Source organism: Oncorhynchus tshawytscha, linkage group LG25 (genome assembly GCF_018296145.1).
Source record: "Oncorhynchus tshawytscha isolate Ot180627B linkage group LG25, Otsh_v2.0, whole genome shotgun sequence".
Classification (NCBI taxonomy): Eukaryota; Metazoa; Chordata; class Actinopteri; order Salmoniformes; family Salmonidae; genus Oncorhynchus; species Oncorhynchus tshawytscha.
Window position 1 is genome coordinate 27,071,462 of NC_056453.1, and position 72,089 is coordinate 27,143,550.

Sequence of the window (72,089 nt, forward strand, 5' to 3'; positions counted from 1 at the left end):
GGTAACACTGCAGAGAACAGTGTACAATGGGCATGAAATATTTGATTTCAAAGTATTACAGAATCAAATTATAGCCCCTCTACAGCCGGTGGTCCCATGTCGGTTAATAAACAGCCTGGCAATAACTGAAAACAGCTGCTGCTTTCAGGGGGTCCATTTTGTTCCCAGGCTAGCTAGCTCTCCTATAATGGAAGAGAAGAGGAGAGACTGACATCACACACAATGCTATACTCTGAATCAATAATTCTTACCTTATAAAACACTGTCTCAAATTGTGGCCTTTACGCATAAAACATGCATGACACATTGGCCTGTTGATACCGAATGTGATGCCAAGTCACAATGTCAAATGGTTTTACAACTTTGACATGACAAGTGGATCAGATGGGGGAAACTGATTTGTCAGTCATATGAAATCTAAAGTGCTTGATGCAGTGCATCTCAACCAAAACCTTTTTTGCTCCATTACAGAGAGAGAAGGTGTGGAGGTCTATTGAACATTTGTTGGATAAAATGGTAGCAACAAATAAGATACACATAGATTCAATATTGTGGTAAAGGTAATATTCATTACAGTGTTTGATAGATAATGGTTTATTTGACTACTTACAAAAACATTCAAAATTCAGAATTTAAGTATATTTAGAAAAACAACATTTGCTGATTAACAACTTTATGTAAAATGTAGTATCATGCATATTTATCATTTTAGATATTTGAGTGAAAATCACATAAACAGTTTCAAATTTACAACAATAATTTAGAAAGTACAATGTTCACCATGGTAACATTAAAAGCATCCACCATTTTAAGACACATCAGGGATTTTGTAAAATACAAAGTCACATGTACATGTTGGTCTATGATACAGTATATTGTCTTATCCCTGAAAAGATACACAGGCATAATGATACCATCATATACAACTTGAAAATAATATCATAATACACAGCTGACAAAGCCTGACGGCATCCCTATCTACACATACTTTCTAAAATACTTGAACGGACTGACATACAATGTATATCTTTTTTAAAAATAATATATAAATATATCAAGCAAGTACAAGCAAGTTCCAACCTGGGTCCAAATGCTATTTAAGGGATTTCAATTACTTTCACATACATTTCAAAGTAAACATTTATTGTTTTTTCAAATAGAAGTAGTTGTTTCAGTCCCATTATTTAAAAATACTGAAATACACCGAAAATATGTGCAAAAATATAAACGCAACATGCAACAATTTTAAAGATTTGACTGAGTTACAGTTCATATCATGAAATCAGGAAATTGAAATAAATAAATTAGGCCATAATCTACGGATTTCACATGACTGGGAATACAAATATGCATCTGTTGGTCACAGTTACCTTAAAAAAAAGGTAGGGGCATGGATCAGATAACCACGATTTGCCTCATGCAGTGTGACACATCTCCTTCGCATAGACTTGATCAGGCTGTTGATTGTGGCCTGTGGATTGTTGTCCCACTCCTCTTCAAATCAAATCAGTCACATACACGTGTTAAGCAGATGCCATTGCGGGTGTAGCGAAATGCTTGTGTTTCAATGGCTGTGCGAAGTTTCTTGATATTGGAGTGAACTGGAACACGCTGTCGTACAAGTTGATCCAGAACATCCCAAACATGCTCAATGGGTGACATGACTGGTGAGTATGCATGCCATGGAAGAACTGGGACACGATATGGGGCTGTGCATTATCATGCTGAAACATGAGTTGATGGCGGCGGATGAATGGCATGACAATGGGCCTCATGATCTCGTCACGGTATCTCTTTGCATTCAAATTTCCATCAATAAAATGTAGTTGTGTTAGTTGTCTGTAGCTTATGCCTGCCCATACCATAACCTCACCGCCACCATGGGGCACTTTTTTCGTCAGCAAACTGCTCGCCCACACAACACCATACATGTGGTCTGCGGTTCTCAGGCCGGTTGGACCTACTGCCAAATTCTCTAAAACGACGTTGGAGGCGGCTTATGGTAGAGAAATTAATATTAAATGATCTGGCAACAGCTTTGGTGGACATTCCTGCAGGCAGCATGCCAATTGCACACTCCCTCAAAACCTGAGACATCTGTGGCATTGTGGTGTTTGACAAAATTGCAAATGTTAGCGTGGCCTTTTATTTTCCCCAGCACAAGGTGCACCTTTGTACTGATCATGCTGTTTAGCTTCTTGATATGCCACACCTGTCAGGTGGATGGATCATCTTGGCAAAGGGGAAATGCTCACTAACAGGGATGTAAACACATTTTTGCACAACATTTTTGAGAAATAAGTTTTTTGTGCACATGGAACATTTCTGGGATCACCACTTTACGTGTTGCGTTTATATTTTTGTTCAGTGTACTGTAAGTATTTAAAATACAAATACTTAAAAGAGATTCTCCAGTACTTTTCAATACTTTTTAGCCAGTACTTCTGAAAGTAGCGCTCACGAGCCAAAACTGTTTTTCCCGAAAATTGCGTACTGTCACATATGTGCAAATATGTGCACCACATCATTGCTGTTTCCCTCTGCTCTGCTGTGGGTGAATCACGTGCATCTTGATAGCTGTCACTCGTATGGTGAGGGGTTGAAGCTCATTGGCTGAAACTTGAAATGCTAGGGGGCTGGCCCACACGGGGGAAAATGTAGGGAACAAGGCGCAGCACAGCTTCCAGAAAATAGCCCCTTTCCAACTAAGGATTTTGTGGCTAATTGACGTAAAACAGTACTTCTGCTCATAGATTACGGATGATGGATTTATGAACTACACATTTGCAAATCCAGCCCAAAGTGAGAGGTTTAAAAAAGACTTAGTAGTCAAAGTCACCATGTCTTTTTTCACCAAAGTCACCATGTCTTTAATTAAGCATGTATTTGAACCCAGGTCTGCCACAACCCAATGGTTAGGACTTTATCTCCGTAAACTTGCAAGCACTGTAATATATCCGTTTTAAATATCAATAAATATTTCAGTTACTTGACGTTGATAAAGCAGCATTATCATGTTGATGGAACCTTTTGCAGGTGTGCAAGTTCTGCCAAGCACTGTTAAAAATGACTAACAGTATTCAATACAATATCTGATAATAACTAAATGTAATCATATATACAGTATATATATTTTTTATATATTTTTTAAATCACTTTCAGTTTGGATATTTTGCAGGGCTACATTAAAGGCAATTCACATACACATACAATACATAACAATTTAGCACAGATCATATAACATATAAAAGCAGCTATACACAGCTTTAAAGCTGCAGTCTGTGATTGGTAGGCTACATCCATTTTCTGACTTTTAAATTTGTGATATATAGCCATTGACTCTTGAAGCAAACAATAATGTAATTGTAAACAAACAATGTACAACTTCAAAACATGGCCAATTTATAATTTTCAGTATGTTCAGTATACCAGTCTAAAAGGATAGCCTACTGTGTACATAACAGCTGATGTTGGTTCATTTCAGTGTTCAGACCAAAGTTCAACATTTTAATAATGCAACCTGACAGAAAGCCTTACGCTGAGCGCTATTCTACATTCAGATATTTGTCAGCCTTGCCAGAAAGAGGCGACAGCAACATAGATGCTCATGCCACGTTGCATTTCAGCATCTTGGCGCATTACGTGTCAGAGCTTTGTGTCAGAGCACCGTGGTTACCTGGGTGACTTCCGAGATCATGTCGTCGTTGGGCTGGCAGCATGAGTCTAACGACAACATCTCCATACCTAGTCATACCTCTTGATTGGACCTCTCCACCGTGTTGGCGCTGGAGTGGTGCTCGTGTTGGTGGTGGTGGCGGGTACGAGAAGAATTCTGCAGCTCCAGCATCGAAGGACTCAAGGGGATGCAGAACTCGCGGAAGCAGCGTTTGAAGTTCTCGTCCAGGAAGGCGTAGAGGACAGGATTCAGGCAGCTGTTGGTGTAGCCCAGAGCGATGCAGAAGTGCCAGGTGACGGACTGCAGCAGGGAGTTGGGGATATTGATAAGGGCTTTGATGATGACGTAGATGTGGATGGGCGTCCAGCAGATGATGAAGACGGCCACCACCACCAGGACCATACGGGTGATGCGGCGCAGGTTGCGGTCCTTCTCCTTGGAGCCGGACAACATGCGCACACTCTTCAGGCGCAAGATCATTAGCCCGTAGCACACGGTGATGATGAGGACGGGGATGATGAAGGCAAAGATGAAGACGCAGATCTTCAGAAGATTCTCCCAGTACCAGGATGGGTGGGGGAAGATCAAAGTGCAGTCGATGATTCCTGAAAATGTGAAGACACAGTTGAACGAATGTAGCATATGAGGAAATCAACGCCTCACAGCAGTATTTTTCACAGGTAGATAAAACTACAGTATATAGGCCACAAAGCATTGCTCGAAATTATAAACATAAAAGTCAGTTATGTTTTCGTTTGTTAAACAAGCTTGTGCTGACAGCTTGTATTCCTCAGGCTGACATCAGATACATCATGAGACTGCAAATAACACGATCTATTCTCATCTAACCAATAACAAGAGCTAAGAAGATTTTGACAGGCACTTTGAAAACCTAATTCAGGAATCAAGCATCACCAATGTTGGTGACAAGTTTCTATTCCACTACTACTACTACAATTATGCACAAACTTTCTGAAGATTATGCCTGGTGGTAGCTGCTAGTCTATGGCCATATATACCATCTTTAAAGCATAATATTGATGACTAAATTTGGAGGCCTACATTAAGGCCAATTAGGGATGAACGCTTGCAAAACAATTTAATGAGTTTGTGTCACATGTAAACCTAAATAAAGGATCTGAAAGTGTTCTTATTGATAATAAAAACATGTTTCATAGCTAACGTGGCACTCGATTTCTCTCTATGACAGACCCAGACCATGTGTAGAACAGCAAAGTGCTTAAATTCCGTTGGCTTTCCGTTCACTTCACAGAAATAACTATCAAACATAATTGTTACTCTCGCTGCTGTGGTATGCTCACGAACATTACGGATAGGATATCTATAACTGAGGATAAAAGAAAAACAGCAGGGGGAAACGTACTGTCGTACTTGCCGTTATCGGTTACAGTAGTTAAGGCGGTGAACATGACAGGCAGACCGATGGCAGAGGACAGGATCCAGTTGCACACGTTGACAATCTTCGCGTTACGGGGCGTGCGGAAGTCTAAGGCCTTGACGGGGTGGCACACTGCAATGTAACGGTCAATACTCATGGTGGTCAAGGTGAAGATACTGGTGAACATGTTGTAGTAGTCGATGGATATCACTATCTTGCACAGCACGTCTCCAAACGGCCAGGTCCCCATCAGGAAGTTGACACTTTGGAAGGGCAGCGTACTGGTGGCTAGTGCATCAGCCAAGGCCAGGTTGAAGATATAGATATTTGTGGCGGTCTTCATTTTAGTGTATCTGGAAAGACAACATACAAAAATAAAAATTAAGAGACCAAATTAGGGTGTGCTTATCAGAAAAAAATAATCTGGACAGCAACTCGTCTATCGGAAAACTCAGACTCAGAAATATCTTTGGTTCACTCTGCCGTTCATGGCAACCGCTGTGCCTCAGTTACTCAGTCAAGTCATGCCTACCAGAACAGGATTACAAAATATTGCAATAGATTCATAAGGAATTGATATTACAAACATACAGATGAATGGTGTATTGACACACAAACAACTGTCAATTAACTATAATCCAATTTCTCTTTACGGAGAGTTACTTACTAGGATGATACTATTGCATTGCATGTCATGGGAGATTCTAAAAATGTACACAAGTAGCTAGACAGATTCTGAGACTCTATATGTGCAACACCAGGGTTGTGGGTTCGATTCCCACGGGGTACCAGTGCGAAAAACAGTATGAAAATGTATGCACTCAATACTGTTAAATTGCTCTGGATTAGAGCATCTGCTAAATGACTCAAATCTAATACAACAGTTGCACATGTCTGTTAAAGTACTCTAATAAATGTTAAATAAACAGATTATCATGGAAACGTCATTTAGCGCTCTGTTGAAACATTCTTTCCCTGAGAGAAAAGCCACATGATAGTTCCACATGTGAAATCAGTTGTGATCTGACAAATTCACATGTTGCCATTAAGTTACTGGCAAATACACAATAACCTCTTCACAGCGCACCTCATTACTGACACATTATCTTACAAAGTTTGCAGAACAGTCAACGTTAAAGGAGACGCTCTACTTTTATCGGCATAACCGTCAAACACTTCCACAAATACACACATATTTGACCAAGTCCCCATCTATGTTAATGAGCCCCACCAGTACATTGCCCCCACCTATATTTCAAACCGGAGTGATGATCGTGCCTTATATTCAAAATATTGGGTAGAAAAATTTCCCATTATACCTACAAGGTACCAATCTGTATCATGGAGTTCATATGTGTACCTGTGAAGTGTAACTTTGACGTTTTTGTACCCCAGGTAACAACACTGTAGTGGACCCTAACCAAACCCATATTTTTTTCAGTGTGTTAATATACAGTATGTTCCAAGCAATTAGTATGAGCCTAGTGCCACTGAAGAAACATTGATGCACTCTCAACCAAGAAATGGCAAGTTCAAATTCTATACTTTACGTCAGAACTCTTCAACCCTGTTCCTGGAGAGCTACCCTCCTGTAGGTTTTCACTCCGTTGGAGCGTGTATCGATGCTGATAGGAAAGGGAGTTCTGCTCTCGGATCAGATTTCTCCATTCAAATCTTACCTTAACATTATAATTATTTCACAACACTGACGACGGATCAACTCCTATAGAGATGTTACCACCTACTGCTGAAAATATCAATTCATCTTATTTTACTGCTTACCTGAAAAAAATGCACTAAATCGCCGATTTGGCACACCATTGCGCACAATGCAATTTAAATAAGAATAAATCATGAAATATATTGACACAAATTACAGTAGCCTACAAGTAGCAAAATAGAACTCAATTTAACATTAAATGCCTATAGCCTACTGTATTTATATTTGCAGTCATCTCGTTTTTTTTATACGATGATTGTTTGTATCAATTGTGCAAAGACATTACACCTTTGTATGTGTAGTCAACTTTATTCAGAAGTTTTCGGCAGTCACAGAGAGACAGATAAACCATATTTAGTGGAGATCTTCTGAGCGTTTTCAAGTGCAACGTTAGCAAAGATGGTTTTGGGAAACAGCTCCGAGATTTAATGATACTCCTACGCAGGTTCTAACGATGAACTTAGCCTTAAGATGCTTTTGGGAAACCGGGCCAAGATTCCGTTTATCAACCTTCCAGAGTAAAATATTCTAAATGACATTTGATAATTAGGCTTTCCAAATTTCACCAAACAGTCAAACAGATCAAGAGATATAAACATGTGCCTGCTATAGGCCACCGTGTGATCGATATTAGTTTTCTTGCATATGATGAATCTTGACAGTGTTTATAACATGTGTTACAATACCGTTATCCTTGACTGATTTATATCCATTTATATACCAGACCATGCCCACGGATTGTTTATTGATCCATAGCGGCCATGTTGTTTAAGATACTAGTCTGGGAAAAAATTGTGTTGAGACCTTTGTCCATAGATGCCACATATCATGTTTTGTGCAAATTGGTAATTCGGTGCCAGAAGAGTAGCACTTTAAGTGTTTAAAAAAAAAAGCATCATGGCCAGCCTATGGGTCCCTGAGGCAAATGTGTTCCTTATGAGGAGAAGGACCTATGTACCAGATTTCATGACTTTAAGTCAAATGGGATAAGGAGCATGACCTTTCAAAGTAAGCATTTTCAATCTCTTGTTATAGCGCCACCATTTGGCCAATCAGTGTAATTTGATAAATGCCAGATCTCTAATGCAAGACGCATCATTTACCCACATTTAGTCAAAATCGATCCAGTTCTGTTTGAAATATCGCATTTGACAAACGCACGAATGCACTAACGTACTAGAGGCTTTCATGGGTCCAAAAAGTTGGATCCGTTCCCGAAATGGACATGGGGCTTTACCATCCGGACCAGATATGCATCAATATTTTTTTTAAATATAGAGACCCGTCCCAAATGGACCCGAGGTCAACTAGACCAGTTCCGTCTAGATCTGGCCGGATCCAGACATGAGCCGAGTGAGGGAAGCAGCAAAAACGTCATTTTGTAAGCTACTTTATTACCCAGAGCTGATACAGCGTGAGGGAGAGGAGAGTGAGGTGATGCTCTAGTAGGGGACGTGCTGTGTGACTAGGCTACTGTGAGTGTGAGCGAGTGACACAGGAACAGGGAGGAGGAGGGAGGGAGAGATGAGAGACGGCAACCAAGGAAGCTGACTTCCACTATAGTAGACTAATAGCTGCCATACTGTAGCTAGGTTACTTATCAATCAATATGATTACTTAGTACCTGTCTTGACTGCATCAACCTGGGCAAAGGTAAGATAGCTAAGATAGCTAAGATAGCTAGCTAAGGGCCTCCCGAGTGGCGCAGTGGTCTATGGCTGTGCCACTAGAGATCCTGGTTTGAGTCCAAGCTCTGTCGCAGTCGGGCCGCGACTGGGAGACCCATGGAGCGGCGCACAATTGACCCAGCATTGTCCGGGTTAGGGAAGGGTTTGGCTGGCAGGGATGTTCTTGTCCCATTGCGCACTAGCAACTCCTGTGGCAGGCCGGACGCAATGCACGCTGAAACGGTCGCCAGGTTACGGTGTTTCCTCTAACACATTGGTGTGGCTGGCTTCCGGGTTAAGCGGCATTGTGGCAAGAAGCAGTGTGGCTTTGCTGGTTTGTGTTTAGGAGGACGCATGGCTCTCGACCTTCGCCTCTCCCGAGTCCGTACGGAAGTTACAGCGATGGGACAAGACTGTAACTACCAATTCGACACTATGAAATTAGGGAGAAAAAAAGTTAAAAAAAAAAAAAGATAGCTAGCTAGCTAACTAGGCTAATTGAGGCTGTAACACTAATTCGCCCTACACAGTTACAAACTACAACTAAATTCAGAATATAAAGTAGCAGCCTACCTATTGGCTCTTGGTCATTGTAGATTATTCTCCTTTAACTTTTAATTACATCATTTTCATTTCATCTGAGTAGATATCTCCTAACTTTGCCCCAAACGGAGGCTCTATGACTGTAGCCTATTGCTGTTTTGAGGACTTATGATTGACCAACCACAAAAATAAGCTACACGCACCACTCTCGTGAAAAGCAAAGAACGGCAGCATAAATTATACCATTTCTCTCCCTCTTGCTCTCTCTCTCTCTACTGCAGAAGTCGCGTTTGGATCTGCATTGGTCTTTCCGGACAAGTCAGTTAAAATTACACTTAAAAGGTCATTTACACTTGAGCTGACATCAGCAGGGTTTACAGTGAATGCAATCTCCGAGAACGTCAGGGAAATTGCCTTGTCGATCCTGCATTGCACGTGGATTGAATCCTGGCTGAAGATTGAGATAGCTGGGGCATGTATGCCAAAATAAATCAAACTATTTTACTTTAAAAGATAACTCCTTTTTTGTCAGCTATGTTTGCAGTTTGAGCATGGAGTCATGCATTGTACATAAGCCATGGATGTAAACACGGAACTGGATGCCTTGACCTTTAAGCATAACATTGTCTGCTAATGCACAGTCCGTGTCTGATGGATGTTTTGTATTGCACATTCTGGAACATAAAATTGCTGTCTATAACAAGACCATAAAACACAGCTGGGGTTAATTGTTGATCATGTCTGTCTTCTGTGTGAAGCTTGAGTCTCCCAGACAAAAAAATGATGATTACCTAACAGTTCCAGTGAGATAAACTGAAAAGATGGCTCCCAATATAAGGGGAAATAATATAGGGCAGCAGCTAGTATTCCTGGGGTATAAACATATTGAGGCACTTACATCACACAAAAAAACAAACAGTACACCATATAACTTTATTACGCCACTACATATCTACAATATAAAATATATAATACCACCATACAACAATATTACAATGTGAAAGGGAAAGGAGGATACCTAGTCAGTTGCACTCAAACAAAATGTGTCTCCTGCATTTAACCCAAACCCTCTGAATCAGAGTTGCAGGGGGCTGCCTTAAATCGACGTCCACGTTATCAGCGCCCGCGGAGCAGTTGTTATTGGGGCAAGAACGGCAGATTTTTCCACCTTGTGTAGAGTCCATGTGCTAGCGTGTGTGTGTGTGTGTGTGTGTGTGTCTGTGTGTGTCTTGTCACAGTCATCTTTGTTCCATAAGGTGTAGTTTTATCTGTTTTTAAATCAGATTTTACTGCATGCATGAGTTACTTGATGTGGAATAGAGTTCCATGTAATCATGGCTCTGTGTAGTGCTGTTTGTTTATCAGAGTCTGTTCTGGAATTGGGGACTGTGAAGAGACCCCTTGTGGCATGTCTTGTGGGGTATGCATGGGTGTCTGAGCTGTGTTCTAGTCATTTGAATAGACAGCCCAGTGCTTTCAACACTACAAAGACAAGTAGTGATTCAGCCAATCTATCCTCTACATTGAGCCAGAAGAGAGTACATGCATGCTATTGATGTTAGCTCTCCATATATATTTAAGGGCCAGTTGTGCTGCTCTGTTCTGGGACAACTGTAATTAGCCTATATCCCTCTTTGTGGCACTTGACCATATGCCTGGGCAGTCGTCCAGGTGTGACAAAACTCGGGCCCGTAGGAGTTTTTTTGGTGATATCAATGTCAAGAAAGAATAGTAGAGCTTTATTATCCAATCTCAGCTACTGTTGTATCAATATGTTTTGACCATAACATCCAGAGTTACTCCAAGCAGTTTAGTCTCTTCAACTTGCTCAATTTCCACATTATTCATTACAAGATTTAGTTGAGGATTTAGGGTTTAAAATTGAATCAAATTTTATTGGTCGCATACACATGCTCAGCAGGTTTCCTCCAAATACAATGCTTTTAGTTTTTTAAATATACTGAGCAAAAATATAAAACGCACACATGACTGGGAATACAGATATGCATTTGTTGTTCACAGATACCTTTAAAAAATGGGCCTCTGGATCTCGTCACAGTATTTCTATGCATTAAAATTGCCATTGATAAAATGCAATTGTGTTTGTTGTCCGTAGCTTATGCCTGCCTATATCATAACACCACCGACACCATGGGGCACTCTGTTCACAGCGAAGACATCAGCAAACTGCTCCCCCACTTGACACCATACACGTGGTCTGCAGTTGTAAGGTCGGTTGGACGTACTGCCAAATTCTCCAAAACGATGTTGGAGAAGGCTTATGGAAGAGAAATTAATATTAAATTCTCTGGCCACAGCTCTGGTGGACATTCCTGCAGTGGGCATGCCAATTGCACGCTCCTTGAGACATCTGTGGTATTGTGTTGTGTGACAAAAACGCACATTTTAGAGTAGCCTTTTATTATCCCCAGCACAACATGCAAGCTGTTTAATCAGCTTCTCAGATGGATGGATCATCTTGGCAAAGGATAAATGCTCACTAACAGGGATGTAATCAAATGTGTGCTAAACATTTTAGAGAAATAAGCTTTTTGTGAGTATGGAACATTTCTGGGATCTTTTATTTCAGCTCATGAAACATAACATGTTGCATTTATATTTTTGTTCAGTGTATTTAGTATCTTATTACTTGCCACCAATTCTAAAGCTGTCTGCAGCTCTTTGATAAGTGTTGCAGTGATTTCACTTGCTGTGGTAGTTCATGTGTATAATGTTGAGTCATCAGTGTCCATAGACACACAGGCTTTACTCAGTGCCAGTGGCAGGTCATTAGTGATTGAAAAAAGTAAGGGGCCTAGATAACTACACTGGGGAATACCCGTCTCTACCTGGATTATGTTGGAGATGCTTCCATTAAAGAACACCCTCTGTGTTCTGTTAGACAGGTAACTCAATCCATGATATAGCAGGGGATGTAAAGCCAAAACACATACATTTTTCCAGCAGCAGATTATGATTGATAATGTCAAAAGCTGCACTGAACTCTAACAGCTCCAACAAGCATCTTATTATCAATGTAGTACAGCCAATAAAATAAAATCTAATTGTATTTGTCATATGCACTGAATACAACAGGTATTACCGTGAAGTGCTTACTTACAAGCCCTTAACAAACAATACAGTTCAAGAAATTGTCACGTTCTGACCTTAGTTCTTTTGTTATGTCTTTGTTTTAGGTTGGTCAGGGCGTGAGTTGGGGTGGGTTGTCTATGTTCGTTTTTCTATGTTGTGTTTTGCGTTTGGCCTGGTATGGATCTCAATCAGAGACAGGTGTCGTTAGTTGTCTCTGATTGAGAATCATACTTAGGTAGCCTTTTCCCACCTGTGTTTGGTGGGTGATTGTTTTCTGTCTTTGTGTATGTCACCAGACAGGACTGTTTCGTTTCGTGTCATTCTCTTTGTTATTTTTGTTTTAGTGTTCTGTGTTTAATAAATTCATCATGAATACATACCACGCTGCACATTGGTCCTCCGATCCTTCATACTCCTCAGACGAGGACGACGAACGTTACAGAAATAGAGTTAAGAAAATATTTACCAGATCATTTTTTTTGGGGGGGGGTCAATGTAAATAGTACGGGTGGCCACTTGATTAATTAATTGTTAGCTTGGGGGTAGAAGCTGTTAAGGAGCCTTTTGGTCCGAGACTTGACGCTCCGGTACCGCTTGCCGTGCGGTAGCAGAGAGAACAGTCTATGACTTGGGTGACTGGAGTCTTTGACATTTTTTTGGGCCTTCCTCTGACACCGCCTAGTAGATAGGTCCTGGATGTCAGGGAGCTTTGCCACAGTGATGTACTGGGCCATACGCACTACCCTCAGTAGCGCCTTACGGTCAGATGCCGAGCAGTTGCCATACCAGGCGGTGATGCAACCGGTAAGGATGATCTCGATGGTGCAGCTTTAGATGTTTTTGAGGATCTGGGGACCCATGTAAAATATTTTCAGTCTCCTGAGGGGGGAAAGGCATTGTCGTGGCCTCTTAATGTCTTGATGTGTTTGGACCATAATAGTTCATTGGTGATATGGACACCAAGGAACTTGAATCTCTCAACCCCCTCCATTTCAGCCCTGTCAAAGTTAATGGGGGCCTGTCCAGCCCTCCTTTTCCTATAGTCCACAATCAGCTCCTTTGTCTTGCTCACATTGAGGGAGAGGTTGATGTCCTGGCACCACACTGCCAGGTCTCTGACCTCCTCCCTATAGGCTGTCTCATCGTTGTCGATGATCAGGCCTACCACTGTCGTCAGCAAACTTAATGATGTTGTTGGAGTCGTGCTTGGCCATGCTGTCGTGGGTGAACAGGGATTACAGGGGCCCCATGGTAAATGGTAATGATTACAGGGGCCTTACCACCTGGGGGTGGCCCGTCAGGAAATCCAGGATCCAATTTGCAGAGGGAGGTGTTTATTATAGTCAGATTTGCCAAATGAAGGGCAAGGGAGAACTTTGTATGCATCTTTGTGTGTGGAGTAAAGGTGGTCTAGAGTTATTTTACCTCTGGTTGCACATGTGACATGCTGGTAGAAATGAGGTCAAACGGTTTTAAGTTTACCTGCATTAAAGTCCCCGGCTACTAGGTGCAGCGCATCTGAATGAGCATTTTCTTGTTTGCTTATGGCCTTATACAGCTGGTTGAGTGCGGTCTTAGTGCCAGCATCAGTTTGTGGTGGTAAATAGACGGCAACAAATAATATAGATGAGAACTTTCTTGGTAGATAGTGTGGTCTACAACTTATGAGGTATTCTGCCTTAGGCGAGCTATATCTCGGGACTTCTTTACCAGACGTGCTACCTGTTCCAGACCTGCTGTTTTCAACTCTCTACAGACAGCAGGAGTGGTAGAGATACTCTCAATGATCGGCAAAGAAAAGCTAACTGACATTTACTCCTACGGTGCTGACCTTTACGCTCAAATCCTCTGGTGCAGCACAGAGAGATAGGATGGAAGTGGCAAGCCATCTAAAATGGATTCTTTTCCCCTCTGGAAAACATTTCTTGTGCTGTGATTTGGGTTTAGTGATTACGGGTGAGTCAGGTCCTTAGAACTGAATAGCCATCACACATTGACTGTATGTATCATTTTGTTTGTGTTTTTAAAATTTTTTATTTACCCTTTTTTCTCAAGCACCAGCCAATCTAGGGACGTTTGCCCGAAGCAGTCAACACGGACAGCGTTTATGCCCTACAAGCAAACATCGAAAAGACAAAGACATCACAAATGGACATGCTACCAATTAGCACAGTCGAAAAGGAAGGTTTCAAGAGGCGTATCAATTTAATTGACCACAGGTCCCTGGCCGCAAACATGGAACAATTTTCCTTCAAGTATAATTTTATGTGTAGCTCACATAATTAAAGAAAATGTCAACTTTATTTAACTAGGCAAGTCAGTTAAGAACAACTTCTTATTTACAAATTGGGAAACAGTGGGTTAACTGCATTGTTCAGGGGTAGATTTTTACCTTGTTAGCTCGGGGATTCGATCTAGCAACCTTTCAGTTACTGGCCCAACGCTCTAACCACGGTTTGTTCAGGCATTCTTGAGTTGGAAGCAGATATGCACCCTTTAAACATTATTATTATTTACATTTTATTTTAAATTTTACCCCTTTTTCTGCCCAATTTCGTGGTATCCAATTGTTTTAGTAGCTACTATCTTGTCTCATCGCTACAACTCCCGTACGGGAGATGAAGGTTGAAAGTCATGCGTCCTCCGATACACAACCCAACCAAGCCGCACTGCTTCTTAACACAGCGCGCATTCAACCTGGAAGCCAGCCGCACCAATGTGTCGTAGGAAACCTCGTGCACCTGGCAACCTTGGTTAGCGCGCACTGCGCCCGGTACGCCACAGGAGTCACTGGTGCGTGATGAGACAAGGACATCCCTACCGGCCAAGCCCTCCCTAACCCGGACGACGCTAGGCCAATTGTGCGTCGCCCCACGGACCTCCCAGTCGCGGCCGGTTACGACAGAGCCTGGGCGCGAGCCCAGAGTCTCTGATGACACAGCTGGCGCTGCAGTACAGCGCCCTTAACCACTGCACCACCCGGAAGACCCGTATGCATCATTTTTTAGAGGAAAAATCCATTTGACGCCACCACAACAACCTTTTCCCATTAAATTTGACCATAGTGAGTCTTGCACGTCACTTGGGCCTTATAATTTGGATAGGACAAGAAGTCTTCCACCATTTGTGACTGACAGGCTCGATTCGATCTTATGCAGCAAAATTTTAAATTGTGTTTTTTACATTGAGTTTATCCAGAGGTAGAAAATTATCTATGATTCACTACAGTTGAGGAATAATAGGAAAGTAATTCTGCTTTGAAAGTTGATAAACTTGTGTTAAGGGAATTTTTATCAATGATGACTAATTATGTATACATTTCAATCAGGACTGACTAATCAGAATACTATTATGTTACTGTATATGTACTAATCAGAATGCTATTATGTTACTGTATATGTATGAATTTTATTTTTAATCCTAGTACTGAATATAATGTGTGTAAATATAATCAAGAATTAGAACAATGACTGAATGTACCATGGTAGAAATGAATTAACTTATAGCCAGACTGGCTAGAAGGCTTATCTACACCAGCTGTCCTAAGCTCAGTCATATATCATCTTAATAGGGAGAGACGATGTGAGAACCATACAGCCTTTGTACTAGAGCGGAGATGACACGGGCTGGTACTGAAACTAATGACGTCATTTTAAGTTTATAACCTGTGGTAAAATGTGTAAGGAGCAGTACTCTCGTGAATAAAAGCTGCTGGGTGACTTTAAGACTGGGCTCTGTCCATTTTATACAAATAAGGGTCATACAAATCCTTATGAATTGACAGGAGTGTTTGATTTTAATTGGGTATTAAAACAGAGGAATTTAATTCCTGCAACAACTTGAAACCTCACTTTTGAGAAAATGGGCCATGAATGTTCTGGTACCTTTTGGAGAGCTCTCATTCTCTACACCCATTCAGCATCGTTCACACCCTTCTAAGCTTTAACCCCACCCATCTCTTTAAGGATTCGCAAGTGAGGCTATGTACTAAACAACCAAAGATTTCAAGATTAAAGGCTGGTTTATACAACGGGTGTGTTTGTAAATTTATTCTGGAGTGCCAGAGTGTGCTCTGGGCGTTCATAGACTCAAGCATTGTCAGATTAGCCGTTCCTAAATTCAGAGAGTTTCGCTCTCAGAGCGCAAACTGGGAAAGGGAAAGGGGGATACCTAGTTAGTCCAACTGAGTGTATTCAACTGAAATGTGTCTTCCGCATTGGACACTCTGGCTCCGTCTACATATTTGCAATCAAATGCCAGAATATTCTCCATCTCCTTAGCTATCATACTCTAATTCATTCAACTGATTTCAAAACTCGGTCCTCCAGAAAGTGGAGAGCAACACTTATGCAGATCTACTACGTGATATATTTCATAAAACCTGCGTTAGAAAGGATTACCAACACAAACTGACCACCTCATATTATTGACAGAAGCACGCTACATGGTGGACCAATCCAAACTCATCTCATCTCTCGGCATGCCCAGCCCACTCATTATCTCAGCCATTATCTCAGCTAGCGGGAAGATTGCCTAACTTTTCTCCATGGCTAAACCAACTAGGCTTGTAATTTAACAATTGTATTCGTATTTACAGATGGCATACAAGTTTGTTATTAAGGCCCATGAAAGTTCACATGTTCCAGAAGGAATTTCTGCCCCCAAAAAAGTTCTGATTTAAAAAAAGTTTACGCTCAAATAGCGCTACTGTGAAGTAGTGACGTGTGACATACGGCTATTTTCCTGAAACTAGTCACATTTACATTTCAGTCAACACACTTATCCAATCGCAACTTATAGTGGAGTGTATTCATGGATGCCCAAATAATTTAGCAAGAAAAGACCATATGAAATTATTTATCTTTAGTCTCTCTGCGTTTCATAGTTTTCCTTCAATTCGCAAGAGGCTGAATGTGGCAAGAGGCTGAATGTATCTCACTGGAGAAGGCATCCGAGTGAGCGAAACAGTGATCCTCTGTCTAAGGAACGTGAAGGCCAAAAAGAGTATGACATTGTTACCGCCCATAGCAAGGTAAGAAAGCCAGTGAGCATTTGGCTTTCCTTGATAAAAAAATTATAAAATAATATCAAATCAGCTTTGAGCTAAATTGAGTGAGCTCAACTGTGAATCCTGGCGCATCCAAAAAACAAAAAAAAACAAAAAAAGTGTCAAGGGAGGATAGTTTGGATTTTGCTTCTCTCCAATCACATCACATCGAGAGCTATACGTCATCGACAGAAACAACTTGAATTGTTGCATCTCGTTGTGTTGTCCACTGGTTAGCTAGCTAGCTAAAATTGGCCCTTTCCTAAATTAGCCATGGATGGATATATGGATTTGGACTGGTTTTACTTAATTCTACTGGCCAAAAATTATAACAGCGATTCTGATCCAACCATAAATTAATACATTGTGCCCACGGCCTGAAAGGATGGAAGTTCATTATGTATCTAGATGTAGAAGGCTAATGTTAACTAGTTAATGTTGCCCATAAAAAGGAAGTTAGGCTAGCGAGCACCTTAGCCAGGTAGCCTAAGACAATAAAAAATACAAGTGTGTACTGTATGACAAAGTCATAGACCGTTTCATCGACGGGAAAGAGAGGAGGATGGCATTGGCGTTTCTCTACAAGTAGGGTAAGTCAACATGTTTTTTCTACTTGCGCACACACACACACACACACACACACACACACACACACACACACACACACACACACACACAGAGAGAGAGAGAAATCAAAACCATAGACAGCCACATCATATTTAGCTTACGTTGATTGGACTACATTGTTTTTGGTATCTTTTAGTTGTCACTGTAAAATACTAAGTATAGGTGATTTGATGATGTTGAAATGTTGAAGTTGAAATGGTGCTGCAATAGTGGAGGCAGCTCCTGTTTTCTTTGTGACTTTCAGTAACTCTTCGTGGTTCTAAATCAATAGTTGTTTAGTCGCCCCAAAATGTCCGAAACATTAACCTGCTTGACCATGCGGTAGGTCATGTAAGTGTTTGTAACATGCAATAAACTTTGTGGACTCTACCAGACAGACGTTGCTCTCAGGTTTGTGATGAAACAAAGGTGTGGTTGAATGTATTCTGCCACTGTGTCTTCTTATTGTCTCTGCCTTAGGCCAAGCTATCATGGTCGCAAATGAACTGACAGGTTATTATCACAACACATAGGTTGTAATATGGCTTTTTTTTCAGCTTTTCTTCCCCAGTGATTTTACCCACGCACCACTACTGGCAACTTACAGGACCAATTCGGGTTAAGTGCCTTGGACAAAAGCACAACAATAGTTTAACCTAGTTGGCTCAGGGATTCAAACCAGCGACCTTTCAGTTACTGGCCCAACATTCTTAACCGCTAGGCTACCTGCCGTCCAGCAAGGGAGTGTGTAGGAGGGAGTAAAGGGAAGGAGGCCTCCTCCATCAGCGCTGTCTATAGTTAGCGGAGACTAGTTCACTATGAAAGAGGGAGCACAGTCATCAAAGCATCTGATAAAAACAGACAGCAGCTTAACACTAAAACACTTCAGCTGCCTCATGGTAGCTGCCTCTGGAATTACTGAGTGTGATGGTCCGCTTGGCTGGCAGACATGATCACACCGGTGGCAGTTACCTCCAATCAAATAGAGCAGATATCCCTGCGCAGCCAGCTGTCTTTTCTGATTCCTCAGTGCCAACAGATGATGTCTAGTGGAACAAATTCGCAAATACTTTGGGATGTTCACCGCTGACACGTGGCTTTTGTGCATGGCGTGTTGTAAGGCCTAATGCACATGCATAGTGACAGCTGACATAGAGTAGGCGTAAACATGCCTTTTCACGGACAGCTCCATCCTCATTAGTGCCATTACAATTTATGTCGTCACTGTGAAAACATCTAGTATGTGTTTATAGGCAATAAATATACACAGCAACTCACTATGGCATCGTATGCCTATATACAAAACATTTTAGGATTTTAGGAAATGAATGACATGAATGGTAACCCGAGTATAACCGCAGAAACAGAGCAGCAGAGTAGCCTATAGCAATGAAGGCTTGTTGCTAAGGAACAACCGGAACATGTCCTCTGACTCTGTGATTATCTTCTCCTGATACAGCATTCCATTACATTCAGGCCAAGACAGTGTTTATCCAAGATTGTTTTTCAACATGGGCCTCTTTAATCATTTCAATTGAAATCAATTGTAGGGGAAACACTTGAGTTGAGTTCCTTTGGTACAAACAAGTTAAACTTCTAATGAATATTAAAATGTAAAGTGGGCAATGTATATTCTGACGTCTTTCCTTTATTTTTAATTTATTGTTTTATTTCACCTTTATTTAACCAGGTAGGCTAGTTTGCAACTGTGACCTGGCCAAGATAAAGCAAAGCAGTGTGACACAGACAACACAGAGTTACACATGGAGTAAACAATAAACAAGCCAATAACACAATAAACAAGTCAATGACACAGTAGACGAAAAAAGTCTATATACAGTGTGTGCAAAAGGCATGAGGTAGGCAATAAATAGGCCATAGGAGCGAATAATTACAATTTAGCAGATTAACACTGGAGTGATAAATGAGCAGATGATCATGTGCAAGTAGAGATACTGGTGTGCAAAAGAGCAGAAAAGTAAATAAAATAAAAACAGTATGGGGATGAGGTAGGTAGATTGGGTGGGCTATTTACAGATGGACTATGTACAGCTGCAGCAATCGGTTAGCTGCTTAGATAGTTGATGTTTAAAGTTGGTGAGGGAAATAAAAGTCTCCAACTTCAGCGATTTTTGCAATTTGTTCCAGTTCACTGGCAGCAGAGAACTGGAAGGAAAGGTGGCCAAATGAAGTGTTGACTTTGGGGATGATCAGTGAGATATACCTGCTGGAACGTGTGCTACGGGTGGGTGTTGTCGCAGTGGTGGGTGGTGTAAGGTGATTTGGTAACAAAACGGATGGCACTGTGACAGACTGCATCCAGTTTGCTGAGTAGAGTATTGGAAGCTATTTTGTAGATGACATCGCCGAAGTCGAGGATCGTCAGTTTTACTAGGGTAAGTTTGGTGGCGTGAGTGAAGGAGGCTTTGTTGCGAAATAGAAAGCCGATTCTAGATTAGATTTTGGATTGGAGAAGTTTAATATGAGTCTGGAAGGAGAGTTTACAGTCTAGCCAGATACCTAGGTATTTATAGTTGTCCACATATTCTAGGTCGGAACCGTCCAGGGTGGTGATGCTAGTCAGGCTGGCGGGTGCGGGCAGTGAACGGTTGAAATGCATGCATTTGGTTTTACTAGCGTTTAAGAGCAGTTGGAGGCCACGGAAGGAGTGTTGTATGGCATTGAAGCTCGTTTGGAGGTTAGTTAGCACAGTGTCCAAGGAAGGGCCAGAAGTATACAGAATGTGTCGTCTGCGTAGAGGTGGATCAGGGAATCGCCCACAGCAAGAGCGACATCATTGATATATACAGAGAAAACAGTCGGCCCGAGAATTGAACCCTGTGGTATCCAGCATTTTAAAACAGAAAATCTTTGTCAAAAGGACAATACGTTATTCAGTTGGAAATGTCAAACAGTCAAAAACATGTTCTGTCAAAAAACATCACAAAAGCCACTGTTAATATAGGAGCCAAAGAAAGCAGTAATGAGTCTGATTATAAACTCTTTTTTTTCTGTAGTGTGACATGTTTTGCTCCATCTCCTACACTGAATTATAATCATTTGAGTGGCAGATAAAACAAAGACAAGAGTATATAATGAGTGGAGGCCCAAAAAATATCTACATGAGTAATGCATTCATTGACAAAGCTACTATCAATCATACTGTGAATAAATGTTTACTGTTCAGGAACAGGCCTATTCTTGTCCTTATCTTACCTTGAAGAAAGACATTCCTATGGGAGGGAGGAAATGGTGGACCTATAATTGTTCACCACTGATGACCTTTCAAGACCAGTGCTTGACTTGGGCAGGAGCTCACCGGAGCTGAGTACTGACACCTCAAATTGTCTAATGCTTGAGCTCCTGTTCCGCTTCTAGAATATTATCTCAAAAGGATTATGAGACAAAAGGATTATGCACCTAAATACAAGTGGTACCGGCACCCAAAATGAGTCCTGGAACCTATTTCAGATCAAGTGAAGCACTGTTCAAGACCAATATTATTAATCTCCCTTAATAAAGATGGAAAGTCATTGCGTATGAGAATAAGGGCAGTGCTCCGGAAACCAAATGTGTAAGGAATCACACAGCATGCTACATCTTGTAAATAGATCTCAGGAGTTAATCATAAGGAGAGGCAACATATTGAGCGTAACACAGTGTGACATAAACTGCTTTTTGGGGATCCATAGGAGGCTGAGTTACAATGGACATCAATTCTGTGCATGTTATTTCCTGGAGTTTGAGAGGATGGAACAACTAAACTCTTAGAAAAAAAGCATTCCAAAAGGGTTCTTTGGCTGTCCCCATTGGAGAACAGTTTTGGTTCCATGTAGAACCCTCTGTGGAAAAGGTTCTCCCTGGAACTCAAAAGGGTTCTACCTGGAACCAAACGGCTTCTCCCTGGAACCAAACAGGGTTCTTTAATGGGTTCTCCTATAGGGACAGCCAAAGAACCCTTGTTGGTTCTAGATAGCACCTTTTTTCTAGGAGTGTAGTATTAACCTGTATTTTCTGCCCATTGAAATGATTCTGTTTGGCTTAGAGTACTGTGTTGAACCTATTCAAACACATTTCTAAAACCGTAGTTATCCCCACAGGACCAGCAGCACATGGCGAGTAATCTTTGAAGTGACTTATGAAACCTACTAACATCATGAAACAAGGAGAGATTTTATTACTAAAGTGTTGTTGAATGATGTTGAGTAATCGATCAGGGAACACGTACAGAATAAATAAAAACATTAGGTTTCTTTTTCTCTATCCCTTAGCTCAGAACCCTCCTTTATATAATACATGAATTGGACCTGCTGTATTAGGCAGCTTGTGATAAGAGGACAAATGAAATGATAAATCTTTATTAATCAATATCATTTTGTTTGTGCATAGAGGGAAATTGTACCCCGAATCAATTTCCCTATCTCGCCGAGCTTTGCACATTGTACAAAATTATGATAAAAAACAAGCACTAGCCTGACAATAGGCCACCTTTTTGTTAATCAATGAACAAACATATGGCCATGAAGGGTACAGGTCCATCTTGAATGCATTGTTTGTGACCCAAAAACGTAAGTGTTAACAGCAATTACGGGAATGGATCAGACGTGATGATTTATTGTACTGTAAGATAGGAAACACGCTCTGCTCTTGCAGGTAGGCTGACTCGGGGAAGGGATGGTCGGAGAGAGCGCATCGGTGTCTCCATGACAACAAACAGCACTCTACTATTTTCCCTGCGGTTTCCTGCAGTTCTAGAATTGATTTATCACATGAGTGTGCAGATATCATTCTGTGGGTGACACAACTTGTCATTTGTTTGTGCTTGTGAGAGTTCCTGGATGTAAGCACTGATCTGGTGGAACTTGTGGGTGGGTCAGGTGTCGTTGCTAATGGCATGAACGTTATCCACCATGTAGGTGCTGACACTCAGCAAAGACTCAAGGAAGGTTAAAAAGGTATATTCATTTAAGATAGTTTGGGTTGATCTGCACTTAGGAAGGATTCAGTTTTGAGATGGGAATGATTAGCCTGATTTTGCCTAAATCATGCATTGATGTCAATGCAAGATTTGCACGAGTTATGAGCAAAGCTACTTGTCTTTAAAAATGGTTTTAATCATAATGAATATCAGTTCAACACCTGCTCATTGGAGCAGTGGCTTAGTGCAATTTCGCAAGTCTCCCCACAATGTCAGAGCAAGGTATCTGCTATCACACCATGTAAAGTAAAAACTTTAAAAATATATAAATTGCAACTAAGTGGATTTATGTCAACTCCGTCAGACACATTAAACGGCATTTCATTTGTTAAATTATTGTCCAACAAATGTTTAAAGGGATTGATTGTTTTATTCTAACATTAGATATTTAATACAAATACAAATGTGCAAACTTATTTTTGTTTTGTTTTGTTTTATAGCACTATTAAATCCTCCAGGGCTAATTTCATTAGCATTTGTGCCATCATTTTCTACATTTAGAACATAAAGCATTTATACAGCAAACATTATCCCTTAGGTTTAGCACAGGAAATACTACCATTGTTTAAGCATATATTGCAGACCGGGGGTTAGCCATCAGTGATGGAGTTGACAACAGATACTCAAAACAGACATATTTTTGCCTCTAAAAACAAAAGTTCAATACAAACATTTGTAAAATATGGAAAATTACTATTTTGAAAATCCCCAAATGAAAACATAACCAAAAATCTGACGGAGTTGATGTTTTACAGGGTTGACAAAAATGGCTTTTGCTTCTTCATTCAAAGTGTTATACACAGTCTCATTTTTTGCTTAATAAATCTAAAATTTAATTAAATGTAACAAATTTTTACCAAAATGTATATTCTATTTCAATATATCTGGCAGATGGAGTGACAGTTTATGGTTGTGACCATGGTGATTCCAATATTGTTTGTCAAAAGTAGAAAACTTGACAGACTAAGAGTGGTCCTGTTGCACTACATGTATTGAGGACATGAATAAGGGGTCCTTATGGTATAGCTGACCCTGCTCATTCCTGATTAATTTAGGATTTTAGACCAATCTGACAGAGTAAATCAAATCTCTGAACACAGCTTTTAGGAATGAAATGTCTTAATCTTGGCACTCCGCCACCATTGTAAAACCTATTTTGGAAGCTATAGAAATGCATTTATTGTCATCTTAATGCAAACTTTTAAATTATCGTATGTGAGCTAAACATACATTTATTTTTTTTTAAAGCCAAAATATATTTTTTTAATATATAATTTTGAGAGATTAGTAACGTTACTGTCCCACTACAACAAAACAATACTTAAACACATGTAATTCAAATATTTAATTGAAATACTGTAAAATTCCATTCATTCCTATGGAGGACTGCTTCTACTGGTAAGGGCCAATATGGCCGACCGGTGGCTTCAAAGTAATCCAGGGTTAATATACATCATTGGCTACACCAGTGCATTGGGTTAGATGGAGGACTTTGTGAGTGTATTCTGAATTCCCCAAGGGAGTTGACTCTCACAGTTGTGCTTACAGTAGCTTACATGCCTCAGGGTCATATTGAAGCAGTGAAGAGTGGCAATATGGGGGGAAAACCATACCGAAACTTGTGCTGTGGATTACGAATATCTGTATTCTTATTGAACAAGTTCAGGTAGTAGTACGTCTGAATAAGACTGAACTAGACCCAGGACTCTTAGACTACTGCATGTCATCAGCAGAGATGAGTTGGTCATCACATCCTCTTATTCATCAAATAATAAATGAAGCAGGTGAATGCTTATGTACAACTAATCCTACTACAAACACCCCAGGCTGAGGAAGACATTTCTGAGTAACATCGTTGATTTACGGTTGACCTTGACCTTTTGGGATTGTGTCTGGGGAATGGCGATGCTCCAATGATTCAAGGCTTTGTGTTTCTGACATTTTAGATCCCTCTCTAATTCAGGCCGTTATCCCCACCTGCTTCAAGATGTCAATTACCATCCCATGCCCAAGAAAGGGAAAGTAACTGAACTGACTGACTACCGATCCGTAGCACTCACTTCCGTCATCATGAAGTACTTTGAAAGGCTAGTCAAAGACTACATCACCTTCTCCCTCCCTGACAAACTCTACCCTCGCCAATTTGCCTACTGCCCCAACAGATCCAAGGATGACGCAATCGCCATTGCCTTGCACACTGCTCTCACCCACCTGGACAATAGGGATGCATATATGAGGATGTTCGTCATCGACTACAGCTCTGCCTTCAATACCATAGTGCTCTCTAAGCTCACCACAAAACTCACAGCCCTGGGACTGAACTCCTTCCTATGCAACTGGGACCTGGACTTCCTGATGGGCCGCCCCCAGGTAGTGAAGGTAGTCAACATTACCTCCTCCATACTGATCCTGAACAAGGGGGCCCCACAACGCTGCATCCCCAGTCCCCTGCTGTACTCCCTGTATACCCACTACTACATGGCCTCACACAGTTCCAACTTCATCCTCAAGTTCGCTGACGTCACGACAGTAGTAGGCCTGATTACCAACAACGACGAGACGGCCTACCGGGAAAAGGTAGACACTGGTGCCAGGTAACCAACCTCTCCCTCAACATCAGCAAAACAAAGGAGCTGATTGTTGATTTCAGGAAGAACCAGCTGAGCACGCCCCCATACTCACCAACGGGCCGCCGTGAAGACTGTCAAAAATGTCAAGTTTAGGCCTCCCGAGTGGCGCAGAGGTCTAAGGCACCACTGTGCCACTAGAGATCCTGGTTCAAGTCCAGGCTCTGTCGCACCAGCCACGACTGGGAGACCCATGGGGCGGTGCACAATTGGCCCAGCGTCGTCCGGGTTAGGGGAGGGTTTGGCCAGCAGAGATGTCCTTGTCCCATCGCGCTCTAGTGACTCCTGTGGCGGACCAGGCGCAATGCATGCTGACACGGTCGCCAGGTGTACAGTGTTTCCTCTGACACATTGGTGCGGCTGGCTTCCGGGGTTAAGCGGGCATTGTGTCAAGAAGCAGCGCGGCACGCCTGGGTTGTGTTTCGGAGGACGCACGGCTCTTAACCTTTGCCTCTCCCAAGTCCAAATGGGAGTTGCAGCGATGAGACAACACTTGGCTGGATGTCCTTTGGGTGGTGGATCAGTCTTGATACACAAGCGAAACAGTTGAGCGTGAAAAACCAAGCAGCTTTGCAGTTCTTGACACACTCAAACCGATGTGCCTGGCACTTACTACCATACCCCGTTCAAAGGAACTTAAATATTTTGTCTTGCCCATTCACTCTTGGCATTCTCTTAACCAGCTTCACCTGGAATGCTTTTCCAACAGTCTTGAATGAGTTCCCACATATGCTGAGCACTTGTTGGCTGCTTTTCCTTCAATCAGCTGTCCAACTCATCTCGATTGGGTTGAGGTTGGGTAATTGTGGAGGCCAGGTCATCTGATGCAGGTCTCCATTACTCTCCTTGGTCAAATAGCCCTTACACATCCTGGAGGTGTGTTGTGTCATTGTCCTGTTGAAAACAAATTATAGTCCCACTAAGCGCAAACCAGATGGGATGGCTTGCAGAATGCTTTGGTAGCCATGCTGGTTAAGTGTGCCTTGAAATATAAATAAATTACTGACAGTGTCACCAGCAAAGCATGCCCACACCATCACACCTCCTCCTCAATGCTTCACGGTGGGAACCACACATGCAGAGACCATCCATTCACCTCCTCTGCATCTCACAAAGACACGGCGGTTGGAAGACAAAATCTCAAATTTGGATTAATCAGACCAAAGGACAGATTTCCACCGATCTAATGTCCATTGTTAGTGTTTATTGGCCCAAGCAAGTCTCTTCTTCTTATTGGTTTAGTAGTGGTTTATTTGCAGCAATTCGACCATGTAGGCCTGATTGACGCAGTCTCCTCTGAACAGTTGATGTTGAGATGTGTTTGTTACTTGAACTCTGAAGAATTTATTCGGGCTGCAATTTCGTAGGCTGTTAACTCTAAAGAACTTATCCTTTGCAGCAGAGATAACTCTGGGTCTTCCATTCCTGTGGCGGTCATCATGAGAGCCAGTTTAATCATAGTGGTTGATGGTTTTTACGACTGCACTTGAAGAAACTGTAAAAGTTCTTGAAATTTTCCACATTGACTGACCTTCATGTCTTAAAGTAATGATGGACTGTCATTTCTCGTTGCTTATTTGAGCTGTCCTTGCCATAATATGGACTTGGTCTTTTACCAAATAGGGCTATCTTCTGTATACCTCCCTTACCTTGTCACAACACAACTGATTGGCAGAATCGCATTAAGAAAGAAATTCCACAAATGTACTTTTAACAAGGCACACCTGTTAATTGAAATGCATTCCAGGTACAGTGGGGCAAAAAAGTATTTAGTCAGCCACCAATTGTGCAAGTTCTCCCACTTAAAAAGATGAGAGAGGCCTGTAATTTTCATCATAGGTACACTTCAACTATGACAGACAAAATGAGAAAAAAAATCCAAAAAAATCACATTGTAGGATTTTTAATTAATTTATTTGCAAATTATGGTGGAAAATAAGTATTTGGTCAATAACAAAAGTTTCTCAATACTTTGTTATACACCCTTTGTTGGCAATGACAGAGGTCAAATGTTTTCTGTAAGTCTTCACACACTGTTGCTGGTATTTTGGCCCATTCCTCCATGCAGATCTCCTCTAGAGCAGTGATGTTTTGGGGCTGTTGCTGGGCAACACGGACTTTCAACTCCCTCCAAAAATGTTCTATGGGGTTGAGATCTGGAGACTGACTAGGCCACTCCAGGACCTTGAAATGCTTCTTACGAAGTCACTCCTTTGTTGCCCGGGTGGTGTGTTCGGGATCATTGTCATGCTGAAAGACCCAGCCACGTTTCATCTTCAATGCCCTTGCTGATGGAAGGAGGTTTTCACTCAAAATCTCACGATACATGGCCCCATTCATTCTTTCCTTTACACGGATCAGTCGTCCTGGTCCCTTTGCAGAAAAACAGCCCCAAAGCATGATGTTTCCACCCCCATGCTTCACAGTAGGTATGGTCTTCTTTGGATGCAATTCAGCATTCTTTGTCCTCCAAACATGACGAGTTGAGTTTTTACCAAAAAGTTCTATTTTGGTTTCCTCTGACCATATGACATTCTCCCAATCTTCTTCTGGATCATCCAAATGCTCTCTAGCAAACGTCAGACGGGCCTGGACATGTACTGGCTTAAGCAGGGGGATACCTCTGGCACTGCAGGATTAGAGTCCCTGGCGGCGTAGTGTGTTACTGATGGTAGGCTTTGTTTCTTTGGTCCCAGCTCTCTGCAGGTCATTCACTACGTCCCCCGTGTGGTTCTGGGATTTTTGCTCACCGTTCTTGTGATCATTTTGACCCCACAGCGTGAGATCTTGCGTGGAGATCCAGATCGAGGGAGATTATCAGTGGTTTTGTATGTCTTCCATTTCCTAATAATTGCTCCCACAGTTGATTTCTTCAAACCAAGCTGCTTACATATTGCATATTCAGTCTTCCCAGCCTGGTGCAGGTCTACAGTTGTGTTTCTGGTGTCCTTTGACAGCTCTTTGGTCTTGGCCATAGTGGAGTTTGGAGTGTGACTGTTTGAGGTTGTGGACAGGTGTCTTCTATACTGATAACAAGTTCAAACAGGTGCCATTAATACAGGTAACGAGTGGAGGACAGAGGAGCCTCTTAAAGAAGAAGTTACAGGTCTGTGAGAGCCAGAAATCTTGCTTGTTTGTAGGTGACCAAATACTTATTTTCCACCATAATTTGTAAATAAATTCATTAAAAATCCTACAATGTGATTTTATGGATTTTTTCTCCTAATTTTGTCTGTCATAGTTGAAGTGTACCTATGATGAAAATTACAGGCCTCTATCATCTTTTTAAGTTGGAGAACTTGCACAATTGGTGGCTGACTAAATACTTTTTTGCCCCACTGTAACTACCTCATGAATCTCAAATATAAACTATATTTTCATTTGTTTAACACTTTTTTGGTTACTACTATATGCTATTTCATAGTTTTGATGTCTTCACTATTATTCTACAATGTAGAAAATCGTAAAAATAAAGAAAATCCCTTGAATGAGTAGGTGTGTCCAAACTTTTGACTGGTACTGTATATATTATTATTTTTTATTGTTTCATTCACACCTGCACTGTTGGAGCTCAGAGCATAAGTATTTCACTGTACACTGCAACTACATCTGCGATACTATGCATGTGACTAAATAAAAACCTGATCTAATCTAATTATATGAAGGACGTTAGTGAAGCTGTTTAATTAAAAACACATATCTGTCTAATAATATGTGCTAACAGATGTGTCATGAGCTGCCACCATTCAACACACCTGTGACAATGATGGCATGTCTGTATAGCAAGTGGTGTGATGATATCAAAGTAACATGTTACTATGTAAATCAGAAAGCTATCAGCAGTCTCATGGCCAATCCATCCTCTCAATGTCTCCATGCAGGCTCAGTCTCACAATGGCAGATCACGGGCTACACATGCTCTACATTTCTAATGAGCCATTACCCTAGCGAATTATTCTTCTGTGAAAGGGTATAGGCCAGGGTATTGCCTACACCAAGTCCTTCTAGTGGGAAAAGTCCTTCTTGAGCGGTGAGGTCCTACTGTACAATAAGTGACCCTAATACCAATTAACTGACATATAGACAAGTTCAGTGTAAGTACACATTGTTACATTGCTCTTACAACTGCTATTTTTTTTAATTGCAAAATAAAAGTCTTTGTAATTGTTCTGGCCAATTTGAAATGCATTTATTTGGGGGGGGTACGCTCTCAAAATATATATTTTTCAAATGTTTACAAAGTAAAGTGTTTATGAGAGTTAAATACTAATAATAATCGAATTATGTCAAAATCATATGTAGCCAATGTCCGCCTATCAATGGTCCCACATCAATGGTTTCTTTGACAGTTGATATTATTATGGTGACTCCACTGGGGTCTGGAAATCCAAACGCGTTAATTTCTGACCGTTCGAGGCACTGAAGATGTCTGTGGTTGCAATAAAATGCTATCTTTAACAGCAGACAGTTGTGACTATGCTATACTCTGATAGTCTATTGACAAAATGTTTGCAATACATTTTTTTAAATGATGGCCTTCAGCACATACTCTAGTTGCAATGAATTCCCTTTAATTACAGGCGGAATAATGTAGCCATTTACTGGTCTATATCATGATTTACGTGCGCCTAACTCCCGGTGGAATTCTTTCACGTGCTCTGTTCAGAACAATTATTGAGCATGGTGCCATATTGGTCTATCAACAACCTGTTTCTTTCAATTTACCACAATGTGGTTCCTCATGGTATTCCCTTCTATGGCGGGTTACTGTCAGTTGATTTTCCTATTAAACTATGAAATGTACACATACTACTAATCTAACCTAGACTCGGATTTACCATGCATCAGAACAATAGTGTCAGGGCAGTGTAGGCTATAAAACCTGGGATTAGTTGTTGATATCTTACCTGATAATGACATACATGACGAGCACGTTTCCCACCAGACCAAGCACACACACAATAGAGTAAAGAGTCGTGATTATAATCGCGATGATCACTGGTGTCGAATCTTTGGCCAGATTGTCTGTTCTCTCACATTTGGCATCCAAACTCATGTTATCGCTGAAATTCCGACAAAAAACACTATTGTTCATCATGGCCATATTCGAGAAATGGTATGGATAGTTCGACGTGTTGCTACCGCTTTCCATGGTCAGCTGAAGCTGTCCCGGCTGAGGCGCTCAGGACAAGAAATCTCGCAACGATTCTCTCACGTTCAAGGCTGCACGGTGTGAGTTAAGGCGTTTTTGTGTCACACCAAGTACCCTTACGCACGAGTTATTGGACGTAGATGAAACATAAATGCATATTACCAGTTCCCCCTATTGCGTTCTCAATTTATCAAGCAAAATGACGTCACTCCATGAACCAACCCCGAGGCACTGGCGTTAGAATGCGGTAATTGCCTATAGCGAAGCATTAGCCTTCAGAATTATTTAACAATATTGCGCTACAGTAGACTGCATACATTTTCAAACTCAGCCCTTACGAAAAAATATTTAAATCAGAGTGCAGTATAACTGCAGTACACAGCAGTATATCTGTAGTTAGAGTGCAATATAACTGCAATATGCGCAAATACTGATCTAAAATAAGTCTTTTTTACTTCAGTAATTTTGCAGTTATTCTGCAATTACTGCGCCCAAAATACCAGTCGACTGCTGTTACTGTACTTTTACTGCAGTTTCAAAACTGCAATCTTTTTTTGTAATGGAGGTCAATCTGAAGTGCAGCTGTAGACCCTAGCCTATAGGCTACAAGTGAACGTGTCGTTGGGAACTTACGTTTTTGGTTTCCCATTGGTTCTGGGAACGAAGCCAGAAGTTTCCTGACCATTAAAACATAACGTTTTTTAAAAATGTTATCAGAACGGAAGTGAAAATGTAGACTTTTCTGGGAACTAACATTTTTAGGTCGCAGGGAATTTAAGATAATGTTTTTCTATGGTTCCCTGATTGTTTTTTTGGGGTTTTTTTTTTTGGGGGGTTATTAAAATTCTGAGAAAGGAAATGATAGGTTATGTAATAATGTTCTGAGAACATGTTAAGATTTTCATTTTAGTCATTTAGCAGACGTTCTTATCCAGAGCGACTTACACTCTTAAAATATCTCGGTGGGACAACCACATATCACAAGCATAGTAAGCACATTTTTTTCAATAATGTAGCTGCTAGTAGTCAAATCAAATGTTATTTGTCACATACACATGGTTAGCAGATGTTAATGCGAGTGTAGCGAAATGCTTGTGCTTCTAGTTCCGACAATGCAGTAATAACCAACGAGTAATCTAACCTAACAATTACTACTCCACAACTACTACCTTATACACACAAGTGTAAGGGGATAAAGAATATATCATAAAGATATATGATGTGATGGTACAGAACGGCATAGGCAAGATGCAGTAGATGGTATCGAGTACAGTATATACATATGAGATGAGTAATGTAGGGTATGTAAACATTATATTATATTAAGTGGCATTGTTTAAAATGGCTAGTGATACATTTTTACATCAATTTCCATCTATTTCCATTATTAAAGTGAGTGATGGTACAGAATGGCATAGGCCGTATGTTGGCCTATGTTGTCTGTATGTTGGCAGCAGCCACTCAATGTTAGTGGTGGCTGTTTAACAGTCTGATGGCCTTGATATAGAAGCTGTTTTTCAGTCTCTCGGTCCCTGCTTTGTACTGACCTCGCCTTCTGGATGATAGCGGGGTGAACAGGCAGTGGCTCGGGTGGTTGTTGTCCTTGATGATCTTTATGGCCTTCCTTCCTGTGACATCGGGTGGTGTAGGTGTCCTGGAGGAAATGCGTTGTGCAGACCTCACTACCCTGTGGTCCACCCACACATGGTTGTGTGGGGGAGCGATTGCCGTACCAGGCTGTGATACAGCCCGACAGGATGCTCTCGATTGTGCATCTGTAGAAGTTCTGTAGAAGTTTGTGAGTGCTTTTGGTGACAAGTTTCTTCAGCCTCAACGCTGTCTGTGTGGACCAATTCAGTTTGTCCGTGATGTGTACGCCGAGGAACTCTGCTGTTTCCTGAAGTCCACAATCATCTCCTTTGTTGTTGTTTTTTTCTTTTATTGAATTTTTACCCCTTTTTCGTGGTATCCAATTGTTAGTAGCTACTATCTTGTCCTATCTTGTCTCATCGCTACAACTAGAGAGACGAAGGTTGAAAGTCATGCATCCTCCGATACCCAACCAAGCCGCACTGCTTCTTAACACAGCGCGCATCCAACCCGGAAGCCAGCCGCACCAATGTGTCAGAGGAAACACCGTGCACCTGGCAACCTTGGTTAGCACGCACTGCGCCCGGCCCGTCACAGAGTCGCTGGTGCGAGATGAGACAAGGATATCCCTACCGGCCAAACCCTCCCTAACCGAGGCCGGTTACGACAGAGCCTGGGCGCAAACCCAGAGTCTCTGGTGTCACAGCTGGCGCTACAGTTAACCACTGCGCCACCTGGGAGGCCTCCTTTGTTTTGTTGACGTTGAGTGTGAGGTTATTTTCCTGACACCACACTCCGAGGGCCCTCGGCAACCCTGTAGGCTGTCTCGTCATTGTTGGTAATCAAGCCTACCTTCTGTAGTGTCAGCTCAGAACTAGAAGGGGGGGTGGGGGGGTTCAATAATACTGCTAACTTAACATGTTTTGAACCCCAAGCACAGATGGGGCACTCATTAAGATCAGGTGTGACCAATTAAAGGGTGCGTCCAACACACCTGAACACACTTAACAAGAAAGAGAATAGAGTTTTGTTGATTCTGAGAACGGAATGTATATGTTTTTAAATAACGTTCTTAGAATGTTCTTAGAACATTACTAATGTTTTTTTGTGTAATATTCTGAGACCATGACTTTAAATAGAACCATGAGGAAACATTTTGGGAAGGTTGTATGCAAAGTTAACATAGGATAACCACTCTAAGAAACATATGGTTCTCTGAACGTTATGTGCTAGCTTGGTAAACTACCAATATCAGAAAGATATTGCTTACAAATATGTGGGGGTAGTAGTGGTGGTGGTGATGAGGGCAGTTTGAGGTATTCTTATAGTCAATGTTTTGTGTTGCATTTTAATTGCATTATAAGTGAAAGAGGTCTGGTCCCCACAGTTCTATAATCCAATTGTCATTGATTTTAATCATGATAATGCAACTGTGTGTTACACTACTATTTCTGGGAAAAGTTAAGTGGATCACATTTATTTGTTAAATGTATTGAAGGCCAAGAAACTTTGGTGCAGAACAAAGCAGCTTGGAAAGGGGATCCCTGGTCAGTTGCACAACTGAATATGTTCAACAACAAAAAATTTGGCTTCTGCATTTAACCCAACCTTGCTTTAGGGCAGAACAGCAAATTTTTCCATCTTGCCAACTCAGGAATTTGATCATGCAACTTTCCAGTTACTGTTCCAACACTCTAACCGCTAGGCTACCTGCCATCCCAAGAGACACCTAAGACATTAAGTTACGACAATTGTTACAGTGAGTCCTATTTGAGTCATTTGCAAACTTAGACAATCAGTGTTGTGATGTTATCAAAAATATTTAAAATCATCTATCACAGGATCGATCACAAGCCCAGCTTTTTCAAGTCTTTGTAGTAATGTATGCTCATAGGAGTCTACAGCTGGAAATGGCTCAGGGAGCTACAGCTACATGTTAGGTACTGTACTACTACAGTAATTTGTTCAGAGAGCTACATGTTAGGTGCTGTGAATTGCTCATAGAGCGACAGCTACATGTTAGGTACGGTACTACTGCTCAGAGAGCTACAGCTATATTTATTTAACTAAGCAAGTCAGTTAAGAACAATGACGGCCTGCCAAAAGGCAAAAAGCCTCCTGCAGGGACGGGGGCTGGGATAATAATAATAATAAAATAATAAGACAAAAACACACATCGCGACAAGAGAGACAACACAACATTACCTAAAGAGAAACCTAACACAGCATGGTAGCAACACAACATGACAGCAGCACAACATGGTAGCAGCATAAAACATGGTATAAACATTATTGAGCAGAGACAACAGCACAAATGGCAAGAAGTAAGAGACATATCTAGAGGAAAAAGAAGCACACACCTATTTAGGCGAGGTGCTGGCCAGCGGAGAGGAAAACCCCAAAATAAAGGAGAGCCACACACTCTAAGAACGCAGATGCAAAAATGTAATGTCCACTGTTTCGACAGGCAAGGTGTCTTCGTCAGGGTATAATCACAAGCACTGCAGGGTGACTCGTTTATATAGTGTCAAAAGACACACACACAGGTGTCTGTAATCATGGCCAAGTATGGCCTAATATCGTTGGTTAATTGTCAAATATTAAAATGACATACAAAGAACAACATACAAAAAACAAATGGATAGCATACGATCATAGATTCAATTTAGACTGCATAAGCCTACAAACAATTACAATGGCAAAGTCACAATAATCACAAGAATGGCTTCAGATCAAAGTCTACATTGAGACCGAAGGGAGGAAGGGTCTTTAAATTAAAGATCCAGGCAGCCTCTCATTTTAACAATAAATTATTGAGGTAAGAGACAACAATACATCCCGCAAAGCAGCCACAACTGTCAATAAGATTTTCTATGATTGAGTCTTTGAATGAAGAGATAAAACTGTCCAATTTGAGTGTTTGTTGCAGCTCGTTCCAGTCGCTAGCTGCAGCAAACTGAAAAGACGAGCGACCCAGGGATGTGTGTGCTTTGGGGACTTAACAGAATGTGACTGGCAGAACGGGTGTTGTATGTGGAGGGTGAGGACTGCAATAGATATCTCAGATAGGGGGGAGTGAGGCCTAAGGGGTTTTTATAAGCATCAACCAGTGGGTCTTGCGACTGGTATACAGAGATGACCAGTTTACAGAGGAGTATAGAGTGCACTGATGTGTCCTATAAGGAGCATTGGTGGCAAATCTGATGGCCGAATGCTAAAGAACATCTAGCTGCTCATGAGCACCCTTTTAACGTCTGCTTCCAACTCACACTCTCAAACACATAGATCCCCTGAACGCAGCTCACTCTCCAGATTCCAATCACCTGAATTCTGATCACCTGTTCACACACCTATATGTAATTTATGGTCACACACTATTTAGTTCAGGTCCTTGCAACCCATCATTTTGAGCTATTGTTTGTTTAGTGAAACACTTTTATACTGAGCTTTGTTTTTCCGTAATTGAATCCTCCTGTGTATGATAGTTTTTGCCTGCCGCACTAACGACGCCTTTTGCCTATTCCCTGCCTGTACATTAGCCTATCTGATTTCCTGTTATCAACCTATTGCCTCATCTCCCGAATGACGTTACTAGCCTTTTCCCTGCCTGTACTGTTGCCTTGTTGGACCCTCTGTGTATGACCTTCTGCCTGCCCCTGGACCCAGCTACCTGCCTCCTCCTGTGGTCCTTTACAATAAAACACCTGCTGTGCCCTGCACTTGAAACCAGCTCTCGGTCTCCCATCGTGTTCATTACAACCCTTCCCTACCGATCTATAAATTACGTCTCCATAATCTAGCATGGGTAGTGCCCTGTCTTTACTATCATTAACTGAAGACTGATAGTTTTTACAGAGATTCTCTATAATTAGTATTACGCGATTAGACTGATTAATCATGTAACCTTAATTACTAGGAAGTTGGGGCACCAAGGAAAAATATTTAGATTACAAAGTTATCATTTCCTAAAATAACTTTTCAGATATTTTATCTGATCAATTCGTCTTCGAATTAATTAATTATTTACTTTACCTCACGTTAGTCTCATTCCAAACGTTGTAAATTGTTGGTTATCTGCACGAACCCAGTCTTCACTATGAGTCATCCATACATCAATGGTCTTAAATCATTTATTTATTACTAAGTAATTCACAGAAATGCATAAAGAACCAAACAAACAAGGTAAATTTGGTTACATGAAATGACAAGGAGAATGTGCCCTAGTGGGCTAAACCGGCATGGCGGCTTGTTAGACAAAAGGGGAAGTGGGGGTCGACTAAGAAGTCACTACAGAGTGATAATTATAACCATTGAAATGCTAATCCCTTGCACATGAACGCTCACTCATTCGGGAACAATTGCAATCAATATATATATATATTTACGCTCAGTGTGTCATCTTGATCGCTGGTGAAAAGTGTGTTTCTTTTGTAGAATTGTCCGTCTCTCTCCCTCTCTCTCTCGGTTTCTGGTTAGAGGGGATAGTTCAGAGTGACATTCGTTATGGAATGGATGTTTCGGCGGTTGTCGTTCTTCGAGTTCATTGATACCGAATTCCTAGCTGCAGACTAGTAATTAATATCAAAGACTTGTTCTTATTCTGTCGGTATCGATAGTCTAAGAGTTTAACCATATGGTATGGTTAAAAGATTCAGCAATGGTCTACAACCTTTGTCTCCCCTAATGGAGAAAAACATGGTCTGCAACCTATAGCCATCTCGTAATTGAGGTAAGCTCGGTCTGCTGATCGAAAACCCGAGTGGGGATTTTATTCGAAAGGGGCGAAAAAGGGCGGTCACCAGGAGGCCTGACCCTAACTGGGCTCAGGGGTGGTCCTCTGATTTAGTTCAAATCAAAAGGGAATTGTATTTTTCTTCATTAAACAGTCCAAAATCATATTACACAATTATATAAACAGCATCATACTCACTCATTCATCTTATACAACAATTAGATGTAAACTATTATATAAACAGCGTTATGGTGATGTGGCCACACCGTCTCCCATGAGCTTCCCCAAGTTGTGACAAACGGACCAGTTCGTAGCTGGATTCTTCACCGATCTTTTATAATTTCTCCGGAACATGAAATTTGTTCGTACCTCAAGTTCTGTGAGGTGGAAGGATTTCCTTTGTCCTCTATGAAAATGTACTCTCTCTATACTGTGTCTCCATGAGGAGATCCTCAGGAATTTACGACGTCTCTCTGACCACAGCAACCTAGTTGAAGGAGGAAAGGGGGAGGCAGGGAGAGGGGGATGGGGCATGCTATACCCAAAGAGGCCAACGTCATGACAGTAGGATAGTCATCTGAATCAGGGTTAGTTTGGTAGCTGGGGTGAAAGGGGAGAGAATACGATAGAGGAAACCAAGTATAGATTTAATTTTAGCCTGCAGCTTTGATATGTGCTGAGAGAAGGACAGTGTACCATCTAGCCATACTCCCAAGTACTTGTATGAGGTGACTACCTCAAGCTCTAAACCCTCAGGAGGTAGTAATCACACCTGTGGTGAGAGGGGCATTCTTCTTATCAAACCACATGACCTTTGTCTTGAAGGTGTTCAGAACAAGGTTAAGGGCAGAGAAAGCTTGTTGAACACTAAGAAAGCTTTGTTGTAGAGTGTTTAACACAAAATCCAGGGAGGGGCCAGCTGAGTATAAGACTATCATCTGCATGCAAATGGATGAGCTTCCTACTGCCTGAGCTATGTTGTTGATGTAAATTGAGAAGAGGTGGGGCCTAGGATCGAGCCTTGGGGTACTCCCTTGGTGACAGGCAGTGGCTGAAACAGCAGATGTTCTTACTTAACATAAGGTGCTTTAGTGACAAAACGGATGGCACTGTGACTTTTTCCAACACTTTTGATAAACTGCATCCAGTTTGCTGAGTAGAGTGTTGGAAGCCATTTTGTAGATGACATCGAGGAGGGTTTATTCTCCAGGTCTTTAACCGTTTTATAGAACTTCTTGGAGCGAACTGCTCCTTTAAGTCGGATAACCTGAGGATCGGTAGGATAGTCAGTTTTACTAGGGTAAGCTTGGCGGCGTGAGTGAAGGAGGCTTTGTTGCGGAATAGAAAGCCGACTCTTGATTTGATTTTCGATTGGAGATGTTTGATATGAGTCTGGAAGGAGAGTTTGCAGTCTAGCCAGACACCTAGGTACTTATAGATGTCCACATATTCAAGGTCGGAACCATCCAGGGTGGTGATGCTAGTCGGGCATGCGGGTGCAGGCAGCGATCGGTTGAAAAGCATGCATTTGGTTTTACTAGCGTTTAAGAGCAGTTGGAGGCCACGGAAGGAGTGTTGTATGGCATTGAAGCTTGTTTGGAGGTTAGATAGCACAGCGTCCAATGACGGGCCGAAAGTATATAGAATGGTGTCGTCTGCGTAGAGGTGGATCAGGGAATCGCCCGCAGCAAGAGCAACATCATTGATATATACAGAGAAAAGAGTCGGCCCGAGAATTGAACCCTGTGGCACCCCCATAGAGACTGCCAGAGGACCGGACAGCATGCCCTCCGATTTGACACACTGAACTCTGTCTGCAAAGTAATTGGTGAACCAGGCAAGGCAGTCATCCGAAAAACCGAGGCTACTGAGTCTGCCGATAAGAATATGGTGATTGACAGAGTCGAAAGCCTTGGCAAGGTCAATGAAGACGGCTGCACAGTACTGTCTTTTATCGACTGTCTTTTATCGATGCGGTTATGATATCGTTTAGTACCTTGAGTGTGGCTGAGGTGCACCCGTGACCGGCTCGGAAACCAGATTGCACAGCGGAGAAGGTACGGTGGGATTCGAGATGGTCAGTGACCTGTTTGTTGACTTGGCTTTCGAAGACCTTAGATAGGCAGGGCAGGATGGATATAGGTCTGTAACAGTTTGGGTCCAGGGTGTCTCCCCTTTGAAGAGGGGGATGACTGCGGCAGCTTTCCAATCCTTGGGGATCTCAGACGATATGAAAGAGAGGTTGAACAGGCTGGTAATAGGGGTTGCGACAATGGCGGCGGATAGTTTCAGAAATAGGGGGTCCAGATTGTCAAGCCCAGCTGATTTGTACGGGTCCAGGTTTTGCAGCTCTTTCAGAACATCTGCTATCTGGATTTGGGTAAAGGAGAACCTGGAGAGGCTTGGGCGAGGAACCGTTAGGCTTGCAGTAGATTGCGTAACATGTTGCAGCATATGAAAAGCAATATAAAAAGCAATATATGTGTTGGAATAAAATTGTAAAACAGCATTGTCTGAGAGGAGGAGGGACATTTATGACAAAATGGGAGGTATATAAACCAATGTACATGATATGATTGGGAGAGCTCTCGTAAATAAACATTCTGACTATTGTAAGCTGCGTCTGTTTCATTCAACTAGAATCTTACAAATTCTGGGTTGCAGACTGAGTAGTTTAATTGAAGTTCAGTTTATGAACATTGATAACATAATTCTCTTAACAAAAGGGCAGATTTTTGTCCCATATTATATTGCTATCTGATTAAGGTTATACATTGTGTGGAATTCAGGCAAGATGCTGGCATCTTATAGTTAACAGATATTTTGGTTCTAGACTATTGACTTATTCCTGTTAAGGGAAGAACTAATTCTTATTTCCAATTACGGTCTGGCAAAGCATGTGTTCGGATAGCTGTAGCCTAGCGGTGAAGAGTGCTGGGCCAGTAACCAAAAGATTACTGGTTCACATCCCCAAGGTGGAAAAATCTGATGTTCTGGCCTTGAGGAAAGCAGTAAACTCCCTGGGTGCTGTAGATGTTGATTCAGTGGGGTTGGGTTGAATTCATTCAGCTGTGCAACTGACTAGGTATTCCCTTTCCCCGTACTGTCTAAAGAGATTGTGTTGTAAGTATGACTAGTGTTTGAGGTGAATAAAGAGGTACTTTCTGTAACATTATTGTGCAGACCAGGATTCAAGTTTTATTGTGTATACTTTAGCTGCGTTTGTTTGAGCTTGCCTGGTGCAATGGAACCAAAGCTAGATCTTCACAACAAGAGGGCTGTCAGACCTGGGTTGAAATATTACATATTTCAAAAACGTTGAAAAGGTTTGATGAAGCCAGCCAGGAGTACTAAATGGGCGGGAAATGTACTTTTGGGACTATAACTTTGCACCAGAAAAGCTTAATCAAACACTGAAGGTATATGAAATAAAACATATTCTATTTTTGACCCAGGTCTGTCAAACAGAGCCCTCTTGTAGTGAAGATCCATTGAAATTGTAATTACTGTATTTCTTATGGAGATGTACTTTTAGGAGCTTCAAAAACATGCCTCAAGCATCAGCTTGGAACTGTGGTCTCCCTTAACAACATAGACCATAATGATCTCTTGACATTTCAACTATCTTCTTGTAATACATTCTTATTATTTGCTGTTTGATGTTTGATATATCTGAGACATCAAAAGGAGACTATTGTCCATTTTCTTTTCAGATCATGGAAATGTGTGTTTTTTACATTTACATTTGACATTTTGTTAATTTATCAGACACTCATCCAGAGCAACTTACAGTCAGTGCATTCATCAAAGGTAGGTGAGATAATCACAGTCTTTGAAACCCAACTCCCTGAAAAACACACACAACCTGAGCAGTTGAAAGCCAGGGTTTATTTTATTTCTTTATTGGATTTTTTTCTCTTCAGCTCAGGTGACAGCAATCAAGCTATATTAGGGACTTTTACAAAAAAAACATACAGTTCAAACATTGTAATAGAAACAAGAACATTTCATGAAACTGTAAACAAGTGCCTTGCTCAAGGTAGATGGCATCTAAGATACAATTGCCATCAAAACACTCCCCACCAGAATTTCCCTTCGGACTTGGGATCTCTACCCTCTAGGCTACATACACTGTAAAACCATGAAATGTGACAAATGTATAACCTACACGTCAGTGTTTAAAACATAAACATTCGGCATTTAGATTTGCCAATATGTGGTCTCATCTTAAACATAGGCATTTAAAATGCAAGATTAAACATGACAGTCAATTTGTCCAGGCAGATTCCAACCAGGAGAACACGTATATCTCCTAAGTATTCCGATTTTAAACACTAGTGTTACTTTCATTTCATCCTGTTTAGTGTGCATTTCGTTGTTAGAAATGTGACTTTCCATCCCTTTATTCAGATCAGTGTTAGGAATGGCTGTCACCTTACCTACATTTCAGCACAACTGAACAGGACATTTGATTCAATACATTGTTTCAATCGCGTTGTTGTTCCTCGACTGTGTTGAGTTAATTTTATTAACTCTCGGAGTGAAAAATATGTGGGAGGGCCTAATGTTTCCCAGCATGCTTTGTTGCAGGTTGATTTTTAGAACAGATTGTTTTACTATATGTTTTCTTATGCACATTAATTGATTAATAGATCTTATATTATACAAAGATAAGTAATAATAATAATAAATACTTTTTCTGAACTAATTAAATCTGTAAGTGGTTGATCTTTTGCACCCGTTACTGAGATGGTTGTTCCTGTTTTGATGAGTACAACAGGTAGTCTTATTTGTTACACCCTTCACCATAGCGGTCATTCTGAGTGCAGTTTGTGGATGATAAAATGATTGGATATAATCTCCCTGGATGGATTTCAATAGGAATTACTAATCACTTCACAAAACAGTGTATTGTGTCTTGCAGGTTGGGTGTGGCTCATGAGCCAGGATTTTCCAACCACAATGTCGAGCAGGGCCGGCCTGCTCCAATTGCTGGATATTTGTGGGAACTGGAGCACCCTGTCGTACACGTCAATCCATAGCATCCCAAACATGCTCAATGGATGACATGTCTGGTGAGTATGCAGGGAATGGAAGAACTGGGATATTTTCAGCTTCCAGGAATTGTGTACAGATCTTCCCACTGAAGTCGGTTACGATGCAGAACTGCAGTCAAGTTAAGACCCTGGTGAGGATGACGAGCACGCAGATGAACTTCACTGAGACAGTTTCTGACAGTTTGTGCAGAAATTCTTTGGTTGTGCAAACCCACAGTTTCATTAGCTGTCCGGGTGGTTGGTCTCAGATGATCCCACAGGTGAAGATGCCAGATGTAGAGGTCCTGGTCTTCAGTTGTGAGACCAGTTAGACGTACTGCCAAATTCTCTAAAATGATGGAGGCGGCTTATGGTAGAGAAATGAACATGCAACAGCTCTGGTGGACATTCCTGCAGTCAGCATGCGAATTACACATGCCCTCAAAACATCTGTCATATTGGGTTGTTTGACAAAACTGCACATTTTACAGTGGCCTTTTAATGTCCCCATCACAAGGTGATATGCCACACCTGTCAGGTGGATGGATTATCTTGGCAAAGGAGAAATGCTCATTAACAGGGATGGAAACAAATTTGTGCACAACATCTGAGAGAGAAAAGGTTTTTGTGAGTATGGAAAATATACAAAATCTTTTATTTCAGTTCATGAAACCAACACTTCACGTGGTGTTTAAATTTTTGTTCAGTGTATGTGTGTGGTCATGAAGAGTTTACTTTTAATTTAAAGGCATTCACTTAGTCACTTGGTGAAGGATTCAGGAATGTAAATAATTGAATGCAACAACCATGTCTTTTTCACTAATAAACAGTCATGGTTGTGTATAGCTCACATTTACTTGAAAGGCTTGCTGGGAAATATGCAAATATGGCTTTACACCCTACAGTGTTAAAACAACACTCTTGGTGTTTAGTGTTTGAAACCTAAACACCTTAAACTAAGGCTGGGGAATTGATAGGGATCTCACAATACGATATTATCACAACATGTTGGTGCCGATGGGATATGTACTGCGATTCTATAAGTATTTCGATTCAATACTGGGATATTATTGCGATTCGATGTTCCAAACATGTCTGCTGTGGAGGGACAAGAGAGAGCATGACACATTTTTTTTAATCAATCATGGAAATAAGTGTCAAAAGAATTGGCTCCTCATTTAAAAAGAATATGGAAGGAAAAATACTGGAGCTTTGGTGCAGGTACTGCCAACTAATGGAAAAAGAATATTGTCAAAACAATGATATATCGTCAAAAACAATATCCCGATATGTAACTATCGTTTTTTTCCATCACTAGAATAAACGTGCTCATGTGTTTAAAAAGTGTTCGTGAATCAACATGTTCGGGTGTTTACAATCTAAAAACTGATGTATTTTTATTGAAATTCAAAATGCCTTGACACATGTGTAACAAAAGTATTTGTGTTCAGATCCTAGACACTTGGTTTTACAGTTTATATACTTATAAATATATAGAATGTAGGCCTAATACATTCCCGAAAATCTGAAGCAAAATATGCACTTAACATTTCCAGTTAGACAACCATAAGAGACTCCTGCCCATATCTTGATAAGAGGCTATAGTTCATGTGGTGTTTATTCTGTGACGGGTTATCTCGAACATGTTCCTCAGTTATTAGGCCTGCAGGCAGAGGACTTGGACTGTTACTAGGCAACAGTTGGAAGGGTCTATACCGGCAATAATGCTCATGTGTTCTGCCTTTGTCAATCAAAGCTAATTATTTTAAATGCAGTGTTCTACTCCCTCTGTGCAATGACAAAACAGAGCAGATTCACAGCAGTATCAGTTGTGTGGTGGTCCAATCATGGGTCATTCATTGCATGAATGACATTAACGGGTTGTTGGAGCTCCACGCACTGTAGTCCTTTGTTTGCCATCCTGTGAGTTGACTATAACTCTACATCTCATGAGCTCACTCTGCATACCAGCTGTTAGCATAGAGAGGCTTGGTGAAGTAGCTAGTCATCCATAAATCAAAGTCTTACAGCGCTCCTTACAAACCATGGGCACTGTGGCCATATCCATTAAAAGTCAGTGATCTTTTTCTCACCTGATCTGCAGTACTTCAAACAACTTTGCTGTTGCCTTGGTTGCTTTTGTCAAAAAACGCTAAAAAGTCAATTAAAATAGAATTAGACATGTTAATGCATTCAATAGTCAGTTCTTTATACAGTATGCACTGATTGATGAGGTGGTGTCTGTCACAGTCGCTGGAATAAATATCGGACCAAGCTGCAGCGCAATATGGTTTCCACATATTAACTAGAAACGCACAAAACAACAAAGAACGAACCGTAACTAAGAGGTGTAACATACACTAACTCAAAACAATATCCCATAAACACAGGTGGAAAAAAATGCTACTTAAATATGGTCCCCAATTAGAGACAACGATAGCCAGCTGCCTCTAATTGGGAATCATACCAAACACCAACATAGAAAAACTAAACTAGAACCCCACATAGAAAATATTAACTAGAAACCCCCCCCCAGTCACACCCTGACCTACTCTACCATAGAAAATAAGGTCTCTCTATGGTCAGGACGTGACAGTGTCGTGAGACAAAGAAAGTGTAAAAGTCAGTAACAGAGACACTGTGAGTAGAGAAGCAGGTGAACATTTGAATGAAAAAACAAATATGAGCCAAGACACCATACCAGCAGCATTTACCCATGAACACAGGAACAATACTGACTGAGGAAGGAACCCAAGGGAGTTAAAGATATAGGGGAGGTAATCAGGAAGGTAATGGAGTCCAGGTGCGTATCATGATGATCTGCGCGTAATGATGGACCCAGGACCGGTAGTATACCGTCAAATGGAGGTTAGTATACCGTCAAATGGAGGGGAGGAGCGGGAGTAAACGTGACAAAGTCTAATGGGTCCTAGTCAACCATGAATAATAGAATGTGTGCTCATGGAACATAGTGTCTTTTCCCTCTTGGTCGTCCGCTGTCTCTCTCTGACCCCGCACACACAAACACGCACAGCGCACACACACACACACACACACACACACACACATACACACACACACTTAAAACATGCCCCAGGCATATCCCAACCTCTGTGGAAAAGTGATTTAGGAGACTCAATAAACCTCATAACAAAAAATTTAAAATGTCTATTTTACACTAGAGCATCCTCATAAATGAATTTCCCAGCATTGGGAAATATTCATTTTACAAACAAACACCCACCCAGTTTCATCTTCTTTTTAATACTAGATATTCAGCACACATACTTCGAACAAAGCTATTAGGGTTCTTATTTTAATCTCATTACAGTATTAAATGCTGAGCTGTTATGTCTGAACATTTAAAGTAAATTAAATCTATTTTCAAGGTCCACAAATTAAATGATCACTTTGCCCAAGTTATAGAAAAAGCTATCTCAAAAAGTTGGTCTTCAACCATGTAGATAAGATTTACAATCTATCTGTGATTACTTCTTGATTATTCACCAATTGGGACACTACAGTTTTAAACTACAATGGATGATAGCTACTGTTTGTCGGTCTGCTGTGTTATAGCTTTACCATGCATCACACAACCCCTTTGGTAATATTCTGCCCTGGGTTCTCATTATTACCACTGTCATTGATTTCACAGGTTAAGTTCAGCAGGAGCAGCAGTCCTGGATTCGTGTTAGTGCTAACGTGTTAGTGCTAACAGACTTTCCATGTTTACAGTTTGCAGAAAACACAGCACAATGCCCTCGTTGCCACATTGATCTGCTCACCTGCTTTTAACACCCTTTGAGGTGAATGCATTTTGGAATTGGTTGGATGACCAATTAGATGCTAAATTAATTCTGGTGCCATTCCTTTAGTTTCCCCTGTGAACGCGACAAGGGTGACAGAGCTCAGATAACAGCTTGACATTCTTCCATTTCACATTGCTCCAAACAATCTGCAGACTATGTTCTGAGTTTGCTCATCTTGGACATATGCCTTTCAGTATGTATAGGACCCTGCCTTGGTGCAATGGTAGACAAATGTAAGTGTTTTTCCCTAGCGGGTGATTCAGTCTTCAGTGCTCTCTTTTGTCACTGCTGTGCTGCCTAGTTGAAAATATTCGATCCAGAGCTTATCTAAAACAGACAGACCAGGGAAAGAGGACGCTGCACTTCAGAGTGTTTGATGTGCAGAAGAGACTTCACACTCTGCACTGCTTAGAGAAACAATATTTGGATCTAATGGATGGTCAGTCCTTCCATCCATAGCCATGTCGATGAATTTGAGTGCGGTTACATTTCTTTAACCCCATGCCTCAGTGTTTACCAAAACAGTGGTGGGATGGTCACTTTGCTGTTGTTTGACCTGCATATTGCCCTTTTAATGATAGTTAGTTATTACAGTATTAACATGATGCATTCATGACTTGCACAATGGCTAAATGCGTCTTAGTCTGATTATTTCAATCTTTAGCTCAATGTCATAGAAATTAATCTCGTGCCTTTGAGATATCGCTTGATCCCAGAGAAGAGGATATTCATTCAAATTTATGGCACGCATGCACGCACACACACACTCACACAAATACAACGTCACTCATTGATATGTGTCATTGGAGTCTGTTGGATTCTGAGTTGAACGGATTTGCAGAAAATCCATGCAAAGGCAACCATTTTTTTTCTAACAAAAAATGAAGTCTTTGTCAGTTTAAGGCCATGTCTGCAGAAGGTAAACGGGGTGATGTGGCAAGGCAGGCAGGTTGTTAGCTTCTGACCGTTTAAAAAAAATGTTTGTCCAAGGTTGTTTTACATCTTGAAGCAACAACCATGCACATGTTTTAGTTTAGTTTTAGTTTTTTGTTTCAGAATGTGTTCTTTCTGTTTCATTAACCTGTACCTAACCCATACCTTGACCATAACCACACAGGGTTTATTATCTAACCTTAACCTTACACGGTTCTTGCATCCTTGAAGTCCTAATTTTGTTGAGTGAATGTGATTATTTTTTACAAGGCATGTCTCCCATAAAGAATGCAACATTTCTACATTTAAAAATAAAGAATATTGTCAAGAGCTTGTGAGATCAAGCTGCTCTCAGAGGATTCTGCTGTTGTAAGCAGAGAGTACGACATATTTCTAATTTATATTTCTTTGTGTCTTTTTTTATACTGATAACTAGACTACAGTAGTTGTGTAATACTTGGATTCAGCCTCTGGTTCTGTGTTGCACTATTGGATTTGAAGTGAATGGTTAAATAAAAACCCAAGGCTCCTTCTTGAGTATTTAGCATGTATTCTGAAATGCAAATGAAAGAGGACATCAGAAAAAAGTGATGATGCACTAATCAGTCACGCTCCCATTTCTCCAGTGACACAGCGAGGCCTCAAGCAAGAAGCCCTTTTCAAGGCCAATGAGAGAAATGGAAGAGACACTTATATACACCATCAAGATCAACTGGGGTGCGTTTGACAGTCTCCTCTTCAAAGTTATAGGTTCCCTCACAAATTGACAGTTTGACAGTTTACAAGGGACAACTTCACCAGTCAGACTGTCTAATTGATTGCCCCATCTGTTGAAGTGTGTGCAGGAGACCTATTGTAAAGTTACTACTAGAACATCTGCTACCCATTACATGCATTTGTCTTCATATGGATGCTTACTAGAAAGCATGAAACGCTTTATTATACTCATCTTATTTACATTTCAAATGTATTTATATGAGTGCAATGAACTGCAGTGTTTCCATGGTGATAAAACCAGACGAACCTGGGGGCTCTTAAATTGCTGAGCAATGTGTAATTGATGGGGAGGCTAATTTCCATGTATATAATCCCATTAGCCAAAAAATGGGCCGTACAGCATGGTAGATGTGATTGGATCCCTGTATCATTACATTATACTTAACCTAAAGTAGCAGGTGTAAAAGAAGCCTGGGCTGAGTCCACACATCGGTATATCAAGGGAAAGGGAAGTTAGGTTGAAAATACTGTATCCTTGAAAACCGGAAACATCCGCTTTCTACCAATGCCGCTAAGGGTGGGTGCATTATACTAAGTCCGAATCTAGAAGCCTAGGAGGGAACACTGGAGAGGCCCAAATATTTTGGTGTGTAATTCTACACTTTTCCCCCTTTTATCTTTCTTGTTCAACAGACTATTGGTTCCCCCAAATGTATTCAGATTATTCAGTGCTGAGAAAGAAAAACACAGTGCAGGCCTTTTAATTGGGGAAGTGCAAGTGCTGATATTTATAATGAGGACTAATACTGTTCCATTCGCTTTGTTTGTTATTCCCAACTGAAATATTAGGTGCAAACATTGCTTGGATGAAAATGCTTATTAGTGAAACTATCCTGAATTCTAAAGGGTCGCACTTTACAATCTTAACGCTGCAGTCTAATTCAAACAACAAAACAGTCACCCAGTCACTTTATTTTGGTAAACATACCTCAAAGACTGTTAAAGGGCTCACCATTTGAGGACAATGTGATATTCTGTACATACAGTTGCAAAAAGTAGCAAAAAGTTAAGCCTGTCAGATGGAGCATCTTGATCTATCCACCAGGGGGAGACAATTAAGACCTGTCCTGATGTCCTCAGAAAGCTGACTATGGTCTCACTCATTGAATCTCAATCAGTAATCGTTTTTCCTTGACAGCCACACCCATCACCCACTTGAGTGGACCACCCTGTCTGGCAGTCATGGCCCACATGGCAGTGCTGTCTTGGACTCCCCCTTGGCATCACCACAACACAATGTACACCATGTCTCAGGGCTGCTGAGCCATCACCTGTAGGGCACCTCAAAATGCTCAAGGCCAGTTCGGACATGCTGGGTCTTCATAGAGAACAATAGGGGAAAGCTCCATCTTCGGCCCTGCCACTCCCAGGACTACATAGGTCATCCTGTAGGGAAACAAACGTCAAAAGCAAACAAACTACTCTACAACTGTCCACTCAGTGGCCCAGATCCTGCAGACTATGCCAAATGTCAAGAGGTGGAAAAGTGACAGGTTCTTTTGGATTTGAGTTGAGCAGGCAGAGTGAAGTAGAAACCAAGGACCAGTTTCAGCATTTAGGGAATGGTTTACAAGTTCACTTTTATAACAGTGGCCATTCTCACTGGCCCAGGAACATTCACAAACCATGCAACAAACAATCAAAGTAACAAAATAGCACATTCCTTTTATGGAAGGTTACGGTCTGACTTTAACAAGAGAGTAGCAGCATCATAAGAAGTGTTCTGTTGACTGAATCTAGCATTGTGAAAAAATATAATTTCTGAGCCATTTCTCTAAATTTGTTTGTCTGGCTACACATCCACATCGCTCCAGCCAAACGCCATGCGCACTAACGTTTCTTTTCAACCATGAGTCTGGATTTGCCTCCCTGCCCGGCGACTTCTGGAACGCGAACACATTCTGACCGTTCTGATTGGTTCCAGAAACTGATGGGCTGGGGAAGAGCCCGCTTACATGATGACGTTATCAACTTTGATACTCTGATTGGTTAGATTTGTTAGACAATCCAATTGCTGATTAATTTGTTTTGTACAATGCCCCTCGTTGTAACGTCACAAAAACAACTTCTATGATGGCAAATTCAGACTGAAAATATGTAGCGATGAATAGAGCAGCGGAATTAAATTCAGGATAAGTCATCAGGCAATAGGTTTGTAGCATTCAGGTACATCATGTAAATTCTGCTATCATCAATGGTGTAAAGTACTTAAGTAAAAATACTTTAAAGTACTACTTAAGTTGTTTTTTGTGGTATCTGTACTTTACTATTATATTTTTGCTAAATTTTTGTTTTACTTCCCAACATTCCTAAAGAAAATAATGTACTTTTTACACCTTACATTTACCCTGACACCCAAAAGTATTCGTTGTTATTTTTGACAGCAAAATGGTCTAATTCTGTCATGTCTCCTCCCCTCCGGTGTTTGACGTCTCGCCAGTATACTAACCACTGGTCCTGGGATCCATCATAATGCACACCTGGTATCAATCATTACGCGCTTCTGCATGTCATCATCAGACACACCTGGACTCCATTACCTCACTTATTAACTCCCCTATATCTGGCACTCCCTTAGGTTCTTTCCCCAGTCAGTATTGTTTATGCGGTTCATATCTTTATTCTATTCGTGTTGGTTATATTGTTTGATGCACTGGTTATTATTAAACTCAACACCTGCACTTGCTTTCTGCCTCCCAGCATATACGTTACAAATTCACACACTTATCAAGAGAACATCCCTGGTCATCCCTACTTCCTCTGATCTGGTGGACTCACTAAACACAAATGCTTTCTTGTCAATTGTGTTGTAGTGTGCCCCTGGATATCTGTCAAATGAAAAATTGTGCTGTCTGAAAAAGGAATTTGAAATGGTTTATACTTTTACTTTGACTTTTGATACTTAAGTACATTTTAGCAATTCCATTTACATTTGATACTTAAGTATATTTAAAACCAAATACTTTTAGACTTTTACTCAAGTAGTATTTTACTGAGTGACTCACTTTAACTTGTCATTTTCTATTAAGGTATCTTTTACTTTTACTCCAGTATGACAATTTAGCACTTTTTCCTCCACTGGCTGTCTGTCACGCCATGACCTTAGAGATCCTTTTTATATCTCCATTTGGTTTGGTCAGGGTGTGATTTGGGGTGGGTATTCTATGTTCTATAATTTGTATTTCTATGTTTTGGCCGGGTAGCTGTCTATCGTTGTCTCTGATTGAGAAACCTACTTAGGTAGCCCTTTTCCCACTTGTCTTTGTGTAAGTTGTCTTTGTTTGTTGGCACTATAGCCTTAAGCTTCACGGTTGTGTTTGTATTGTTTATTGTTTTTGTCGGCGTCATTCTAAATAAAAAGGAATATGTACGCTCACCACGCTGCACCTTGGTCCAGTTCTTTCAACAGCCGTGACAGAACTTCCCACCACCAAAGGACCAAGCAGCGTGGTCAGGAGGAGAGGACACGACGGAAACCTGAGAGGCAGCCCCAAAATATTTTTTGAAGGGGGCAGATGACGTGGGCGTCGGTGCTGAGGGGTGAGTCCGAGACCGAGGAGGATTTCTTGGACCGTTTGAGCGAGGAGTGGTTGGCAGTGGAGAGGGACGAAAGAGTTTGGAGGGGTTGGAGTGTGGAGCAAGACAGTCGCTTTGAGGAGCATGTGACTCTTCAGGCACCATGCTTTGCGGTTACACGTACTGTGTCGCCAGCTCCACGCACCCGGTCTCCTGTACGTCTGCCCAGTCTGGTAAGCCCTGTGCCAGCTCTAAGCTCTAAGCCTCCTGTATGTCTCCCCAGCCTGGTGAGTCCTGTGCCTGCTCCCAGAGCCAGGCCTCCTGTGTGTCTCTCCACTCCAGTGATGATCCATGGCACGAAGCCTCCTGTATGATCCATGGCACGAAGCCTCCAGTGATGATCCATGGCAAGAAGCCTCCAGTGATGATCCATGGCACGAAGCCTCCAGTGATGATCCATGGCATGACGCCTCCAGTGATGATCCATGGCACGACGCCTCCAGTGATGATCCATGGCAAGAAGCCTCCAGTGAGTAGTCATAGCACGAAGCCTCCAGTGAGTAGTCATGGCACGAAGCCTCCAGTGAGTAGTCATGGCACGGAGCCTCCAGCGACGCCCTTCAGTCTGGAGCCTCCAGCGACGAACTTCAGTCCGGAGCCTCCAGTGACGCCCTTCAGTCCGGAGCCTCCAGAGATGGCCTCCTGTCCGGGGTCCGCTACGAGGGTCCCCAGTCTGGGGTCGGCGACGAGGGTCCCCGCACCAGAGGTGCCACCAAAGTGGGGTGAGCCAGTGGTGGGGTGGGGTCTGCGTCCCACACCTGAGCCGTCACCACGGATAGATGCCCACACAGACCCTCCCCTATAAGTTCAGGTTTTGGTTTGGTCAGGGTGTGATTTGGGGTGGGTATTCTATGTTCTATAATTTGTATTTCTATGTTTTGGCCGGGTAGGGTTCTCAATCAGGGACAGCTATCGTTGTCTCTGATTGAGAACCATACTTAGGTTGCCCTTTCCCACCTGTCTTTGTGGGAAGTTGTCTTTGTTTGTTGGCACTATAGCTTTAAGCTTCACGGTTGTGTTTGTATGGTTTGTTTTGTCTGCGTCATCCTAAATAAAAAGGAATATGTACGCTCACCACACTGCACCTTGGTCCAGTTCTTTCAACAGCCGTGACACTGTCATAGTCCTTCAGATGCAGTTCTGTGTTTGCCAACATGATTAATGAGGAATTAATACAATAATTTGATAGGAGCTAAGATAAGTGTTACCTACTTCTGAGAAATGCTAGAGGACTAATCTCGGCAACAGAGATGTACAGTATCTACCTATGAGTGATTACAGAGGACAGACAAGAGGATTTGTAGAAGCATTTGCCTGTATACATCTTCTTGTTGTATACCTATACGTATTTAGACAAGATAATATATAGTTAGTTCATCCCTATTTCTAGAAGTATGTAAATTAATCATGGTCCACTCATTTCATGTGAAGGATTTTAGGAATTTAAATAGAAACCAAACTGAATAATATCCCATGTAGGCTGTGACTAAGTAAAAACTAGTTACTGAAGAGTTCTCTCCCCCATTAGAGCTGTCAGGCCTGTAATTGTGCCTTGATAAACACCCATTTCCTAAATTCCCAGGAGAAGGACAATCTCGTCTATCGTAATAGACTATACTATCAGCTCAATTAGTGTCTATTGGACATATCCACAAGTGACTTTCCAGAAGCCCGCTTTCCAGGAAGCTATTATTACTGACTCATAGACCTACTCAAACATTCCATTAATTCCATGTTCAAGTATGGCTTAGATTTCTTGTTTTTTTGTATTTGTGTGTGTTCTTTGAAGGTGAGTTAACATTTATTTAAATGGGCAATGTACCACTGTGTTTGATTGAAGCCAAGGTCAATTAATGCTATAAATGGAACTGAGATTCTATAGATGTGATTGATTAGACCAGTGGAGCCTAATAGCCCAACAGTGATTTCCTCTGGGAGCTGATGCAGTGTTTCTCTAGCTTTTTGTGCAAGGAACACACTTTAATAGAGCTGAATCGATCCTGTCTAATCTGTTGGGAAGACAGGATACGGTGGTGGGCAATATTTAACTCGAACAAAATGTTTTTTAAAAATTCCATTAAAAAGGCAGCATTCTTGATTCAGAACTATTATGGGATGCAATAAAGGCACACACGTGTCTAACATTGGACTGCAGTACCCAATTTGACCAATGTCCAATTTTAAACACACTTGTTATTAATTATTTAAATTAAGAATGTATGATGGAAATAAAGAACCCAGTTTGTTGTTAATTGTTTCATCATAAACAGTTTCTGGGTTAGAGAAGGTTAATTGTTGAATGTGAGAGAGGTAAAAGGTTCATTGTTGAATGTGAGAGAGGTAATGTTGTGTAAACTCCAATCCCAGCAGATGTATTACATAATACTGGCACATACAGTCCACTCTTAATACACTCACATGAACACTAACACTGTTAATGTGACTGTATTAAGAGTGTACTGTATGTGCTAGTATTATGTAATACATCTGATGGGATTGGAGTTTCCATAACATCACCTGTGTCATATACAGCCAGAGTTGAGTAGCAGTACATGTAAATTAGACACTGAGGGGAGCAATTTTCTCTACTGAGGGATGTTATGGTTTTTAATCCTTGCTTGTTTTGTGTAATGTAATTATGTAGAGCTCTCTTAATGAGTGTTTGCTGTACTTTTGCTATTGGTCATTTCAATTACCTATTAAATCCAGTTGGTAATTACATACTGTATTGTGATAATGCTGATCCAGTGATCCAGCAAGGGCTCCCTCTTTTTGCCATGGGGCAGAGAGGAAAATGTATAGTTTTATAGCTAATCTCATGCTAATTTTTTTTAAATTCCCCCACGAAGACCAAAGTATCAGCTATCACACCATGTAAAGAAACAACCTAATTGTATTTTAACTTCAGACACCATAAAGGGCATTTTATTTGTACAATTATTGTTCAACAAGTGTTTGAAGGCCTTGCTTGTTTAATTTTAATATTAGATTATTTAAATATGCACATTTCTAAACATCTTTTTGTTTAGTTTTATAGCCCTATTAAGTGCTCCAGGGCTAATTTTGTCAGCATTCTGGCATGTTGTACTAGATTTAGAACATTAAACATGATTCCTTAGGTTTAGCACAGCAAATGCTTCAATTGTTTAAGCATGTGTTGCAGAGAAGTTAATAAAATATTTGCTCAGATTTTTTGACGAAAAAAACTCGACTTTAAGGGTATTAGCCATCAGTGACGAAGTTGACAAGCCATTGACGGAGTCGTTAACAGATATTCAAAACAGACATATTTTTGCCTTTAAAAATAAAAGTTGAATACAAACATTTGCAAAATATAGAAAATTATTCATTTGAAAATCCCGAATAAAAACATATCCATTCTATCAGATCTTTCAGCACTCTGACAGAGTTGATGTTAGCCACATATATGATGGAGTTGATGTTTTACAAAGTTGACAAAAATTGCATTTTTCTTCATTCAAGTGTTATACAGTAGCAATCTAGATTTTCCTGAATTGCTTTAAAACTCTAAACCCTAATAAAATGTAACATATTTGAACCAAAATGTATATTCTATTGTAATCTATCAGGCAGATGGAATTGACAGTTAATGGTTGTGACTGTGACCATACCATGGTGATTCCAATAGTGTATGTTTAAATCTATCAAAAGTATCGAAATTTACAGACCATGAGTGGTCTTGTTGCACTACATGCAATGAAGACATGAATAGGGGGTCCTTATGGTGTAATGGACCCTACTCATTCCTGATTAATTTAGGATTTTAGACAAATCTGACGGAGTTGACCAACTCTCCGGACATCTTTTAGAAATCACTGTTTTGAGATAGTTTCATTAAAAATAATTTCAGTTGTTATCCATAATTGCCTGTTTTTAGAATTGTATACACTGTTTTTGGAGCGTTTGAAATTGGGATATTTTGCTCCAGACGGCATTTTTAAGCATAGAGCCGAAATGGAAATACACAATATTGAAAGAATTTAGAAAATTCCCAAAACAAATCTTTTCCTGATAAAATTATTTAGCAACTGGCTATGATTATGACCAAACCAGAGTGGGTCTGGCCTCCTGAGAGCATACACCATGTCAGTCCACTGACAGCTAGTTTCAACAGGTTTCTCACAAACTTAGAAAAAAGGTTCCTTAAAGAACCAAAAAGGTTATATCGCTTGCTTCATACATGGAACCGCTAAAAGTTCTATACAGAACCATTTCATAGGGTTCTTTGATCAGAACCCTAAAGGTTCTTCTTCACTGAACCTCAATGATTCCATAAAGAATCCTGCATGGTGCCATTTATGAATTATGGCTGCTACTATTAAATAGTAATATTTTTTAACTAACAGCATCATTTAATAAACTATTAAATGATGGAAAAGAATATACCAGCATAGTTTTTGGAATGTATTATCATTATATTCAAACAGTTTGAAAATTTGCACTGGTGGCCAGGGACACATCTCTTTGTTTGAATGATGGCCCATGTCAACTCTGGCTGACTTCTTTAGAATATAATGCAATCCAATACAACTTTGCCCATTAGTTACAATGAACAACAAAAACGTGTCTTCTACTCCATTCTCAACCCCCATAAACAGCAGACCTCACACATACAGTTGAGACGAGCATAGGTTCAAGCTACAGTGCAGCGCCCCGGAATGGAGAGCATGTTGAAGGGTTAAGGGCCTTGCTCAAGGGCCCAACAGTAGGGGAATGTTTTAAGGATGTCAACCCAGCAGCCCTCCAGTTTTTGTCAGATCAATTCCACTTTTCGGCCACATGTCAAACTCCTGCATCAGGTACAACTCCTAAGCCGCTAGGCAGCCTTCCGTCAGTACAGTATGGGTTGTTGCAAGACTGGTTGTAGAGAAAAAGGAGCAAAAACATAAATTAATCTTCAGAAATAAGCTTGAGTTAATCTGCCAAAACGAAGACAAAAGCCTATGCAGACATAATTATTAAGATGTAGAAGAACAACTTACAAGCAGTGACTGTCAGTAGCAGCAGCAGCCGAAAGAGAGATCCTCAGCCTCTGATAGTTCTAAGTTAATGCCAGACAGAGCAGAGGCTATTGAATCACCAAGACTTCTTATATAGTGCCTTGCGAAAGTATTCGGCCCCCTTGAACTTTGCGACCTTTTGCCACATTTCAGGCTTCAAACATAAAGATATAAAACTGTATTTTTTTGTGAAGAATCAACAACAAGTGGGACACAATCATGATGTGGAACGACATTTATTGGATATTTCAAACTTTTTTAACTAATCAAAAACTGAAAAATTGGGCGTGCAAAATTATTCAGCCCCTTTACTTTCAGTGCAGCAAACTCTCTCCAGAAGTTCAGTGAGGATCTCTGAATGATCCAATGTTGCCCTAAATGACTAATGATGATAAATACAATCCACCTGTGTGTAATCAAGTCTCCGTATAAATGCACCTGCACTGTGATAGTCTCAGAGGTCCGTTAAAAGCGCAGAGAGCATCATGAAGAACAAGGAACACACCAGGCAGGTCCGAGATAATGTGGTGAAGAAGTTTAAAGCCGGATTTGGATACAAAAAGATTTCCCAAGCTTTAAACATCCCAAGGAGCACTGTGCAAGCGATAATATTGAAATGGAAGGAGTATCAGACCACTGCAAATCTACCAAGATCTTGCCGTCCCTCTAAACTTTCAGCTCATACAAGGAGAAGACTGATCAGAGATGCAGCCAAGAGGCCCATAATCACTCTGGATGAACTGCAGAGATCTACAGCTGAGGTGGGAGACTCTGTCCATAGGATAACAATCAGTCGTATATTGCACAAATCTGGCCTTTATGGAAGAGTGGCAAGAAGAAAGCCATTTCTTAAAGTTATCCATAAAAAGTGTCGTTTAAAGTTTGCCACAAGCCACCTGGGAGACACACCAAACATGTGGAAGAAGGTGCTCTGGTCAGATGAAACCAAAATTGAACTTTTTTGCAACAATGCAAAACATTATGTTTGGCGTAAAAGCAACACAGCTCATCACCCTGAACACACCATCCCCACTGTCAAACATGGTGGTGGCAGCATCATGGTTTGGGCCTGCTTTTCTTCAGCAGGGACAGGGAAGATGGTTAAAATTGATGGGAAGATGGATGGAGCCAAATACAGGACCATTCTGGAAGAAAACCTGATGGAGTCTGCAAAAGACCTGAGACTGGGACAGAGATTTGTCTTCCAACAAGACAATGATCCAAAACATAAAGCAAAATCTACAATGGAATGGTTCAAAAATAAACATATCCAGGTGTTAGAATGGCCAAGTCAAAGTCCAGACCTGAATCCAATCGAGAATCTGTGGAAAGAACTGAAAACTGCTGTTCACAAATGCTCTCCATCCAACCTCACTGAGCTCGAGCTGTTTTGCAAGGAGGAATGGGAAAAAATTTCCGTCTCTCGATGTGCAAAACTGATAGAGACATACCCCAAGCGACTTACAGCTGTAATCGCAGCAAAAGGTGGCGCTACAAAGTATTAACTTAAGGGGGCTGAATAATTTTGCACGCCCAATTTTTCAGTTTTTGATTTGTTAAAAAAGTTTGAAATATCCAATAAATGTCGTTCTACTTCATGATTGTGTCCCACTTGTTCTTCACAAAAAAATACAGTTTTATATCTTTATGTTTGAAGCCTGAAATGTGGCAAAAGGTCGCAAAGTTCAAGGGGGCCGAATTCTTTCGCAAGGCACTGTACATAATCTATTATAAATAATTTATACATACCTCAGTCTTCTAATGACTTCATGAAACATTTTCATTTCTTACATTTTTTATTTAACCTTTATTTAACTAGGCAAGTCAGTTCAGAACAAATTCTTAGTTACAATGACGGCCCAGGAACAGTGGGTTAATTTCCTTGTTCAGGGGCAGGAAGACAGATTTTTTTACCTTGTCAGCTCGGGGATTCAATCCACCAACCTTTCGGTTACTGCCCAACGCTCTAACCACTACGCTACCTGCCGCACAACATAGTCCCCTCAATGAATTCCACATTGAAATACTGAAATAAAAGTAACAATTGCTAATTGACAATGTCAGGCTGGGTCTGTAGCTTTATTTGGCATATCCCATAATAGCAAATAATGTTTATTTGAAAGAGTTTGCTGGCTAGCTAGTAAAGTGGTGAATTAGCCTAAAGTGGCCTTGCTTTTTCTGTTTAGCTAGCTAAGTTTACAAACATGCTCAAATTCTAATCAAGTTTCAACTTTATTTATCAAGCCTGTAGTTTATCATATGACTTTGGCCTCATATATTTGAAATAAATAATACACTTTTCTTAACACATTGAAAAATAATGTGCTTATTGGTAGGCTACTTCCAAGTTGGTTCAACAATCATCCCCTTGAATGGTCATGCTGGAATGGCAGTGGGTTTTTTAATAGGAATGGCAGTTACATTTTGAATTGACCAAAATGTTCTATAAATATAACCCCTTTTATCTAAGGGTGCCTTCCTAAATTCACTCTGGCTATCTACTCCGATTCCAGAGCACTTAGTGTGCCAGAGAGCAGAATAACTAATGAATTTACGAACAAGCAACACCCGCTAAATATATGACCTGTGTCAGTGAACACAGTAAAAAAAAACATAATTAAATTGTTGCCAGCAGCACAGTTACAGTCACCAACTCCAGATAACATGAAAACAGCCTAACCAGCTCTTCTATGGCGAGTTAAATGGTCAGAGTGAGGTGTTCTCTCCTTTGTGTCTGGAAGTAGCTAGCAAGCTAGCCATCTTTAGCCAGTTAGCTTGGGTGCTTGACTGCCTTTGTGAGGTCAAAATGCTCGGATCAACGCTATTCCTCGGCCAGAGTGCCCAGTGCAGTGTGCGCTCTGAACGCTCCAAGAGCAAACTTAAATCTTACAGTACATTGCTCTGCATTTACGAACGACCCATAGCGCAGTTTCGAACACACCCCAAGAGTATGCTTTTATCAAACAAATGATTTCCTCTTGCTTCTAGCTAGCATTTAGTTTGCAACAGCACATGATTCTATGAACCTTGCTGTTTGCCACTGAGACCTCGGCAACAATGTTGCAAACTATGAATTCCATCTCCCCTTTATGTGACTGGCTTAGCTTTTGTTCTGTTGTTGTCTAAAATCCCCATTACACTCGGGGGTAGGGACATCATCCTCAAGGTTGTTTGCTTTCACTGAGTATACAGCATACACCTTTACTTTATCCACATTTTGTTGGGTTACAGCCTGAATTTAATATGTATTACATTTAGATTGTGACACTGATCTACACACAATACCCCATAATGTCAAAGGGAGGTTTTTCAATACCCCGCAAAAGAAGGGCACCGATTGGTAGATGCTGAATATCCCTTTTGAGCATGGTGAAGTTATTAATTGGGCTTTGGATAGTGTATCAATACACCCAGTCACTGGCAAGACTTGAAAATGGCTGTCTAGCAATGATCATTAATCAACTTGACAGAGCTTGAAGATTTTTTTCAAGAATAATGGGCAAGTATTGTACAATCCAGGTGTGCAAAGCTCTTAGAGACTTACCCCAAAAAACTCACAGTTGTAATCACAGCCAAAGGTGCTTCTACAAAGTATTGACACAAGGGTGTGAATACTTATGTAAATGAGATATCTGTATTTCATTTTTTATAAATTCAGGCTGTAACACAACAAAATGTGGAATAAGTCAAGGGGTATGAATACATTCTGAAGGTACTGTATATATAAAGGTTTTCAGTAAAAGGGTTCTTTAATCTCGTCCAAAGAATCATAAGGTTCTATATACCCCAAATAACCCCTTTTTCTAATAGTGCATGGCTTTTCAATAGTGCATGGCTTTTTGCCCTTTCTCTCTCTCTCTTCTGAGAGGGATTCCAAATGCCAGATTGTTTTCTAGTTTTTGTGAAAGCATGGGTGCCTCGAGGCGAGAAGTGAGGTTTTGTTTTTGTTGGGGGATTTTCTTTTCTAATTTGAAGCTTATTCTGCATTTCCCCTGATTGCTAAAAACAATGGATTTGGAATGCATCTGTATGGTTTTAATTTATTTGCTTGAATGAGGAAGAGAATGACTGCCCAGGCAGTTTAGGCAGATTGAACTTCTTTATGCCAATTTCTGTAAGTAGGAAGCTGACCTGCTTTCGTTCAAGATGTCATATTGCAGTTAATCTTTCATGTCATTAATACCTTTCATTCATGCCGCATCTTTGTCCATAGGCTGTGGATGTCAAAATAGATTCAGTACCATAGTGTGTGACAGACATCTCATCAGCATTTTGCTCACACCCCGATACTTTATATTTTTATTGAGTCAATTTGTCTTAGCATTGGCATTTCCTGAGGAGCCATTAAACATAATATTTTGCCTGTTTTTCGGTGATATATGTATTCCGTATGAAATGTCAAGTGGATAAGAGAGAGAGATGATTTCATCTGGGGGATTCTGAGCCTATCATTATGTTTGAAAGCATGAAACTGCAAGCAAACCTTGTTATCCTTGGACACTGAACAAGAATCAGGCCTTCATTTTAATCGCTACCCTCAATAAATCAGCTAAGCCTGCTCCCTTGCTGTGTAAATTGACTACAGCATATTTAGAGGTGGAAATCAAATCAAAGGTATAGCCTATTGGTAACTATTACATTTTCCCTGGATCAAACATTCCATTCTGTTACAAGGGTATGAATCCTATTCAAGACAGGCTCTGTAGTGTGTGAAACTTAGACTAAAGATGTGATAGTTCATGTCAAGCTGTTAAACATTTACTCACTTTGTTTCATCCACAAAACATTACATATTAATGTTATATTTGATAAGGACTAGGGAGTTTTTTAGGATGAAAAAAATGTGGAATCGAGCTAAGCACAGGCAAAATCCTAGAGGAAAACCTGTTTCAGTCTGCTTTCCAACAGACACTTGGAGACCAATTCACCTTTCAGCAGGATAATAACCGAAAACACAAGGGATAATTTACACTGGAGTTGCTTACCAAGACAGCATTGAGTGTTCCTGATTGGCAAAGTTCCAGTTTTGACTTAAAATCGGCTTGAAAATCTATGGCAAGACTTGAAAATGGTTGTCTAGAAATTATCAACCAAATTGACAGAGCTTGAAGAATTCAAAAAATAATAATGTGCAAATATTGTACAATATAATTGATGCTCCAAATATATCACATAACTGGTAAAGAGGAATAAAGTAGGGATATGTTTGAAGTCTATAAACAAAGAATATTAAGGAAGCTTAGTAAACGAAAACATTCACCTTCATTGCCTTTAACAATGCAATTAGCAAGAAGCATTTTAATTATCTTTCAACTCTCTAAAGAAATATAAGATATCTCTGATTTCTAAGTAAGCAAATTAACGCATTTTGCTGTGGCTATTCCTTCATGAACATCTCACATTCATTTCAGTCTGATGAAGCTGTCACCTTGACGACACTGGCACCTAAGGCCCACTCATTACCATATAAACAGCTCTACAAAACTGAAAACCTAATTGTTAACCCATTATAGCACTAAAGGGATTTTATTGAAATCAAACTTCATTTGAAATATCCAAATGCACTCCACTGTACACACCAACATCACTGTACGTTGCAATACTTTTACAAATGTACAATGCAGCACAGCAAATGTCCCCAGGGATTATTTTTCACCTTGAGGAAATAGGAAGTGTTCAAAGAAATAAATTAAAATAATAATGGTTTTCCCCAATTTTTTTTATATTGTCTTACTTGCTGCTTCATGTAGATTAAAGTGACAGCACATTATGGATTATGCATTGCACAAATGGCAATCTGCGATTGCTACATCAATTTTTTTTGATATACACCCATTTATTCTTGAAGAATATAACTTAGAAATGCCTCATGAGCTTAGTTCAACTGTCAGAACCCAAAACAATAGCTTGTTTTACTCCATTGTTTGCAAACAAATCAAATCAAATCAAATTTTATTTGTCACATACACATGGTTAGCAGATGTTAATGCGAGTGTAGCGAAATGCTTGTGCTTCTAGTTCCGACAATGCAGTAATAACCAACAAGTAATCTAACTAACAATTCCAAAACTACTGTCTTATACACAGTGTAAGGGGATAAAGAATATGTACATAAGGATATATGAATGAGTGATGGTACAGAGCAGCATAGGCAAGATACAGTAGATGGTATCGAGTACAGTATATACATATGAGATGAGTATGTAAACGAAGTGGCATAGTTAAAGTGGCTAGTGATACATGTATTACGTAAGGATACAGTCGATGATATAGAGTACAGTATATACGTATGCATATGAGATGAATAATGTAGGGTAAGTAACATTATATAAGGTAGCATTGTTTAAAGTGGCTAGTGATATATTTACATCATTTCCCATCAATTCCCATTATTAAAGTGGCTGGAGTTGAGTCAGTGTCAGTGTGTTGGCAGCAGCCACTCAATGTTAGTGGTGGCTGTTTAACAGTCTGATGGCCTTGAGATAGAAGCTGTTTTTCAGTCTCTCGGTCCCAGCTTTGATGCACCTGTACTGACCTCGCCTTCTGGATGATAGCGGGGTGAACAGGCAGTGGCTCGGGTGGTTGATGTCCTTGATGATCTTTATGGCCTTCCTGTAACATCGGGTGGTGTAGGTGTCCTGGAGGGCAGGTAGTTTGCCCCGGTGATGCGTTGTGCAGACCTCACTACCCTCTGGAGAGCCTTACGGTTGAGGGCGGAGCAGTTGCCGTACCAGGCGGTGATACAGCCCGCCAGGATGCTCTCGATTGTGCATCTGTAGAAGTTTGTGAGTGCTTTTGGTGACAAGCCGAATTTCTTCAGCCTCCTGAGGTTGAAGAGGCGCTGCTGCACCTTCTTCACGATGCTGTCTGTGTGAGTGGACCAATTCAGTTTGTCTGTGATGTGTATGCCGAGGAACTTAAAACTTGCTACCCTCTCCACTACTGTTCCATCGATGTGGATAGGGGGTGTTCCCTCTGCTGTTTCCTGAAGTCCACAATCATCTCCTTAGTTTTGTTGACGTTGAGTGTGAGGTTATTTCCTGACACCACACTCCGAGGACCCTCACCTCCTCCCTGTAGGCCGTCTCGTCGTTGTTGGTAATCAAGCCTACCACTGTTGTGTCGTCCGCAAACTTGATGATTGAGTTGGAGGCGTGCGTGGCCACGCAGTCGTGGGTGAACAGGGAGTACAGGAGAGGGCTCAGAACGCACCCTTGTGGGGTCCCAGTGTTGAGGATCAGCGGGGAGGAGATGTTGTTGCCTACCCTCACCACCTGGGGGCGGCCCGTCAGGAAGTCCAGTACCCAGTTGCACAGGGCGGGGTCGAGACCCAGGGTCTCGAGCTTGATGACGAGCTTGGAGGGTACTATGGTGTTGAATGCCGAGCTGTAGTCAATGAACAGCATTCTCACATAGGTATTCCTCTTGTCCAGATGGGTTAGGGCAGTGTGCAGTGTGGTTGAGATTGCATCGTCTGTGGACCTATTTGGGCGGTAAGCAAATTGGAGTGGGTCTAGGGTGTCAGGTAGGGTGGAGGTGATAAGTTTTCATGATGATTTTTAATTAAAACTCTAACACTAAACAGAAAATAACAACGTGAATTTACAAAACCGAAACAGTACCGTGTGGCCCAAGCACACACACGGAAACAAAGACCCACAAACCAAAAGTGAAACCCAGGCTACCTAAGTATGATTCTCAATCAGAGACAACTAACGACACCTGCCTCTGATTGAGAACCATACTAGGCCGAACACAAAAACCAACATAGAAAAACAAACAGACTGCCCACCCCAACTCACGCCCTGACCATACTAAAACAAAGAATAAAATAACAGAACTATGGTCAGAACGTGACAATCATCCCCTCAGTCAATGACTCAGACTCACTGAAGGAAAGTTTTGTTCTTTGAATTTACTTGTGTAATTTCAATACTTTCTTTCAGCGATTCTTTCTCTTAGAGCAGCATAATAATTCCGCAGCATTGGGGAGAGTAATAGATTTTTTTCTGAACACAATGATTAAAAAGGAAAAATAGCTGCTTGCAAACTAAGTAAATGCTGAATATATAATCAATAACTAAAAAACTATTCTGAAATGTTATTCTCTTTAAGTACAAGTTTCTATTTTGACTAAAGAAGAAAAGTAAGCTCCATTATTAATCGTTCTACATTTTTTGTTTACTGAGTGGTGGCCATCATCCCCTATGTTTTAAAGCTAGCCAGTCCATAGATTACCTTTTTCGAATAGCATCTATACCAAGTCATCACAACCTTATAGTTTTTACTAATTCGAGGGCCCCAGCACTTTGTTTTTCATATTTATTTATTATTGTGTAGCAAACAAGTTCACTACATGACACCATGACAATGTAGTGGCGTCATTCGTCCCGAACCTTTTGATCAAATGTTTTTTTTTACATTTCAGTATGATATGAGATTAAATAACCAAAAATCACTTATGTTTTACTGACACATTTTTATGACAAAAATAAACACTACAATATACTGCGGTAGGCAGTAGCTGGCATTGCAAGAAGCCCCTGGAGTGACGAGGTATCTGCTGTGATTAGTTGAGATTTCACAACAGTGGACCACTCCCATCCTTTCAACCACCCCTACAGCACTGGTTAGATGTCAATGTGGCATCGTTATGAGTCAGAAACATTTATTCTACTATCAAAATTGACTACAAAGTATAAATTGTACAATTTCGGTCATGCAGTCAGTCTTCTCCAAAACTAAGTTGTGTGAGACTTGTGGTTGTGACTGCATCACAACATAAATGAAGGTTGGGTGTGTTTCAATCCTGCCCACATGCCCACAGCTTGCAACATGCAAGTAAATATCAATTCAGAGTGCAGCTACATGCAACACAATTGTAATGCCTGTGGTAAATTTTGGTTGACTTCCCTTGAATATCCCTTTGGGGCTAGTTAGGGACCATTGGCAAATTACACAATGTACATGTTAAAATTCCAATAGCTCTAAATTGAAGTTACTTAAAAATCTCAAACCAACTATGAATTGTAGAAATTCATATACAAATATTAAAAGCATTTAATGAGAAAACTTAAAGGTGTGCAACATAAAAATATTGTCTCATTTACATGTATTTATTAACGGTCCCTAACTAGCCCCAGAGTGAAAGTCAGGTCGCACACCAGCCAGCTGAACCTAATTGGCTAAATAATTTGGCTAACTCTTCCCACCTACAAACACAAACACACACACACAAGACACCCACGTCAAACCACACCCCGAAACCAACTCACATTTTAATTTACTCATGGCCGCTAGCATTTCTTAATTTCTTACCTTATTTACATAAGTATTCAGACCTTTTGCTATGAGTCTCGAAATTGAGCTCAGATGCATCCTGTTTCCATTGATCATTCTTGAGATGTTTCTACAACTTGATTGGAGTCCACCTGAGGTAAATTCAATTGGTTGGACATGATTTGGAAAGGCACACACCTGTCTATACGTATAAAGTCCAACTGCTGACAGTGCATGTCAGCGCAAAACCAAGCCATGAGGTCGAAGGAATTGTCCGTAGAGCTCTGAGACAGAATCTGGGGAACTGTACCAAAAAATGTCTGCAGCATTGAAGGTCACCAAGAACACAGTGGCCTTCATCATTTTTAAATGGAAGAAGTTTGGAACCATCAAGACTCTTCCTAGAGCAGGCCGCCTGGCTAAACTGAGAAATCGTGGGAGAAGGGCCTTGGTCAGGGAGGTGACCAAAAACTCGATGGTTACTCTGACAGAGCTCTGGAGTTCTTCTGTGATGATGGGAGAACCTTCCAGAAGGACAACCATCTCTGCAGCACTCCACCAATCAGGCCTTAATGGTAGAGTGGCCAGACGGAAGCCATTACTCAGTAAAAGGCACATGACAGCTCGCTTTAACAATTTTTAGGGCCTTCCTCTTACACCGCCTGGTATAGAGATCCTGGATGGCAGGGAGCTCAGCCCCAGTGATGTGCTGGGCCGTGGCCTACGCACTAACCTCTGTAGCGCCTTATGGTCGGATGCTAAGCAGTTGCCATACCATGCGGTGATGCAGCCGGTCAAGATACTCCCAATGGTGCAGCTGTAGAACCTTTTGAAGGTCTGAGGGCCTCTGACAAATCTTTTCAGTCTCCTGAGTGGGAAGGGGAGTTGTCGTGCCCTCTTCCCAACTGTGTTGGTGTGTTTGAACCATGATAGGTCCTTAGTGATGTGAACACCGAGGAACTTAAAGCTCTTGACCCGCTCCATTACAGCCCCATCGATGTGAATGGGGTGCTCTGCCCTACGTTTTCTGTAGTCCACAATACGTTCCTTTATCTTATTGACGTTGAGGGAGAGGTTGTTGTCCTAGCACCACACTGCCAGGTCTCTGACCTCTTCCCTATAGGCTGTGTCATCGTTGTCTGGGATTCGGTCTACCACCGTCGTGTCGTTGGCAAACTTAATGGTGTTGGAGTCGTGCACGGCCACACAGTCATGGGTGAACATGGAGTACAGAAGGGAACTATTAATGCACCCGAGGGGCCCCCGTGTTGAGGGTCAGCGTGTCAGATGTGTTGTTGCCTACCCTCAACACCTGGGGGCAGCCCGCCAGGAAGTCCAGGATTCAGTTGCAGAGGGAGGTGTTCAGCCCCAGGGTCCTTAGCTTACTGATGAGCTTGGAGGGCACTATGGTGTTGAACGCTGAGCTGTAGTCAATAAACAGCATTCTCAAGTAGGTGTTCCTTTTGTCCAGGGGGAAAGGGCAGTGTGGAGTGCAATAGAGATTGCGTCGTCTGTGGATCTGTTGGGGCGGTATGCAAATTGGAGTTGGTCCAGGGTGTCTGGAATGATGGTGTTGATGTCAGCCATGACCAGCCTTTCAAAGCATTTCATGGCTACAGATGTGAGTGCTACAGGGCGATAGTCATTTAGACATTCTTGAGCACAGGGACAATGGTGGTCTGCTTGAAAAATGTAGGTATTACAGACTGGGTCAGAAAGAGGTTGAAAATGTCAGTGAAAACACGTGCCAGCTGGTCAGCACATGCTCTGAGTATGCATCCTGGTAATTCGTCTGGCCCTGCGGCCTTGAGAATGTTAACCGGTTTAAAGGTCTTAGTAGGATTGATATTGTATTGATGCTTTGCCTGTTTGATGGTTCGTTGTGCATAGCGGGATTTCTTATAAGCGTCCTGATTAGTGTCCCACTCCTTGAAAGCGGCAGCTCCAGCCTTTAACTCAGTGACAATGTTGCCTGTAATCCATGGCTTCTGGTTGGGATAGGTACGTACAGTCACTGTGGGGACGATATCGTTGATGCACTTATTAATGAAGCTGGTGACTGATGTGGTAAACTCAATGCCATCAGATGAATCCCTTATGTTGTATCGAAACAGTCTAGCGAAACAGTCCTGTAGCTTAGAATCCGCTTCATTGGACCACTTCCGTATTCAGCGCATCACTGGTACTTCCTGTTTGAGTTTTTGCTTGTAAGCAGGAAACAGGAGGATAGAGTTAGTCAGATTTGCCAAATGGAAATCGACCAGTGATTTAAACCTGTATCTCCTCTGCACCACAAGACTGTGTTAGGAGATAAATCCTAGCTTGTGGAGCTAATAATGTAGGTCTTCAGGTCTCAGACAATGTTACTCATCATGCAAGCGTGATTCCAATCTGCCTTCGTTACACTTCACTCTCCTTTGGGTCGTTTGACCCATTCCAGTCACGGCACAAAACTTTTTTAAGCCAGGTTCAACCCCGGTCTCCTGAGCACTGAGCGTTGTTCCAAACCACCTTCGTTATATTTACAAGACAAGGAAAACAATGAACCTATGTTTTCTCGACAGAAGCAACAAATGTTTTTACCCTTCTTGCCGCTTATCCTCCCGTAAATACCATGGGTCTAATAATGATTTGATTATTGTTTGGCTCTTGAGAAAGTTAACTTATTTGACAGACTTTCCTGTTTTCAGAAGACAGTACTGTCAGTGAACTATTAACCTTTTCAATGCAAATCATAAGTGGCTTATGGTTCTTGTCTCATTAAAAGGTAATTTCAGGCTATTCCATCAAAGGTCATTTAAGGCCAGTCCAATCAATCAAATCCATTTATTTATGACAATCAGAAACATCATGTGTTGTGCATCATTCCTAAGGTATCGATTTATTAGTCAGTTACAACATAGAATTAGGAATTATAATACTATTAATTTAATAGGATCTATATGAGCAGCGGTGGAAAAGGTACCCAATTGTCATACTTGAGTAAAAGTAAAGATACCTTAATAGAAAATAACTCAAGTAAAAGTGAAAGTCACCCAGTAAAATGCTACTTGAGAAAAAGTCTAAAAGTATTTGGTTTTGAATATACTTAAGTAATCCAAATAAATGTAATTGCTTAAATATACGTAAGTATCAAAAGTATGAATAATAAAACATTTCTTATATTAAGCAAACCAGACGGCACAATTGTAATGTTTTTTATATTTACGGATAGCCAGGGGCACACTGCAAACACTCAGAAATCATTTACAAATTAAGCGTTTGTGTTTAGTGAGTCCGCCAGATCAGAGGCAGTAGCGATGACCAGGGTTGTTCTCTTGATAAGTGTGTGAATTGGACAATTTTCTGTCCTACTAAGCATACAAAATGTAACCAATACCTTTGGGTGTCAGGGAAAATGTATGGAGTAAAAAGTACATTATTTTCTTTAGGAATGTAGTGAAGTAAATGTTCTCAAAATATAAAGAGTACAGAACAGATACCCCAAAAAAGTACTTACAGTTGAAGTTGGAAGTTTACATACACTTAGGTTGGAGTCATTAAAACTCTTTTTCAACCACTCCACAAACTTCTTGTTAACAAACTATAGTTTTGGCAAGTCGGTTAGGACATCTACTTTGTGCATGACACAAGTCATTTTTCCAACAGTTGTTTACAGACAGATTATTTCACTTATAATTCACTGTATCACAATTCCAGTGGGTCAGAAGTTTATGTACGCTATGTTGACTGTGCCTTTAAAAAGCTTGGAAAATTCCAGAAAATAATGTCATGGCTTTAGAAGCTTCTGATAGGCTAATTGACATCATTTGAGTCAAATGGAGGTTCACCTGTGTAACGGTTGTCTGTGGTGGAAGAAGGTGAGGACCAATGCGCAGCGTGGTAAGTGTCCATATTGATTTAATAGAACAATCAAACACTAAAACAAAACAGTAAAGCGACAATGAACGAAACGAAACAGTCCCTTATGGTGAATACACAAAACACAGAACCGAAAATAATCACCCACAACTCAAAGGTGAAAACAGGCTACCTAAGTATGGTTCTCAATCAGGAACAACGATTGACAGCTGCCTCTGATTGAGAACCATACCAGGCCAAACACAGAAATCCCAAATCATAGAAAAAAGAACCCCAACTCACGCACTGACTATACTAAAACAAAGACAAAACAAAGAAACTAAGGTCAGAATGTGACAACCTGTGGATGTATTTCAAGGCTTACCTTCAATCTCAGTGCCTCTGCTTGACATCATGAGAAAAAAAAAAGAAAAAAAAAATGAATTTAGACCTCCACAAATCTGGTTCATCCTTGGGAGCAATTTCCAAATGCCTGAAGGTACCACGTTCATCTGTACTAACAATAGTACACAAGCATAAACACCATGGGACCACTCAGCCGTCATACCGCTCAGGAAGGAGACACGTTCTGTCTCCTAGAGATGAACGTACTTTGGTGCGAATAGTGCAAAGCAATCCCAGAACAACAGCAAAGGACCATGTGAAGATGCTGGAGGAAACAGGTACAAAGGTATCTATATCCACAGTAAAACAAGTCCTATATAGACATAACCTGAAAGGCCACTCAGCAAGGAAGAAGCCACTGCTCCTAAACCGCCATAAAAAAGCCAGACTACGGTTTGCAACTGCACATGGGGACAAAGATCATACTTTTTGGAGAAATGTCCTCTGTGAAACAAAAATAGAACTGTTTGGCCATAATGACCATCGTTACGTTTGAAGGAAAAAGGGGGAGGCTTGCAAGCCAAAGAACACCATCCCAACTGTGAAGCACGGGATGGCAGCATCATGTTGTGGGGGTGCTTTGCTGCAGGAAGGACTGGTGCACTTTACAAAATAGATGGCATCATGAGGACGGAAAATGATGTGGATATATTGAAGCAACATCTCAAGACATCAGTCAGGAAGTTAAAGCTTGGTCTCAAATGGGTCTTCCAAATGGACAATGAACCGAAGCATACTTCCAAAGTTGTGGCAAAATGGCTTAAGGACAACCAAGTCAAGGTATTGGAGTGGCCATCACAAAGCCCTGACCTCAGTCCTATAGAAAATTTGTGGGCAGAACTGAAGTGTGTGCGAGCAAGGAGGTCTACAAACCTGACTCAGTTACACCAGCTCTGTCAGAGGAATGGTCCAAAATTCACCCAACTTATTGTGGGAAGTGTGTGGAAGGCTACTCGGAACGTTTGACCCAAGTTAAACAATTTAAAGGCAATGCTACCAAGTACTAATTGAGTGTATGTAAATGTCTGACCCACTGGGAATGTGATGAAAGAAATAAAAGCTGAAATAAATTGTTCTCTCTACTATTAATTCTGACATTTCACATTCTTAAAATGAAGTGATGATCCTAACCGACCTAAGACAGGGATTTTTACAAAGATTAAATGTCAGGAATTGTGAAAAACTGAGTTTAAATGTATTTGGCTAAGGTGTATGTAATCTTCCGACTTCAACTGTAAGTAGTACTTTAAAAAGTATTTTTACTTAAGTATTTTACACCACTGTCTATGAGTTACACCAAAGATGGTGGATAAATGAAGATATTTCACTCAGGCATTTACCATTGAAATAAAATTGTCAGTTCCGGTCTACTTAACGGGGTGGGTTTCCCATAGACACCAATGCAATAGCAGCTGGGTCTGGTCTACTTAGTTCATTGACTTTTATTGAACCATAAATAACAAGGAGTGGGGTCTCGCTTCCTCTTCATTCTCTGGTTACACTACACAATGTTTTTGTTGTGAAGGTTTATGTCTTCACCCCAATCTCTGGCCACACCCCTCTCTTGCCACTCACCAGACCAGTTCCCACTCTGCTCATAAGCATCAGTTTTCACTCCAGCATTCCTTATCCTGTTGGTAAATGCATGTTGCGCGTTACTGACAAAGTGAATACCTTTATTTGTTGGAGAATATGTGGCCAGAGGTTAGGGGTGAGGACACATCAGCCACCTTCTTGAAAGGGTCCTTGACTTGAGGGTCTTGGCTGGTCTAGAACGAGTTTGACTTCCCTTTGGTCAAAATCTGTTTGAATCAACATCGTTTCCACGCCATTTCAACCCAATTATTAAATGAGATGACTAGTGATGGGGTAAAAATGGACAGTTACATATACATATTACATAGTTACATATACATATTATTTAGAAAGACATGTCGAATAATTTTGACAATATCGCAAAATTCTTTTTGCACTAGTTGGCTGTACCTGCACCAAAACTTATTTTACTTACGTATTTTTCCTTCATAGCTTTTTCTCCACCTTTTTTAAATAGGGAGCCAATTTGTTATTTTCACTTATTTCAGTCCCTCTGCAGCATGGAATTGCAATAAAATTCCGGTATTGAATCGCAATACACTTACTGTAGAATCATGATCATCGCAATGCATATCATAGTATCGTAATAATATCATATCATTATGTCCCTAACAATTCCCAGCCCTGGTGATGACGTTGAATCAACGTGGAAAATGTATTGTATTTGAAAAAAAGAGCCGGGCGGAGAAGTCTGGCAGGTTATAGGATATAGCACTTGTGCTGGATCAACAGATGAAATGTTTGATTTAGCTGAACAATACAAGCTCATCATGGGAGCCACACAGGAGTTCAGTTTAACCTTGATAGCCCATGATTTTCAGGAGCCCAACCAGTGTTTCAACATGGAAGACGAAGTCATCAAATGCCTGGCTATATCCCGACCTGATAGCTGGAAGGTCCATTGCCTTGATCTCCTTGAAGGTAGGGATCGGCACGAGTACGTACACGAGTACTCGATTCAAGGTTCCATTGGTAATAATTGAATAC

General features: G+C 41.0%; 1 protein-coding gene across 1 annotated transcript; it reads right to left on the reverse strand.

Annotated features, from left to right (window-relative positions):
• Window positions 1-2,316: 2,316 nt before the first annotated feature.
• Window positions 2,317-30,701, reverse strand: oprm1 (opioid receptor, mu 1). Its single transcript, XM_024388154.2, has 3 exons — window positions 30,264-30,701; window positions 5,061-5,428; window positions 2,317-4,281 (listed from the first exon to the last, which is right to left on the reverse strand). Exons 1-3 carry the CDS (start codon window positions 30,506-30,508, stop codon window positions 3,749-3,751), a joined length of 1,146 nt encoding a protein of 381 aa, XP_024243922.1. The 5' UTR covers window positions 30,509-30,701; the 3' UTR covers window positions 2,317-3,748.
• Window positions 30,702-72,089: the final 41,388 nt, after the last annotated feature.

Bases quoted from the DNA above. Each gene is read 5' to 3' on its own strand.
- oprm1 (XM_024388154.2), bottom strand. From the start codon at position 30,508: ATGGAAAGCGGTAGCAACACGTCGAACTATCCATACCATTTCTCGAAT. The intron at 5,429-30,263 runs GTAAGATATCAA...TTGTCTTTCCAG, and splicing joins GTCATGTATGTCATTATCAG to ATACACTAAAATGAAGACCG. The intron at 4,282-5,060 runs GTACGTTTCCCC...TCACATTTTCAG, and splicing joins CGATAACGGCAAGTACGACA to GAATCATCGACTGCACTTTG.